Source organism: Saccopteryx leptura, chromosome 1 (assembly GCF_036850995.1).
Source record: "Saccopteryx leptura isolate mSacLep1 chromosome 1, mSacLep1_pri_phased_curated, whole genome shotgun sequence".
NCBI lineage: Eukaryota > Metazoa > Chordata > Mammalia > Chiroptera > Emballonuridae > Saccopteryx > Saccopteryx leptura.
Window position 1 is genome coordinate 366,016,703 of NC_089503.1, and position 72,089 is coordinate 366,088,791.

Sequence of the window (72,089 nt, forward strand, 5' to 3'; positions counted from 1 at the left end):
ACAAATGCTTCTCATCTCTCTTCCTTCCTGTATATCTGTCACTATTTCTCTCTCTCTCTCTCTCTCTCTCTCTCTCTCTCTCTCTCACACACACACACACACACACACACACACACACACACACACACACAAACACACACAAAGAAAAAAGGAAAGAAAAAGAGAAGCATTATAATTAAATTGTATTAGTTTTTAGAAACTATCCAATTTATTAAATCATGTGCTATTTATATTTGGGGAAAAGGTTTTAATTAAAGAGGTGTTTAGTGGCCCTGGCCGGTTGGCTCAGCGGTAGAGTGTCAGCCTGGTGTGCGGGGGACCCGGGTTCGATTCCCGGCCAGGGCACATAGGAGAAGCACCCATTTGCTTCTCCACCCCCTACCCCTCCTTCCTCTCTGTCTCTCTCTTCCCCTCCCACAGCCAAGGCTCCATTGGAGCAAAGATGGCCCAGGCGCTGGGGATGGCTCCTTGGCCTCTGCCCCAGGTGCTAGAGTGGCTCTGGATGCAACAGAGCGACGCCCCGGAGGGGCAGAGCATCGCCCCCTGGTGGGCAGAGCGTCGCCCCTGGTGGGCGTGCCGAGTGGATCCCCGTCGGGCGCATGCTGGAGTCTGTCTGACTGTCTCTCCCTGTTTCCAGCTTCAGAAAGAAAAAAAAAAAAAAAAAGGTGTTTAGTTTGAAATTTTCAAACTATTTTGTTCCTGTTATTAAAATTCTCTTAATTTCTTTCTCATGTGTCATTTAAATGCAATATAGAATTAGCCTCTAGGCATAAACATTTAAATAAGTGTCTAGCTACTACCTAATTTTTTGTGTGTCTCAGAACATTTGGTAGTACTTAAGCTCATCTTCTTATTTCCCCATTCAGTTTGGAATAATCATATCAGATAATATAAATTTCATGATGAGAAATAAAGCCAATGGGCCATAGAGTCAACAAAAAGTAGTTACACAAAACTGTTTCTCATCATAAATAAGTTTAGTTTCGGTCATTTTATTTTCTTTATTCTGCTTCTGATTCCTGTGTTTCCACAACTTCTTCTGACTCAAACATTATTGCCAGTTCTCAGAAATTTCTTTATCTGGGCTTATTATCTGTGGACCTCGTCTTCCCACCAACTTAACAATTAGTATGAAATTGTGATGAGAGAAAGTATGCCAGGTTCTAGGATTCTAGCACCCTGATTTTCTAGTCTTTCATGTGCTTCTGGAAGAAGGTGGTAAATAATTACACACATTTAAAAACTGCGTTCATTATCTGCCTAATAAATTTTTCACACATTTAATAACCATTAACTGAGGGCTAGTATATACTTGGCACTGTTTAAGTTAGTCAGATAGTTTGGGAGAATAAAATAAATGACTTTCTTGACCTCACAGGACTTATTGGCAAATAGACATAGTTTTAACACAATCTTCTTCATATATCTGTCTTAATTAATTTTCCTAAATTGACAACATGCTTTGAAAACTGGATTTAACTCTTTACATGGGACTCCTAGAGCTGACCGTTTCTGAGAACTTGCCCAAGCGTGTACTGTGGCCATCTGCATAAAGAAAGAAGAAAACCTCAAACACTTATTCTACTAAAATACAATCTCTAAAGAGAGAAACACAAAACTCAATTATTTTATAGAAAGATGACAATACAATTATGACCTATAAATTTAGAGATTCATTATAAAATTTTATAATCCGCAACAATGCCCCACTCACCCTGTGAAGGGAAGATTAAAGTTCTGGTCATCTTTGGTTTTATTAATTTTCTCTATTGATTTTCTACTTTCAATTTTACTGATCTGCTTTAATTTTTATTATGTTTCCACTACTTATTTTGGATTTAATTTGTTTTTCTTTTTCTAATTTACTAAGGTAGAAGATTAATGATTTTAGATCCTTCCTTTTTTCTTTTTTTTTTTTTTAAATAAATTTTTATTAATGTTAATGGGATGACATTAATAAATCAGGGTACATATATTCAAAGAAAACATGTCTAGGTTATCTTGTCATTAAATTATGTTGCATGCCCCTCGCCCATAGTCAGATTGTCCTCCGTGACCCTCTATCTAGTTCTCTGTGCCCCTCCCCCTCCCCCTAACTCTCTCCCTCCCTCCCTCCTATGTCCTCCCTCCCCCTACCCCTGGTAACCACCACACTCTTGTCCATGTCTCTTAGTCTCGTTTTTATGTTCCACCAATGTATGGAATCATGTAGTTCTTGTTTTTTTCTGATTTACTTATTTCACTCCGTATAATGTTATCAAGATCCCACCATTTTGCTGTAAATGATCTGATGTCATCATTTCTTATGGCTGAGTAGTATTCCATGTGTATATGTGCCACATCTTCTTTATCCAGTCTTCTATTGAAGGGCTTTTTGGTTGTTTCCATGTCTTTACGTATCAATGTTTCTGAGGTTTTGGGGTATATACCCAGTAGAGGGATTGCTGGGTCATAAGGTAGTTCTATTTGCAGTTTTTTGAGGAACCACCATACTTTCTTCCATAATGGTTGTACTACTTTACAGTCCCACCAACAGTGTATGAGAGTTCCCTTTTCTCCGCAGCCTCTCCAACATTTGCTATTACCCGTCTTGTTGATAATAGCTAATCTAACAGGGGTGAGGTGGTATCTCATTGTAGTTTTGATTTGCATTTCTCTAATAACTAATGAAGCTGAGCATCTTTTCATATATCTGTTGGCCATTTGTATGTCTTCCTGGGAGAAGTGTTTGTTCATGTCCTCTTCCCATTTTTTTATTGGATTGTTTGTTTGTTTGTTGTTGAGTTTTATGAGTTCTTTGTAAATTTTGGATATTAGGCCCTTATCTGAGCTGTTGTTTGAAAATAACATTTCCCATTTAGTTGGCTGTCTGTTTATTTTGATACAAACATTCAAAGAAGACTTGGTTCCTATTCTACTCAAAGTCTTCCAAAAAATTGAAGAAGAAGCAATACTTCCAAACACATTTTATGAGGCCAACATAACCCTCATGCCAAAACCTGGCAAGGATGGCACAAAGAAAGAAAACTACAGACCAATATCTCTAATGAATACAGATGCTAAAATACTAAACAAAATACTGGCAAACCAAATACAACAACATATTAAAAAAATAATACATCATGATCAAGTGGGATTCATCCCAGAATCTCAAGGATGGTTCAACATACGTAAAACGGTTAACGTAATACACCATATCAACAAAACAAAGAACAAAAACCACATGATCTTATCAATAGACGCAGAAAAGGCTTTTGATAAAATACAACACAATTTTATGTTTAAGACTCTCAACAAAATGGGTATAGAAGGAAAATATCTCAACATGATAAAGGCCATATATGATAAACCATCAGCCAACATCATATTAAATGACATAAAACTAAGGACTTTCCACCTTAAATCAGGAACAAGACAGGGTTGTCCACTCTCTCCACTCTTATTTAACGTGGTGCTAGAAGTTCTGGCCAGAGCAATCAGACAAGACAAAGAAATAAAAGGCATCATATCGGAAAAGAAGAAGTAAAGGTATCACTTTTTGCTGATGATATGATCCTATACATCGAAAACCCGAAGGACTCCACAAAAAGATTATTAGAAACAATAAACCAATACAGTAAGGTCGCAGGATACAAAATTAACATACAAAAGTCCATAGCCTTTCTATATGCCAACAATGAAATATTAGAAAACGAACTCAAAAAAATAATCCCCTTCACGATTGCAACAAAAAAAATAAAATACCTAGGAATAAACATAACAAAGAATGTAAAGGACCTATATAACGAAAACTACAAGGCATTATTAAGAGAAATAGAAAAAGACACAATGAGATGGAAAAATATTCCTTGTTCTTGGATAGGAAGAATAAATATAATTAAAATGGCCATATTACCCAAAGCAATACATAAATTTAATGCAATTCCCATCAAAATTCCTATGAGATTTTTTTAAAGAAATGGAACAAAAAATCATCAGATTTATATGGAACTATAAAAAACCCCGAATAGCCAAAACAATCCTAAGGAAAAAGAATGAAGCTGGGGGCATTACAATACCTGACTTTAAACTATATTATAGGGCCACGATAATCAAAACAGCATGGTATTGGCAGAGAAATAGACACTCAGACCAATGGAACAGAATAGAAAGCCCAGAAATAAAACCACATATATATGGTCAAATAATCTTTGATAAAGGGGCCAACAACACACAATGGAGAAAAGAAAGCCTCTTCAACAAATGGTGTTGGGAAAACTGGAAAGCCACATGCAAAAGAATGAAACTCGACTACAGCCTGTCCCCGTGTACTAAAATTAATTCAAAATGGATCAAAGACCTAAATATAAGACCTGAAACAATAAAGTACATAGAAGAAGACATAGGTACTAAACTCATGGACCTGGGTTTTAAAGAGCATTTTATGAACTTGACTCCAATGGCAAGAGAAGTGGAGGCAAAGATAAATGAATGGGACTACATCAGAATAAAAAGTTTTTGCTCAGCAAGAGAAACTGATACCTTTTTTCTAATATATGCATTCAATGCTATAAATTTCACTCTAAGAACTGTCTTAACTGTACTCCACAATTTTGATAACTTGTTTCCATTTTTATTTAGCTTAAAATAATTTCTAATTTTTGAGATATTTTCTTTGTTGCCTGTGTTATTAGAAGACTATTCTTTAATGTCCAAGTATTTTGTAATTTTCTTACTCTTTCTATTATTGATTTCTAGTTTAGTATCATTGTGGTCTAAAAGCATACATTGACCATTTCTATTAAATTTGTTAAGGAGTGTTCCAATGCCAAGAAATCGATTTATTTTGGTCAATGTTCCATCTGAGCTTCAGAAGAATATATACTCTGTTGTTAGTGAATAAAGTAGCTGATAAATATCAATTATATTCAATGGATTGATAGTGTTGTTTAGGTTAACTGCATCCTAACTGATTTTCTGCCTGCTGGATTTCTTCATTTCTCAGAGAGGGGTTTTGAAGTCTTCAACTATGATGTGGATTTATCTTATCTTCCTTGCAGTTTTCTCAGTTTTTGCCCAAATAGTTTGACAATCTATCATTAGGTGCATACACATTAAGAATTATGATGTCTTCTTGGAGATTTAACCCTTTTGTCACTATATAATGCCCTTTCAAAAAAAAGTCCCTGATAACTTTCTTTGTTTGAAGCCCACAGTGTCTGAAATTAATGTAGCTACTCCTACTTTCTTTTTATTAGTGTTAGCATGGTATATTTTTCTCCATATATTAACTTCTAATCTATATGTGTATTTATATTTAAAGTGAGTTTCTTATAGATAACACATAGTTTGATCATATTTTTTTATCTGCTCTGACAATGTCTTTTCACTGATGCATTTAGACTACTGGCATATCAACTACTGATATGGTTGGACTAGTATCGACCATATTTATTACTGTTTCTTGTTGTTCCTGTTCTTTGCTTCAGTTTTTGTCTTCCATTATTTTTCTGCCTTTTGTAGTTTTAATTCATTATTTTATTTGATTCAGTTTCTTTCTTTTTAACAAATTAGTTACACTTCTTTTTAAACTGTTTTTAGTGTTTGCCTTAGAGCCATGATGGCGAACCTTTTTATAAAAACCGCCCACTTTTGCATTGCTGGTCAACCTGGTCTCTCCCGCCCACTAATGGGCATTCCAGCTTTCATGGTGGGCCAATTGCGGTGCCGTTAGGTTGCTCCGCTACCACCCACCATGAAAGCTGGAACACCCACTAGTGGGTAGGAGGGACCAGGTTGACCAGCATTGCAAAAGTGGGTGGTTTTTATAAAAAGGTTCACCATCAGGCCTTAGAGTCTGCAATATACATTTACAACTTTTCTAAATCCACTTTTAACTAATGCTATACTGCTTCATAGATACAGTGAGTAATAACTTTGTGACAAAAAAAATATTTCTAACTTTAGTTCTTTGTATCATTGCTATCATTTCACTTATACTTAAGAATAAGCATATATACATATTAGTCACATATTTTTGCTATTATTTTAAACAAATTATCTGTTATATAAATTAAGAATAAAAAAAGAAGTGGTTTTATTTTGTACCTTCACTTACTCATTTTCCAATACTCTTCCTTTATATGAATTTAATTTTCTCACTTATATTATTTCCTTCTCGCTACAGAATATCTTTTGCTATTTACAGAATTCCAGGTGTTTTATTTTTTCTCTGAACACGTTAAATATTTTACTTAAGTTATCTTCTTGCTTGCATGGCTTTTATAAATTCAGATATAATTATTATTTTTTTGCTCTTCTATTGATAAAGTGTTTTTATTCCTCTGGCTTCCAATCTTTGAATCTGTACTTAAATATAATGTGGTTGAGTATAGCTTTTCTAACATTTACCCCACTTGGTGTTCTCTGAGTTTCCTTGAAGAGTACTTGGAGGTCTTATATTAATTTGAGAAAATTCCCAGTTATTATGGTTTCAAATATTTCTTTTCTTAAGTGAGAAGTGGGAAGGCAGAGAGACAGACTCCTGCATGCATCCTGATTGGAATCCACCCAGCAAGCCCCCTATAGTATGATGCTCTGCCCATCTGGGGCCGTTGCTCCATTGCTCAGCAACTGAGCCATTTTAGCACCTGAGGTGAGGCCATGGAGCCATCTACAGCATCTGGGGCCAACTTGCTCCAACTGAGCCATGACTATGAGAGAAGAAGAGAGAGATAGAGAGAAGGGAGAGGGGGAGGGGTGGAGCAGCAGATGGCTGTTTTTTTTTTGTGTGTGTGTACTCTGACCAAAATCAAACCCAGGACATTCATATGCCGGACTGATGCTCCACTACTGAGACAACTGGCCAGAGCCATACAATATATTTTTCTTTTCCTTTATGTCCTCTACTTTTGATATTCTCCTTATATATACTATATGTTATACCTTTTGTATTGTTTTTAATGTTATTGGATTTGGTTGTTTGTTTCTGTCAGTCACTATTATCTTTGCTTTTTGGTTTTTAAAAATGTTATTGATATGGCCCCTGGCTCAGAAATTCCTTCTTCAGTCATGTCCCAGCTACTAATCAGCCCATCAAAGCATTCTTCATTTATGGTACATAGTGCTTTTAATATTTAGCAATTCTTTTTTGTTGTTTCTTAGAATTTCCATTTCTCTACTTACATTGTCCTTCTGTTCTTGCATGCTGTCTACTTTGTCCATTAGAGCCCTTGACATATTAACCATAATTGTTTTAAATTCTGGTCTAATAATTGCAATATCTCTGCCATATCTGAGTCTGGTTCTGACGTTTGCTGTCTCTTCAAATTGTGTTTTTTTCTTTTGGTATGCCTTGGAATTATTTTAAACAAAAAACCAAAAAAATGCATTTGTAAACAGAGAAACAATATTACAAGGTAGTGGGAAAATAGGCCTAGGGTTTCAGAACTGAGGACAGGGTAGAGGAAATTCACAAATCACATAGAGTCAGCTCCTGATTAATAGAAAATGCACTCAAGTCAAGCACTGTGATGAAATCTTTTATAATCACTGTGACAAGAGGAATCAGCTCCTCTGAATAGCCACACTCAACTTTCATTTGCTATCTTCCTTGTCCTATAACCCAGCTCTGATATACAAAGAAATGTCTACTCTAAGCTTTCCTTCCACTTTCCAGAATGCTTGCTAACTACCCTGCGATTCCCTTTTTGCCTCTAAGTGGGTAATAGTGGTCTACAATAGTATTGGTATTATTATCTCAATGTTTAAAATCAAGAAAACATGAGGTATTAAAAAACAAGGCATAAGGATTTGAGAGGATGATGCAAAATATTTATGGGCATGTGGTTAAAAAACAAACTCTGCTATAATTTGCCATGTAGTAGGACATATTTCTACTCTCAAGTGTTGATGTCAACTATGTTTATTAAAATACTACCTATTAAACAATGCATTATTTGCTTATCATTATGTGTCCTATATAATATAAAACAAAAATAATTAGATAATTAATATAAACTCAAAGTAAGTGTTAAAATAACTTCTATTTAATCAAGTCAATGTTTGGGTATAACTACCATATAATAGAAAAACCATGCATATGATATCCAAATTGTAACAATTGTTGATTATCTTTTAATTATGGGTCACTATTATAGTTTTCACAAATTAGAAATTTACTCGTTTTAAAATTTTTATTGTGGAAGGTAGTAATCATTCATGTATTATTAAAACAGTAATAATTTTTTCTCTACAGGAAAAATAACCTAATGTAACAATTCCTGGAACTTAATATACTGGAAAAAAGTAAGATCATTGTACAGTTGCAGCTGATGGAATTTTTCTGAAGTCAAAAATTTTTTTCTTTTTATATCTTTATTATAAATAAGTTATTGCTTTCAAAGTATCATTGTACTTTGTAAAAAAAAATGCAGAGCCTGTCCTGTGGATAAAACATTGACTTGGAACACTGTTGGAAACCCTGGGCTTGATATGGAAGTTGATGCTTCCTGCTCCTCTCCTCTTTTCGCCCTCATTCTCCTCATTCTCTCTCTCCCTCTCTCTCTCCCTCTCTCTCTCTCTCTCATTCCTCTCTCTCTAAAAATAAATAAATAATCTTAAAAAAGAAAATAAATAAATCTAAAAAAACAAAACAAAAACAGGAGAATGTTTGTGGAAATTTGCCTCAACATTTTTAGAGGTAGAATTAAAGATCACATTTTTCTCATTAGTTTGAGATGTTAGAACATAAATTTATATTTGAGTCAAAAAGTCTACTTTAAGTTTTGGAATTTCTCATCATGTCTTCTAAATTATAGAAAGTAATACCTTCAAAACTAAACTTCTGTCCCTAAGTCACGGATACAGATAGGAAAAAAAAATAACTTTTATCCATTATTACCCCTATAGGACTAACCATTACCAAATCTTTCTGACTTCTTTAGGAATTCTCTTTTCTTTCTCTATTCATTGCCAGCAACATCAAACTTTGAGACAAAGAATGTATACAACTAAAGTCCGTAAGGTAATTTGGACTTGCCCATGTTTGGGATATTTTTCTCAAATATATTTCTCCTATATTCATTATTTTATATGGATTTAAAGTAGAACATCTTACCACCAAGACTAGAGACACAGACATAGGTTGTAAGAAACTAAGCATATCATTATCAACATAGTATATCAAGCATATAATTATCAAAAAAGACAATTATTATTGTCTTTCCTTCTGCAACAGTGATTCTCAAAGGGTAGTCCAGGGACCTATTTTCACTAAGTCCGCAAGGTCAGAAACAATTTAGCAATAAGAAATAGATGGTATGTTTTTCACTCTCATACTTCATGAGTTTACAGTGTAGTTTTCCTGAAGCTACATCATGTGTGATATTTTCTGAAGCTAAATTGTGTTTAATATTTCAACAGATGACATGCTGAAGCAGATATATGAACTGTTTTCCTTTAAGCCAGACACAAAAAAGATTTAACAATGAGAAAAACAATTCCAGTCTCTTTATTCAAGATTTTATTTGCAAAATATAGTTATTGTTCATAAAAATATATCTGTAAACATGCCATTAATATTTTATTGTCATTTTAAGTGAGTAAATGCATAAATATTTTAAAGTATTATAATTTCCATTATGGTGATCATCAACAGATTTGACATATATAAAGAAAGGCTCTCTGCGACTCTCAGTAATTTTTAAGAATATGAAGTAGTCCGTAGAACAAGAAGTTTGAAAAGTGCTAAATAGCAGTATTTCTTTTAAGACTCAATCTGGCTCCTCCATTCTATTTCAACCCTCTAAGTTTATGTTACCTGTTCAAATCTTCTTCCAATACTTTAAAGAGCATATTTATTCTATAAGAGCCATAGATCCAATCATTGGCCTTGGGTTATAGTCCTCCTGACTAATATATCTACATATATTTCAGGTTAAGCACCTGCATGTTAAGTCTCAGAATTTAAAAAGTCTGTTCACATCTCTAAACCACAGTATACTCTCTATGAAGCAACCAGACTAGTTACATTGAAATGTAAAACATTCGTGTCCTTCCTTTGGCCAGAACTCTGCTCAGGCCCCCACTTCCTTCAGAATTAAAGGCAAAGCGTGTATGATGACCAAGAGAACCCTGCATGCTCTGGTCCCCTGCCATGACTTCTTTAATATCCTTTTCTACTATCCTAAATCTTTACTATTCTCCAGTTACACTGGCTTCCTTGTTGTTCCCTGAACATATGAGGATTATTACCAGGTCAGGACCTTTATTCCTGCTGTTCATATCTAAAATGCTATTTCCCAGGACAGCCACATAGGGCTGCCTCCTCACTTTCTCAAGACTTCATTCAAAAGTCACTTCCTAGAGAGGCCCTGTAAATTTTAAGTCGCCAGAGACTTCATAATCCCTTTCTTACTTTATTTATTCTCCTTACTAGGAGTTACCTCTATCTAACAGGAAACCTATTTTGTTTTGTTTATTGTTTAGGTAAGTTCCATGACAGCAGAGATTTTTATGTGTGTGTTTTTTTCATAACTATTTACCAATCTCTACTGTCTGTTGTGTCTTATTACTGTTATTGTCTGAATTAAGAAATTAGTTAATGGAAGGAATGAGGCAATCTGTAACCACCAGACAAACACAGATAGAGCAGCACAGATAGAGGAAAGGGAGGCACCCAAGAGGAAGAACATAATTAGTAGGAATAGAACAGAATTCTTGAAGACAAAAGGTCCCAATCTCTGGCCCTGCACTTGGATTGAGAAGATACTACATTGTGTTCATTCAAGTGTAAGGGAAGAAGAGGAAAATGCAAAAAAGAGTCTAAGGGTCCAGAGAAGGCACTGGGTGGCCATTCAGCATTGAAAAAGCAATGTCTTGGAGCAGAAATTACAGAAATCCAAAGAATACTTACAGAATTATAATCCACTTACATACCAAAGAGTAATAGTTGTTTTAGGATAATTCCACTCAGAAACCCAATGGCTGACAGATCATAAAGGGAAGAGAAAAAAAATGTGAGTGACAACAATGAAGGTGAGAGGGCATATAAAATCCTAACTGATCTCAAGTTATGGGGAAAAGAAAATAGAATCTAGACAGAAAAGGAGCCTGAGTGAAGGGAAACAAACATTAGGGCAGTCAGTGGTTACTGGGCAGCATTTCAATACTGAATCAAACTCCTTTCTGCCTCTTCTGTTCATGGGGACCTTCAGTCTGGGATTTTGGGTGGATCCTTATAGCTTGAGCCCTAGAAGATCCTAATTTTTCCTTCTGTTGGGCAGATAAAATGTATTATGCTCACTTTGTTAAAGATGGTACTGCCCACATGAGGCCGTCGCCCAGGTGATATTAATGTGTGTTGAGAATCCTTGTAGCCTGGGGCTTGGTTTTGGGATTAAGCCTTTCCCACCCTTTTTGATGTGGGGTGGTACAATCCAATCATGCCTCAGAGAAGTGACTTTGTATTAGAGACTTCCCTATTTTGTATATTGGATTAGAGGTTGTGAAGCTACAATATAAAGTGGGGGCAGAACGAGAGTTTGCTCTCTTGGTTCCTGGGATCTTTAGAGGAGAGAGCAGAAAGAGGCCATGTGGCCGGGAGAAGCATCCAAGATGGCGGAGTGCTGAGCGAGATGCCAGTTTGTGTAGAGTTTGTATCTGGGATAAGGAAGGAGATGGGGAACTGAGGAGAATAAGTCTGGTGAGCTAGAAACCTTTGATTCTAGGAAACTCGGATAAATCAGTAGCTTTGTGAGCACTGAATGTGAGTGGGTTTCGGAGCCCAGAGTGTATTTTTACTTGCCCGCCGGGTGCAAGCTAGGATTAAAGACTATGGCCCACCAGTTTGTGGCTCCATTGTTTCTTTACCGACTGTCCGAATCCAATGCGAACCTGCATGGGCCGGGCTGCTGTGATAGTGGCCCTGGCCCTGGCTCCTGGCTTTACACCTTCACTTTCTTCAGATTATACATCCAAGAACTCTCTCCTGCTTTTCCACACTGAAGACTACTTGGGTTGACCATTTTATCCTGGTCCCTTTATTTGCTTTTCTAACATGTTTTTTTCCTCCTTTCTTGTTCAGATGACTGTTGCCAATTATTCTGCCTTCTCGCTTTGTAGTTTTCTTAGCTCTCTGCAAAGTCCTTGAATAAGTTAATCACCTCCATGAAGCCTTGAAGGTCCCTAATATAATCCTAAAATATGAACATTTTCCTCCATATGTTATATATTTCTGTTATCAGTACTATAGTTTGTCTAAAATTTAAAAGCAATTACATGTGTGAAATGCTAAAGACCCTACATTTATGCTTTAACATCAATGCCTTCTGGTAGAGAAGCAATTTTCATCTGATGTACCACAAGATTTTTTTTAAAGATTTCATTTATTAATTTTTAGAGAAATGAGAGGTATAGATATAAAGAGAAAGACGGGAGGATTGGGAAGCATCAACTTGTACAGTTCCTTCTTGTGTGTGCCTTGACTGGGCAAGCCTAGCGTTTCAAACCAGCAACCTCAGCATTCCCAGTTAATGCTTTATCCATTGTGCTACCACAGGTTAAGCTTGCAAGAATTTTTAAAACATGCAATTCCTGTCTATTTAGTCAGGGGCAATGACCTCTTTTCTCTTGGATTGTAAAAAAAAAAAAAAAAAGATAGCCAACATAACACAATAGCCATGTGGTGTGAATAAATCAAAATTATACCTATTTTTCCTTGTCAGATCAGCAAAAAATATAATTTTTGGTGTGCCTCATTATTTTAGTTTATGTGTACCATGAGATGAGAAAGGTTGAAAATCACTGTGGTAGAGGTACATAACCCAGATTCATTTACACCCTTAGAGAATATGATACTACTTTCATTATCTTCCCTCTGGCATAAACCTCCTGGTATTTATAGCAATGCCCTTTTTTTCTACATACAAACCACCTCTAACAGAGAAGTTTGATCTTTGTTCTACGGAACATTGGGTTCTCAGGAGCATTTCTAAATTGGGGAATTGGACTGCTAAACCTTTCTCTATTACCCATGTTCAATGTCACCTTTCTGACGGCTTTTCAGCATGAAAGATTTCTGCCACCTGCCCTCCTGCCTGCTGCCAAGTCTGGAATACTAGGTGTTGCTTTTTGTCTGACTCTCTTCATTGTCTGGCTATTGAAATTTTTCATGGGCTGGCCTACAGCATTCGGCCAAAATCCATGTCAACCTCTTCAAAGGGGTTTCCAGTGAACATTACAAGTACAAATGTAACTAAAAGGCCAGTGAGTAATTTTAAGTGCTTGTCAAATTAAACGACTATGCATTTGTCTTTAATGAATGGCTATGACATTGGGTATAATCACTGCCAAAATACCTTCAGGAACAGAATCAATCAAGACTTTTACACACATACACACACACACACACACCCTTATCGGTGCTGAAGGGGTATAATTTTTGTTTAAGTTCGTCTTGGAAGTCCTTTACACATTATCTCAGAGTCCTCCATTTAACTTTTGACCCAACACTGTTGGTTCTTTAAAAAGCTATAGCTCTCTGTGATTTAAAAATGTTATCCTGTGGATAGCTTACAAGTTTTACTCAAATTTAGTCTGTCTTTATTTTCCTTATGACAACACTGTTTCCATGACCGTCACACAATAGCAGTTCATTCACTTGAGCCTTAGGGTTGCATACGCATCACTGGTATCCACTCTTTTTGGATTCTTCCACCCTAGTTATCCCTACAGCTCCATTGTCACTCCTCCTACCAAAAAGAGCAGCACAGTAAACCTAAGACTCCATGAGCCTACCGTAGATGCCAGAGAACAGAGTGACAGGTCCAGAACCTCATCGTCTGATACTTTGTCCAGTGATTTGATGCTGAACATGGCAGGCAAGAGCACTGGCCACATTTGGGAGGTTAATACAATGTCCTATGCCCATATGGTAGATAGAGCAGAACTTCTTTGTAGCTCTAAAATAGAAAAGTCTCAGAGAAAAATATACTGGAGAAAAACTTTCCTAAATTACAAATATATTTTTGCCTCATATGTTTAACTTTTGGATGTGATCAATGGATGAGAACTTCTAATTCAGAAATCTAAAAGGAATGTGTGGGGTACTTGAAAACAAATGTTATGTGAGGAAATCACTAAACAAAAATGTGCTGGAAAACTAATGGATTTTCATAAGTCACCTTAAATGTTCACATGGGACAAAGCAGATACAGTTTAGGGGAAAAAAATAAGTATGAAAAGCATGAGTGCCATGTAAAGCCAGGAGCCACGGCCAGGGCCACTATCACAGCAGCCTCCTGGCCCATGCAGGTTTGCATTGGATTCGGACAGTCGGCAAAAAAACAACGGAGCCACAAACTGGTGGGCCATAGTCTTTAATCCTAGCTTGCACCCGGTGGGCAAGTAAAAACACACACTGGGCTCCAAAACCCAATCACATTCAGTGCTCACAAAGCCACTGACTTATCCGAGTTTCCTAGAATCAAAGGTTTCTAGCTCACCAGCCTTATTCTCCTCAGTTCCCCATCTCCTTCCTTATTCCAGATACAAACTCTCCACAAAATGGCATCTCACTCAGCACTCCGCCATCTTGGCTGCTTTTCCTGGCCTCCTCCACGTGGCCTCTCTCTGCTCTCCTCTGATCTCTCTTCTAATGATAACCTCAGGAACCAAGAGCGCAAACTCTCGTTCTGCCCCCATTTTATATTGTAGCTTCACAACCTCTAATCCAATATACAAAATAGGGAAGTCTCCAATACAAAATCACTTTATGAGGCATGATAGGATTGTACCACCCCACATCAAAAAGGGTGGGAAAGGCTTAATCCCAAAACCAAGCCCCAGGCTACAAAGATTCTCAACACACATTAATATCACCTGGGCGACGGCCTCCTCATGGGCAGCACAGTCTTTAACAAAGTGAGCATAATATATTTTATCTGCCCAACATACCACTTATCTGATTTCCCAGAAATTGTCAATATTTACAACAAAAATGTGCTGAGCAGCTAGGAAGTTCAAAGTGATTAGTACTTAGCAAGTAGTTGTTGCTATGAACACAAAAGGAAGCATCATCTGCTCATGTGAAAATCATCAGCAAAGAATCAGATGCATATTATTATATTTCTCCATTGGATTTAGGGAAATTTGGACAATAAAAGTGAAAGAAGTAAGACAACATGAAAGGAGTAATTTGCACTTAGATCCCAATAGCTACATAGAGAGAAGGAAGCATCTCATAGGGATATAAAATAAAACTATGTCTTAGAAACACAGCGACTTTGAGAACTTCTAACTACTGATCAATGGGCAAAAGGAAGAAAGCTGAAGAGCAAGATATTCATCTACTCTAAATGATTTAGGAGAGAATATTCCAAAAGATATCTCTGGGGAAAAAGCAGTTATCCCAAATTTAGACCAAAACGAATCAAACCTTGGTAGTACTGGGAGTCATTCGGATAATGAAGTAAAATAACTATTTCTTTTGGGGAAAGACTCTAAGTATCTAACTCTGTATCTGACCTCAAATGTTACTTGTAAAATATTTGTTGAATGGAGAAAGAAGGATGTAAATAGAGAGGTATCAAGAAAATATCTCCCCTAGGAATCTGCAACCATTCCGTAAAACTACTGGCCATTTTAAGTAGGTGCTGAGCCAAAACAGTTTTCTGGGGACAAGTGTTATAGAATAGAAGATAAAAACAAATGTAAGCTGTACAGAGAATGGCCTATACAAACCAACACAACTTTCATTAAGTTAAATAATTAAGGTGTTTCCTTGGGCAAAGCTGAGGATTTCAACCTCTGCTTTTTGGATTTAGGCTACAGTCTTTTTTTTTTTTTGGATAGATCACTGGGTGTGTGACACAGTGCTTTCAACCAGATTTGAATTGAATGGTCACTTGGCTCAGGTAGAAATAAAGTGTCTTATTTAATGTGTCAGATAACTATCCAAGTACCCACCCCTCGATTAAGAGCCTAATGGTGTTGGGTTGTATATCTTGTTAAACTTCTTCTGAATAAGAAAGGAAGGCAAGGTGGGAGAGAGGAAGGGAGGGGGAAAAGAGAGAGAGAGGTAGAGGGAGGTATTACTCTAGCACATATCAGATTTTTCTAGCATGTTAGTCTTTGAGTGGATTAATTAAATCAGAATGGGATTAGAAAATGAAGACCAGGAGACCAGTCTCCTTGTGGTTAAATTTCTTTCAGGAGTTTGTCTATTTGATTAAGACCCCCCTGAGAAAACCCTGTAAGGCCTAGAGAAAACTTATTTGTGCAGCAATACCCCAGGGCATGTGAGGAACCCTTAGAGCAATTCTGGACTGTTTCAGGCCAAATGCTAATCCAGACATCTTCCTGCCTGTCTCAGCTAATAATTGTCATGGTTACTTTTTTCCTGGTCTATGGAAAACAAAGCTAAGGTGTAGTTAGAAAATTTATGTTCTTACCTTTGAACACATTTCCAGGTAGAAAATAATGAAAATTGTGTTTATTATCTATTTTACTAGTATAAGAATGTCCTAGTGACTAATTGAAATTATTTTTGTAGTTTAAAAGAATCCAAAAGTCAGATAAATTCTTTATACAACTTTAACTAAGATACAGCATTTTTGTTAACATTTAGTTTAACTGAGTAGAAATTTTGAACAACTAATCTAACATCTCCAGGCCTTGAAGTCTCATCTCTTATATCCATTTGTTTTTACAACAAATGCACACAAATACTAAGATAAGTAAAGAAGAGTATCTATATGGTATGGTATATGGTATTTTTGTTTGTTTGTTTTTGTTTGTTTTACAGAGACAGAGAAAGAGTCAGAGAAAGGGAGAGACAGGGACAGACAGACAGGAATGAAGAGATGAGAAGCATCAATCATTAGTATTTCGTTGCATGTTGCGACACCTTAGTTGTTCATTGATTGCTTTCTCATATGTGCCTTGACCGTGGGGCTACAGCACACTGCGTAACCCCTTGCTTGAGCCAGCGACCATGGGTCCAAGCTGGTGAGCTTTGCTCAAACCAGATGAGCCCGTGTTCAAGCTGGTGACCTCGGGGTCTCGAACCTGGGTCCTCCACATCCCAGTCCGACGCTCTATCCACTATGCCACTGCCTGGTCAGGCTATACGGTATGTTTTGCTAATTACTCCTGAAGTGGGGAAAATGATTATGTACAGCTAAAGCCCTACATTCTAGACAAAACTAACTTAAGAGACACTGTGTGCTCTACCAGACTTACAAAGCTCACTTGAACTGTGATGGCTTGTTTCTTTGCTTTTTCCTGGGCACTGTGACCTCATCCCTCCATAGTCTCTATGGCACAGACCTACAAACCGATGAACACAAATAAAGATCTTAAATTTTTTTATGCCCAAATTATCATAAAAACAGCCTAATCACAAAAATTAGTCCCTATCAAAATGCTCTTAAGTTAATTCTAGAGATTTCTTGGGTACTTCTTACATGAACTCAGAAATAAGCCCTGTAAATTTAGTCACCATTTCTACATCTCGCTGCCATGATGGTAACGTTGCTTTTATTGGTCAAAGCTCTCTTCTACTGGTCACCATCACTGTAACTTGACTAGTGATCAAAGGACTGACAGTCTCCTTACCTGAACAAATTCCTGCCTTGCATGCTGACCTCCTTGCCTAGCCAGGAGAAATTCACCAGCACCAAAGATGTTATCAGGGGTCAGGAAACTTTTTGGCTGAGAGAGCCATGAATGCCACATACTTTAAAATGTAATTCCATGAGAGCCATACAACAATCCGTGTACGTTACACATTATACAATAAAAATTTGGTGTTGTCCTGGAGGACAGCTGTGATTGGCTCCAGCTACCTGCAACCATGAACATGAGCGGTAGGAAATGAATGGATTGTAATACATGAGAATGTTTTATATTATTAACGTTATTTTTTTTTTATTAAAGATTTGTCTGTGAGCCAGATGTGGCCATCAAAAGAGCCACATCTGGCTCGTGCATTAGATCTTTCCACTTCTGATACCAGGACAATATACTTCTCAGCTAAAGACATTAAACTTTTCCCAGCTTTTGTCATTGACTCTCACTGTCTAAATTCTGCTACCTTAATCTTGTCCCACAATTAACCTCTTCCCAGTAAGAGAAAGGGTAAAAACTTTTTTCTCTTTGGGGTAGCTCTATCTACTTTCCATAGATAAAGGGATGTGACCTGATCCAATGGAACTCACCAGTGAATCAGAAAGTGAGTGTCCTATAATACATGTTTCTAGTCTTTTCCATGGTCAACTCTTTATGTTTCTTTGACTTTTTTTTTTTAATTTTTTTTTTTTTGTATTTTTCTGAAGCTGGAAACGGGGAGACAGACAGACTCCCGCATGTGCCTGACCGGGATCCACCCGGCATGCCCACCACGGGGTGATGCTCTGCCCACCAGGGGGCAATGCTCTGCCCATCCGGGGAGTCGCTCTGCTGCGACCAGAGCCACCCCAGCGCCTGAGGCAGAGGCCACAGAGCCATACCCAGCTCTCAGGCCATCTCTGCTCTAGTGGAGCCTTGGCTGCGGGAGGGGAAGAGAGAAACAGAGAGGAAGGAGAGGGGGAGGGGTGGAGAAGCAGATGGGTGCTTCTCCTGTGTGCCCTGGCCGGGAATTGAACCCGGGACTCCTGCATGCCAGGCCGACCCTCTACCACTGAGCCAACCAGCCAGGCCTCTTTGACTTCTTTTCACCTTCATGACCATAAAGGAGACAATCAGTCTCCCTTTAGCTTCTCTCTCTCTTTAAATACCAGTTGTATGTTTCATGAGCTAATATAAAATCCCTTGAAAACCCAGACATCAGTTACTCCAAAATCTCTTTGTTTTTTAAGGAGTAAACTGAAATATACCAGGTTTGAATATATCTAAGAAATATCTAAGGATATGTATATATCTCCACACATGCATATGTGAATACATATATGTGAATATATATACATATATATTAATAGCCTTAGATATTTATTATATATGTATAATTAAAATTAACTTAGTTACTCTGGGAGCAAAAGTAGGCATTTGTGTTCAGTTACCTTTTGTAAGTTTCTGATACTTTCCCTTTAAGATCAATATTTTTCTCCTGCAAAATATATATAAGCACTGAAGATACTTCAACCATGTTAGAAAAAAATTTAATACGTTTTTTAAAAATAATACAAATAGTCTTTCTGACTTTTCAGACGGGCTCATACTATCAAAATATTTTAAATAAATCATTTAATAATAAAATTTAAATATTAAGAATAAACATATATATGGTATATTACTATTCATGTTAATGCTATCCTAAATCTCTGCATATTTTTAAGACCTATAGTTCATGACCACCAATACTGATAGCACTGATGCATTTACTGAAAATGGGAGCTACAACACAGAGCTGATGATGTTTAGTCCTATGGTATGACATATTTATCTCTATCCTCACATTACTGTTGGGGGGATTAAAGAAAATAATATATGAAGATAACATAAACTATAATATAATCTAAAAATAAAATATTATTAGATTTTCTGAGTTACAAGCCATACAAGAAATATGTTCTCATTTTTTTTCTTTTTTTTCTTTTTTTGTAGTTTTCTGAAGTTGGAAACGGGGAGGCAGTCAGACAGACTCCCGCATGTGCCCGACCAGGATCCACCCAGCATGTCCACCAGGGGGCGATGCTCTGCCCATCTGGGGCGTTGCTCTGTCGCAACCAGAGCCAGTCTAACGCCTGAGGCAGAGGCCATGGAGCCATCCTCAGCGCCCGGGCCAACTTTGCTCCAATGGAGCCTTAGCTGCGGGAGGGGAAGAGAAAGACAGAGAGGAAGGAGAGGGGGTGGGGTGGAGAAACAGATGGGCACTTCTCCTGTGTGCCCTGGCCGGGAATCGAACCCGGGACTCCTGCACGCCAGGCCGACGCTCTACCACTGAGCCCACCGGCCAGGACCTGTTCTCATTTTTTAATCACTCCATATAATTAGATAGGCTTGATACTTTGGATATAATTTCACCCATAAATTTCTGAACTTATTGCAGAGGTGATTCTTAGTTATTACCATTGGTCTTTAAATATCTCTTAAAGTAGTTATTTTGTCCATAATAAGTGCTTAAAAGCAGAGTCAGAACTGCATACTTTTCAGCTCTCTCCTTCCCTCTGTCTCACTGGAGGCTCACATCTGTCTGGGAAGCTGAGAAATCATACAGTAACGAGCTCAGCAGAAGAACAGGTAAACCAAGCTTGGATGCATCAGTTAAAATCAAGATTTTTTTTGTTGTTGCACTTATTTTTTAAATTCTCAAAGATAAACAAATGTTTGCGTCCTGCTTTAAGTTTATATTGAGGCTCATTATATTATTTAGTATTTAGAGCTTTAAAATTTTTATATTATTGAATCTAGGTATGAAAATAGTAAGATCCTTATGCACATTATGAGATATTGAGACCTTAATACGTATCTGAAAACCCTTGTTCTAAGTGCTTTCCATCTGGTAACTGACTTAATCTATAAGGCTATCATAAGATTATAATTCTTATGACCAGTTTAAAGATGAAAAATAAAAGGCAATAACAAGATATTTTATCTAAAATCACATAGCTGGTAGATGACAAACTTGGACTTTCAATTTTTATTTGTTCAGATTGGATCGCAGTTGACACTCTAAACCACTAAATTATACTAGTTTTATAAAGAAACTGACTTTTTAAGGGAAACAGTCACCCAGTTGACCAAGCTCCTCTATATATGTTCAAAACTTTCATAGGAAACATCAGAGGGGAGAGAAGAGGCATTGAGCTATACACACCTTGTCTGTTACATCTCCAAATATACACTGCTATCCCCTCATTTTTTAAAGTGACATTTCCACAAGTGGTTTTGAAATAAAGCAAATCCATCTGTATGAATAGTTGAGTCATTCATGTTAGAAATGAGACCAATAAAATCTGGTGATTTCAATCACCTGAAAGAAAATAAAGCACTTAAAGTAGAACCATGGACAATCAAAATGAATATAAATTGGAGAGTATGAACAAAGGCAAGGGATGTGAAAGCTGATAGTCACCTTTAAGACAGAAAGAGTGTCACAGAATAAAACACACTGTGATGTAATTTAATACTTTAAGTAAAACTTAGACGGATGAATCATTTTATCTAGTGCCAGATTTCCTAGATAGAAAATAGAATTTAACTGAAAAGTGACTCCCTATCATCCAGAAAGCCACAAAGCCACTATGTAAGAAAACCTATTAATGCACTTGAACTTGGACACCAAGAATAGACTCAGCACTGAGTTCAACACACAGAATGGAAAAATTCACCAGGGAGAATGGTAAGCACTGATTAAGAAATAGTCCTGAAGGCCTGTGATTTTCTGGTACCTTCCTTTGTTCAAGTTTGCAAAAAATGACATATTATTTTAAAGAGTTACATTCGCATAGTTTTTGCACCAATATTGTTTTCAAAGTGGGGTAAAAATTGGCCTTGTGTGGAGCTGTATGCCAAGTAAAGAAAGACTTGATTACTTTTTCTATGATTATAGTGATCCAGGGGCCATTGAGTTGATATAAACCCTAGAACGCCCAAAATCTTTCTTTTAATGATTCTCAATCCTGTTGAACACTAGAGAAACCTATCAGAAGACTTAAATTTCAATGCCCAAGCTGCACCCAAGAACAATTAAATCAAAATCTCTGAGATTGGTGGTCTATGAATCAGTATTTTTGCATTAAGGCTGTCAAGGTTGAAAACTATTTCTCTGTAATTGTTTCTCAAACTTTAGCTTTTATCATAATTACCTAAAGGGTTTGTAAAATGCAAATGGATAGGCTATAAGCTCCCGAGTTTACAACTCAGGTCAAGGTTAGGGCCCAAGAGATTATATTTTTAACAAGTGCCTTGTGGATGCTGCTGCAATTGCTGATTGAATAACTTGCAAGATAATAATTTGACTTCTGATATTGAGGAACTAGAGCTACTACTGTAACTACACTGGAATCTATATTCACTTCCTCCTGGGCTAGCCTAACCTAAGAGCTTTGGGAACCCTGCCGAGTGTGGGATTTAGGTACACAGTATGCTTGCACGATGGCTAAACCCTAACCTCCTTCAGTACCCTACTTGAACCTGTTACTGAAAAGTTTCTTGTGAGACAAATCTTCTAAACTCAATGTCAACCTAATGACATCTACGCCATGTTGGTATTCCTATTGGAAATCACTGCCAATATTGCTTAACAAAACTGTGCCTTTCCATTAACTAGTAATGATGATGCAGGATGTTTAACTTTTGAGTTTTAGAGAACTTTGACATAAAAAAAAACCCTAATTGTCTTTCTTCTACTTCCCCCACTTCTCAGCAAAAGAGCTACACCTATCTTTCAAAAATTTACTAAGAGGCCCTGGCCGGTTGGCTCAGCGGTAGAGCATCGGCCTAGCGTACAGAGGACCCGGGTTCGATTCCCGGCCAGGGCACACAGGAGAAGCGCCCATTTGCTTCTCCACCCCTCCGCCGCGCTTTCCTCTCTGTCTCTCTCTTCCCCTCCTGTAGTCTAAGGCTCCATTGGAGCAAAGATGGCCCGGGCGCTGGGGATGGCTCTGTGGCCTCTGCCCCAGGCGCTAGAGTGGCTCTGGTCGCAACATGGTGACGCCCAGGATGGGCAGAGCATCGCCCCCTGGTGGGCAGAGCGTCGCCCCATGGTGGGCGTGCCGGGTGGATCCCGGTCGGGCGCATGCGGGAGTCTGTCTGACTGTCTCTCCCTGTTTCCAGCTTCAGAAAAATGAAAAAAAAAAAAAAAAATTTACTAAGAGAAAAAATACCCAATCTGTTCTATCAAGGCCTCTGTTCTATGGCTCTTAAATATATATTATATCATTTAGTGTTTATTTTCTAGCCAAGTTAAAAAATGACAGAGAGTAAGAATACACTATTGCTTGATGATATTTGTCCATCTTTATGAAAATAAGTTTATTTCCACAATCAGAATCTTCTTCCCCTCCTTTTCTTGACTTTTACAAATTATTTCTATTATTTAAAATATGCATTGGGTTTTCTAGGATAAAAACCTATTTCTATGCCATTTTTTTAAAAATCTCTTGCATCTTTACCTGATCTATATTTTGGTTCCATAGAGAATGAATCAAGAATACATATAAAACCAAGTTCATAAAAAGTTGTTTTTAAAAAGAAAGACATAAACTAGATTCTCCTGGGGTTAGACATGAAAAAAGGCCATATAAAGTTTAGATATATAGCATTCATGTTGTTCTCAGATTTTTGGGAGAGTTGAATTTGAAGACAAAACTAAAGAGCACAGCAACAGTTATATTTTCTTCTGGCTATTGTACAGCCTTTCCTTAGAAGAGGATGTTTCTTTACAAGATAAAAGGAAACAAGAAAATTAATAATTTATTTTTTTCAGTAGATGGTAGAAATAAAATGCCTTGGAGAAGCTAAAATATAGTTTTATTGACTAGTAACACTTTTTTCTCTCCAGGATTTTACTTAGATATTCTGTTAACTCAAGTGAAATCCAAAGTAAGAGTATAAGAAATATCATTCCTCACAAGATGGATATAAACTATTAATATTGTTTAAATTAATTAGTAACACATCTGAAATCAAAGAGGAAATTTTCAGTAATGACTAGAGAATACGACTTTGTGATAGTATGCTAAATAAATTATGCAATAAATTCTGAGGTTGAGTTATTACATTTCTTTCTTATGACAGAAAAGTAATTTAAAGTAGCATTCTAAAATTTGCATTTTTTCAAATAGAGAGCTTCTATTCTCAGTATTCATTTACTCTTTGACTAATTGAATGTATCCTTATTTCTCAGTTATATATTGAATTATATTCTTTATGTTTTAAGAGGTTTTGAGTATGAGTAAATAACAATTGAGAATCAAAGCACTAGCATCATAAATTGTGTTTAAATATATTTAGAAGGATTCCAAAAGAACAAGAAACTGGAGAAGTACACAAATTATGAGGCTCCTCAGGGGAAGATTTTTCAATTCCTAATGTAGTTTTATTCTCATGTCGAATTAATCCTCAGTCCTTTAAATTCTATCTCCAAAAATGGCTCAATATATTATTTACTGCTACCAACATTTTATTTTTTTAATAATATTTCTGGAGCCTTCTAACCAATCTCCTTGACTGCACTCTTTCCATTTATTCTCCAGGGAGCACAGTGCCCTTCCTGAAATAATATTTTTCTCTGCCTAAAATCCTTAGATGGCCTCTCACTGTACTTAGCAAAAAGTCCTACAAGGACAAGCAAGATTTTTCTCTCTGTCTCTATAATTTTACCTCAAACAGTCACTAAGCTCCAGCCACCCCTTCCTTTCCTCAAATCCTAAATTCTTTCAGAACTTTTTCTAGGAGCATTCTTTCTCCCACTCTTTGCTTAGAGGGCTTCCTCTTATCATTCAAATTAAATTAATTATCATTTCTAGTATTTCTTGACTGTGTCCTCTAAAGCAGTGATTTTTCAACCTTTTTTGAGCTGCGGCACATTTTTTACATTTACAAAATCCTGGGGCACACCACCTACCAAAATGACACTCTAACACAGTACATATTATACATATAGTTAATAATATAGTTTCTAAATGTATTTATACTCACTTAGTGTGAAACCTGGGCCTATTTTGATGAACACAAAAGGGATAACCTGGCAGGAATGGTAGAAAGACACACACGAAGCTCTTCCTCAACAGTTCTCAGTCTCTCTCTGTTTTTAGTTTTTATCGCAGTCAAGCTTGAGAAGCTCAGCTCACATAGATTTGTGGTTGAAAATGGGAGCAATGTCAAATAGCTTTGTTGGCCAGAATGGGGAACTCCTTGGCAACAGATAACCAAAAACTGTCCAAAGGAAGATCAGCAAACTTCAGCTTTAAACCACAATCTTGTTTCAGTTCAATGAGTTCCTCTTGCTCCTTTAAAGTCATGTCCTTTCCAGCAACGGATACTGAGCTGTATGGGTCCCTAACCCAGTCAAGTCATTCTGTGAAGGCTGAAGAGAAATAAAATGACAGCGTCTTCTCAAGAGTTTTTAAATGTCTGCCAATCACCTCGCACATTGCAGCAGTGTTGCCATCATGCTGTTTCTCAGTGAGCAGGAACATCTCAAGGTTGCCACGCTGTACATGTTGTTGCCAGAGCTGCACCTTTAAACGGAATCCATTCATTTTATCAGTGCTTGTAAGCAGGTTTTCATTTCGGCCTTGCATCCATGTGTTCAGTTCATTCAGATAATGAAATATATGAGCCAGGTATGCCAGCTTTGCACACCACTCATCACTTGCAAGCAGCTTTGAGTAATCAGACCTCTCGTTTGTCAGAAATACTTTAAGTTCCTCTTGCAACTCATACACGTGGGCCAGCACTTTGCTGCACAACAGCCAATGGACCTCCATGTGGAGCAATAAAATTTTATGGACAAAATCAATTTTAGAAAATGTTGGGTACTTGTGTAACATCATAAGTCCTCAGAGCATCTCTACTGTTAGATTGAGAAGTTTGCTTTCTAGGTAAGGATTCTGATAAATACTAGAGTTCTCCCTGAGGTTGTGGGTTCAAATCCCATGGTCAGCTGGGTGTAGGGGCCTTGGTTCTGTCTGTTTTGATGGTGTATATAGAGATTTGAGCTCTTTAAGAAGATGACCCTTCATGAGGCCATATACAATATAGATAACATTGTGATGTATTGTGATGCATTGTATATCACCCTCTGCAGGGGCCTCTTTTAAAAAGAAAAAGGTCAAATATCTATATACACTATCAGGATAGACATAACCAGCTGAGGCTGAGGCTTCATCTAGTGGTGGCAACATTTACCTCTAGTCCTGACTAGGATTAGAAATCGGGACCATGGGGAGGAGTAGCAGCTTCAACTACTTACGGCAGCCACACAATGACAAGTGCTCGGCAGCCCGAGCTGGGACCTTCCTGGGTGTGGATGAGAGGCGGCCTACTATTGGTTCATCGCTAGTGGTCGGGATGAATCCTAGAAGGTGATTGGTCAGTGAGCGTTCCCTGTGCCTCTACTCTTTCTGTCGCTGATAGCTGGAGGGATTGTGAGGGGAATATTTATGTTCAGATGGAGGTGGCTGGCGGCAGGACAGATAAATAGCCTCCGTGGGCTGTATCTGGCACGCGAGCCATAGTTTGGGAACCCATGTTTAATTTCCCCATGGCACACCTGACCATGTCTCACGGCACACTGGTTGAAAAACGCTGCTCTAAAGTATTCTCCATTATACATTCTGAACCACTTTTGTATGTTTTATAGTCTTTCATAATTTTTTTGCATAGTAGCAATTGTATTTTTATTATTTGACCTTAGAAATCAAATTCCTAATACCATTATTATGATAAAACTTTCTACAAATTGTAATTGCATGTTTGTTTACTTGTGACTGTTTATGTTTTAATTGAATTTTTTGGAGTTACTTTGGTTAATACAATTATACAGGTTTCAGGTCTACAATTCTATAATACTTCATCTGTATATTGTATTGCGTGTACAGCACCCAAAGTCTAGTCTTCTTCTGACACCACTTATCCCTCCTTCACCCTCCTCTACCTCCCCCAACCCCTGTCCCTCTGGTGATCACCATATCGATGCCTGTGTCTATGAAGGCTTTATTTATTTATTTATTTATTTATTTGCTTAATCGCATCACCTATTTCACCCAGCCCCCAACACCCCCTTAACATCTGTCAGTCTGGTCCCTGTATCTATATATAAATCTGTTTTCAATTTTGCTTACGTTGTTCATCAGATTTCACATATAAGTAAAAAATAATGATATTTGTCTTTCTTTGACTGGCTTAATTCACTTAGTATAATAATCTCCAGGTCCATCAATGCTGTTACAAAAGGTAATATACCCTTGTTTTTTTTTTTACAGCCAAGTAGTATTCCATGTGTAAAATATAACATGGCCTTTCTATCCATTCATTGGACTGATGGACTCTTGGGCTGCTTCCAAATCTTGGCTACTGAAAATAATGCTACAGTGAACATCACAGGGCATATATTCTTTCAAATCATTGCTTCAGGGTTTTTTCAGATATATTTCCAGAAGGAAAATCACTAGGTCATAAGACCATAATGGTGAGTCATTTTGTTGATGATTTCCTCTTCTGTGCAAAAATTTTTGAGTTTGATATAGTTCCATTTGTTAAAAAAAAAAAAGAAAATATTATTGTCTTTTTTATTAGACTTTAGCTCCAAGAGGCAGACAGAATGCCTATTTGTTTGACCTATTATTTTCCAAGTTAGCTGAATACAAGGCCTAAAAGACTCACCTATAAAAACATATTGAATGAAAGAATAAACTTGAAGATCAATTAATAATATCTACCACATAGTTTGATTCCTCCCTTAAATTCAAGTAAGTCCTCAGTTTGTATCTTTCTCTTGATTTATAACCTCTGTGAAAATGAGTTAAGGCCCTGTGCAGATAACTCAGTTGGTTAGAGCCTTGTCTCAATGTGCCAAGGTTGTGGGTTCAATCTTTGGTCAGGCTATATCCTAGAATCAACGAAAGAACTAATTATTAAAAAAATGGAACAACAGATCAATGGTTCTCTCTTTCTCTCTAAAATTAATATTGTTTAAATTTAAGAAAAAAAAGTTAGAAATAAAAGAACAGCTACATTTTTATCATCCAAAAATTGTATTAAACAACAATTCATTATTCAGATTGGTATTCAGATGTCCAAAATAATTAACTGTTACAATATAATGTACAGTTAAATTATATGCCATTAGATAATGTTTTCATTCTTTCTAAAATCTATACCTCTAAAATAATGCCTTTATGTTCTGATGTAAAAGAGAATACCAATCAGTTTCACAGGTAATTTAACTTATAAAAACAAGCCTTCAGTTGAAATTATTTAATGTAATGTCTTACGGTTTAAGGAAATACATTCAAACAAAAATTCAAAAAAAGTCTCTGAAGCAGTTATTGCTTTATGGTACGTAAAATTTTAAAGGTATATTTTTCGATAATGTTATGAACAGAGTTGCTGTTCTGCACTATACAAGCATGTCATGACTAGCATTTGGAAAAATTTCTGAGAATAGCAGGGAACTTCTTAACATCCCTTGAGAGGTAACTTCCATTAAAGTTTATGCTTTAACATTGCCGACTTGGAAACGGAATTTAATACTTTATTTATTAAAAAAAAAAACTTAATAAGCAGATTCAATGTGTCTTCTTCTCTGCTATATACACACATATACACAAATAAAAAGATGAATTTGTTTTAATTCCTCATCTCCTATTTTTATTTAAACTAATTTCAATGAAACTTTTACCACCTCCCCAACTGTATCAAAACCACTCGGTGATGTCCCCAATGTTTTCCACATTGCTAAAAACAAAGCACCATTTCCAGTCCTCAATATGCTGGACCTATCATGAGTATCTGAAATAAGTAATTACTTCTTTGCATAAAAACAATTTCTTGGCCCTGGCCGGTTGGCTCAGTGGTAGAGCATCAGCCCGGTGTGTAAATGTCCCAGGTTCGATTACCGGCCAGGGTACACAGGAGAGGCTTCCATCTGCTTCTCCACATCTCCCCCTCTCCTTTCTCTCTATCTCTCTCTTCCCCTCCTGCAGCCAAGGCTTTATTGGAGCAAAGTTGGCCTGAGTGCTGAGGATGGCTCCATGGCCCTCTGCCTTAGGGGCTAGAATGGCTCTGGTTGCAATAGAGCATTACCTCGTGATGGGTTTGACCGGTGGATCCCAGTGGGGCATATGTGGGAGTCTGTCTCTGTCTCTCCGCTTTTTACTTCAGAAAAATTAAAAAAAAAAAAAAAAAAGAAAGAAAAAAAAAAAAGAAACAATTTCTTGGCTTTATTTCCAAAATATTAAACTCTTTTAATTTTTCTGACTGGTCACTCTTTTTCTGTCACTTTTAGTCACAGTCTGCTGTTCCTCTTATTTTGTCCCCCACCTCTAAAAATAGGATTTATGATGGATTGTTTCTTGGATCTTTTCTGCTCCTTCTCAGCAATCATTTTGTTGGTGATCTCACACAGTTTAATGTCCTTGAACACCATCTACATGACAATGACTCCTGTTTTCTGGCCTCATCACAAGATCTTCCCTCAGTGTGTCTTAATTCCCTCTTCTTATAAGAAAACCAATAATATGAGATGAGGGCCCACCCTAAAGACCTTATTTTAACTCAGTTACTTCTTTAATTGCCTTATCTCCAAATACAGTCACACTTGATGTCCTAGGAGTTAAAACTTCAATATATTAATTTTAAAGTGACACAATTCAGCCCACTGGACAATGTCCAATACTAAATTCCTTAAATTCTCCAACAAGCCTGTATATGCCATAGTTTTCCAGTTAGAAAGTGGCAATTTTCTTCTTCTAGTTACTGTGGTTAAAAGGTCTGGAATCATCCCTGACTCTTCTTTCTCTCTTCTCTCCAAGTTTCCATTGTCTCCACTTGAAAATTGTATTCAGAATTCAGTCTTTTTCCCCTGTCTCTGTCACTGTCATGCAGGCTAGGCTAACATTATCTCTTGCGTTAATTACTTCAATGATTTCTTTTTTTCTCCTTTATTTTTTTCTCCCCCTCTTTCTTTTTTTCCCCTTTCAGTTGTGTCTTAACTGGCCATCTTGCTCCCAAGGTATGGGTCAAATAAGTTTGCAAATATGATGTATATGTTTGCTCACTTATAGTTTGCATTGGGCATGGGGACAGGCTGTAAGCTGGCAGGATCCTTATAGCCTAAGGCTTAGTTTTAAGACTAAGCTTTTCCCCACACCTTTGACTTGCATGATGGGGGGTGGTACACTCTTATGAGGAATCCCATTTATGCCTCAGATAAGTGACTTTGTATCAGAGACTTCCTTATTTGTATATTGGATTAAAGGTTTTGATTTCTACACTATAAAATGGGGCAGAGGAGCCCATGCTAGAGGAGAGCAGAGAAAGGCCACATTGAGGAGAGGAAAAGCAGCCAAGATGGCAGAGTGCTGAAAGAGAAGCCAGTTTGTGCAGAGTTTGTGCAGGGAGAAGGAAATGGGAAACAGAGGTGAATAAGGCTGGTGAGGTAGAACCTTTGATTCTAGGAAACTTGAATAAGTCAATGGCTTTGGGAGCCCTGAATGGAAAGGGAAGTGTTTTCCCACTGTGTGTATTTCTTGCCCGCCGGGTGCAAGCTAGGATTAAAGCTAATGGCCCTCCAATACTTGGCTCTGTTGTTTGATTACCATCTGTCTGAATCTAATGCGAACCTGCATGGGCCAGGAGGCTGTGATGGTGGCCGTGGTACTGGCTTTACACAAGGCTTTCCTCCTATACTCTATGCCTAACAAGGCAGCTAGCGTCAGCCCTTTTAAAATCAGGTCAGATCATACCACTTTTCTTCTCAAAATCTTCTAGTGCCCCACTTGTCACTTAGAGTAACAACAAATCTTTAAAATGGCCAATAAGGCCCTCCACGACCACCCCCTTGCCTCTCTTACATTGTTTCCCAGCACACTCCTTTTCACTCACATAACTTCAGCCACATTGAACCTATTGTCACTTTATAATTCGAGGTGCTTTCCTGCCTCGGGCTTCATAAAGCCTGCATACAAAGACCTTCAGCAAAACCTGCTGATCACATGTAGCTGGCTTTATTAAACTCTTTGAGTGTTAGAAAGTTCAGTCTTGACTGAGATTCAGAATTATCTACAGAGGGCTGGGATTAGTCCTAGATTGGTTTTAGAGATTGCTGAGAATTTGTAAATTAGGCAAGTTACTCAACCAGTTCATGGGCTTTGGAAATCATGAGTCCTGTTAAATCCATTTGTCCATATTTTTTATCTTGGAAAACATGAGTGTGAACTAGTTGATAGTCAAACAATCAGAACTTAGTTTTGTGTTGTATGCCAATTTCACAACTTACTTGTTTCACAGATTACTATAAATTGTTGGCTATGAATTCTTTGCCATTCCTAAATCTTTGTGTCACCTTTTCCTTCTTTTTTTTTTTTTTTAGCGTGCAAGAGAGAGAGGAGAGAAAGAGACAGACAGAGACAGAGATGAGAAGCATCAAGTCATAACTCATAGTTGCAGTACCTTACTTGTCTGTTGATTGCTTTCTCATATGTGCCTTGACTGGGGGGCTCCAGCCAAGCCAATGACCTGTTGCTCAAGCCAGTGACCTTGGGCTCAATCCAGCAACCTCGGGTAAAGTTAGAGACCTCGGATATAAGTCAGAGACCTCAAACTCAAGCTAGTGACCATGGGGTCATGTCTATGATCCCATGCTCAAGCTGGCAACCTTGGGGTTTCAAACCTGAAACCTCAGCATCCCAGGCCAACACTCTATCCACTTCACCACCACCTGGTCAGGCTACCTTTCCTTCTTGTATCAACCTTGTCCAAGACAATTTCGTGACTCTTTCCCTTATCTATAGGATTTTCTCAAATGTCACCTTCCCAATAGGGACGGACTATCCTGACTACCCCATTAAAACCCAACTCTCCCTACCACCACTACTCCCAATTCATTTTATTTTGCTCATTTTTCCAATAGCACTTACCACCTTATTAAATCTAACAATTTTATTATTATTTTATTGTCTGCATACCTGTATTATGATCTAAAATCAGTGAAGGACTAAAAACTTTTTTTTATCTTTGTTTATTTTTATCCCAAACAATTAAGTGCTGCCTGATACAAAGAGGTATTCAATAAATGTGTAAATTATTGACTGAATGAATGAGTCAGTGAATGAATAAGCCTCCCTTAGTACTCTATAAAAAATTTATAACATAGTTCCTTGAAAGTGATTAAAGAGAGAGGGATTGATTTAAACTTTCTAAATTCATGAGACTGGTATTTAAACAAGTATGCTGACATTAAATAAAACAAATGAACACACTAAACTATTACCTTTACATATGTTACCTGATAAAAGTCTTCAAAAGACAAATACAATATTTAGTAACAGAATGCAGACCAATGGTTGCCTAAGGCTGGGAGGCTGGCAGTGTGGTCTGACTAAGAAGGTTAATGCAGGAATACCTTTTGGGGTGATAGAAATGCTTTATATCTTGATTATGTAACAATTACAAGGATGGATATATTACTCAGAATTCTTCAAATTCTATACTTAAAACAAGTGCATTTCATTGTATAAAAATTATATCTTTATAAAGATGATTTAAAAAATAAAACAGTAAACTTGATCTCTAACACTTATACCTAGTTCCTTGCTATCACTTTGCCCTGCTCACATAAGACATACACACTGTAGCCCTGGCTGGTTGGCTCAGTGGTAGAGCATCGGCCTGGCGTGCAGGGGACCCGGGTTCGATTCCCGGCCAGGGCACATAGGAGAAGCGCCCATTTGCTTCTCCACTCCCCCCCTCCTTCCTCTCTGTCTCTCTCTTCCCCTCCCGCAGCCAAGGCTCCATTGGAGCAAAGATGGCCCGGGCGCTGGGGATGGCTCCTTGGCCTCTGCCCCAGGCGCTAGAGTGGCTCTGGTCGCGGCAGAGCGACGCCGGAGGGGCAGAGCATCGCCCCCTGGTGGGCAGAGTGTCGCCCCTGGTGGGTGTGCCGGGTGGATCCTGGTTGGGCGCATGTGGGAATCTATCTGACTGTCTCTCCCCGTTTCCAGCTTCAGAAAAATACAAAAAATACAAAAAAAAAAAAAAAAAGAAAGAAAGAAATGGTGGAGTTGGAGGATGGTGGGCCATTCTGTTTATTGGTTTCTCACCAAGACAGGCAAGACACAAGAGAAGACAAGGGAAAAGCAGAAAACCTGCTTTTCCCATGGAGGGTAAGGGATCAGGGAGGCCCCTGCAATAGTGATAGCAGGAACCGAGAGAGCGAGCCTCCCCCCCCCCCCCCGTCTGTCCCCATTTTATAGTGTAGAAATCAAAACCTTTAATCCAATATACAAATAAGGAAGTCTCTGATACAAAGTCACTTGTCTGAGGCATAAATGGGATTCCTCATAAGAGTGTACCACCCCCTATCATGCAACAGTCAAGGGTGTGGGAAAAAGCTTAGTTTTAAAACTAAGACTTAGGCTATAATAACTTTGCCAGCTTACAGCCTGTCTCCCACATCCAAAGCAAGCAAACATATATGTAGTATTTAAAAACTTATTTGACCAACAACTGACCTGATAATGAGTCTAACTTGATCGGGCATCATGCTTCTCAAGTCTCTGCAGCACACTGTATCAACTAAGCATCTTCATCCAATAGATAGTTGATTTTTACTATTGAGAAGGTTTCATTCTCTATATGTGACATTTTGCTGAATGGATTCCAGTTTCCCAGACAACTTGATGTTTTCACATATATATTTATTCTAGTAACCAAAAATATGGATAATGCTGAAAATGTATGAAGTCTATGTTGTAGTTATAGTTCCAACCAGTCATTGTAGACCAGGGGTCCCCAAACTATGGCCCACGGGCCGCATGTGGCCCCCTGAGGTCATTTATCCGGCCCCCGCTGCACTTCTCGAAGGGGCACCTCTTTCATTGGTGATCAGTGAGAGGAGCATAGTTCCCATTGAAATACTGGTCAGTTTGTTGATTTAAATTTACTTGTTCTTTATTTTAAATATTGTATTTGTTCCCGTTTTGTTTTATACTTTAAAATAAGATATATGCAGTGTGCATAGGGATTTGTTCATAGTTTTTTTTATAGTACGGCCCTCCAACAGTCTGAGGGACAGTAAACTGGCCCCCTGTGTAAAAAGTTTGGGGACCCCTGTTGTAGACAGTGATCTAGATCAGTGGTCCCCAACCTTTTTTGGGCCACTGACCAGTTTAATGTCAGAAAATATTTTCACTGACCGGCCTTTAGGGTGGGACGGATAAATGTATCACATGACCAAGACAAGCGTCAAGAGTAAGTCTTAGATGGATGTAACAGAGGGAATCTGGTCATTTTTAAAAAATAAAAGTGGGACAGATAAATGTATCATGTGACCAAGACAAGCGTCAAAAGTGAGTCTTAGATGGATGTAATAGAGGGAATCTGGTCATTTAAAAAAAATAAAACATCATTCAGACTTAAATATAAATAAAACAGAAATAATATAAGTTATTTATTCTTTCTCTATGGACCGGTACCAAATTGCCCACAGACTGGTACTGGTCCGTAGCCTGAGGGTTGGGGAACACTGATCTAGATAAACCAGCTCTGATTGAGCCATTCTCATTCTGGCCTGTGGCTCTATTTTCTTCCCAACATCTAACAACTCTACCCTTATAAAAACTGCCCTAATAGAATTGTCCTTGGTATGACCTGTTCATGGTCAATTCATTTTTATCTTTTCAGTAATGGCTGCTGGTATAGCCTAATTCTTACTTCAATCCATCTCACATGCACCAAGTTGCAGAGATCTGTAGCAGCATTCTTTCTGCCTCAGTGGTGACAAGACAACTGCCTCACAGGACTTCACGGTCAGTAATTCTGCCATTCTCCTGTGTTTCCATTGTGACTCCTAAGTGATGCAAAAGGGCGAGTATGATTAAGCCAAAAAAACAGTAAAACAAACATCTGAAATCAATCATCTGCTTCTACATGGATTAGCCTGGGGCTGGTTATTGTAATGAAGACGTCTTCTGCTCAAAATAGACTCTGTTCTTGGTTTAACGTTTTGATTCTCAGTTGGTACATCCTGAGGGGCAACCTGGGCTTGAGAGTTAGACAGACCGAATTCAAATTCCAACTCTCTTCCTAACTGTTCTGATCACCTGAGAAAACTGATTTACACTTCGGCTTTTTCAGCCATCACCTTGCAGGGTAATTTCAAGTAAGAGTGACAATGTACAAGGCCTACTAAAGAGCATACCTGAGCTCCAATTGCTGTATGTACCACCTGGTATTAACTGTAACCAACAACAAGATGGTTCTCCTTTTTGAGCTCTAGTTTCTTCATAAACATGATGATAATAGCACTTACTTTGTGTTGTTAGTGTTAGGATGAAAAATAAAACATTGAAAGTAGCTAGAACAGTGCTTGATGAATAGCATGTTCCCAATAAATGCGCAGTCATTATTAAACATGTAACTTATACATAAAATGTGTCTTTTTTTTTTTAAGAAAAACATACTAGAAAACCATGGTTGTAATAAAAGGGATATAATCTTATTGTTTCCTTAATTTTGAGTAAACACTCATTTAGGCAAAATTTACATTAGCCACCTGCCATTTCTCATTGTTTTGGGTGCCTTCCAATCATTCCCCTTTTCTTCCCACTTTACCCAGTGCCTTTTCCTACCCTGACCCTTGCTGCACCATTAAAAACCACTCTAGTTTAATTCCTTAACAAAGCTTTCCACCTGAGAATAAGCAGAAAAGCAGTTATCAATGACAACCTAACTCTTAATTCTTCCAGGAGCTAAAGATTCTTAATAAACTTCAATGCAAATTCTTCAACAGTCCTTGAAAGATCCCTCTAATGCTGATTATTCCTGGTACACAGAGATCTGGGTTTAATTGCCCTAAAATAATTGTGGTAGATTATTTTTCCCTTCGCCATAGGCCAGTCTAGACAATAAATCCTGAAGTCTTTTTCATACTGAGTAGTTTCTCTGCAAAAGGTTCCACAACCATTGTATTGGCCAGGGCACTCTGTTACAGATCACAGAATTAACCCTAACAGGTTTAAACAGAAAAGGAGATTTATTGCATGGTTTTAGAAAGCTTACAGAGTATGAGAAAATAAGGCATGGAGAATGCACAGCAAGATGTTCTGTGGCTATGAGAAATGTCTAAACACACACTGGGACAGTTCTACTGGGACCATTCTGTCGCTCTTGCCTTGTCACTCAGCACCCACTCATAGGACTGGGGACCTGACGGGTCCACCTCTACACCAACAGCCAAAAAGACCTCATGTTCTTTCCCTGTTTGTTGTGATAATGCTTATACTGTATGCAATGCAATATACTGTATGTATTGTAGACGCGTGCACCTGAAATCGATGCCATTTTATTAACCAGTGTCACCACAACAAATGCAATAAAAACATATTTTTAAAAATAAAATAATGGAAAAATATTGACTCTACTATTAGGAAAACACAAAGATCAAATAGGTTCACAGATCACTCCAAGGATACGTAACCCATTCTAAGCATGGAAAAATAAGCAGAGTTCTCTAATAAATTTTATAAAGCTGCCTTCCTTTGCACTAGGGTTCTTCCTGAGCTCCAACTTCCACCAAACAGGCATGAGGGTAGAAACTTGGAAAGTAAGAATGAGCACTGGGAGCTCTCAAGAAGTATCAGTCAATTTTCCAATTCCTTTTAATCAATTTGACCACAGATATCTACATAAGAAATTGCTCATTTTTTTCTACATTTTGATATTTTCTCCATAGAGAGTTACCTGTAGTAGTCTCCTATGCTCACTTCATCTCTCCTGTGTTTTTTGGCTAATTGTCTTTTCTCATCCCTATGCTTATGAATATTCACTGCTTTTTGATTTCTTGCACTTTGGTCTTTTCAGAAATTCCACTTTTGGATTTAATAATTCTACTTTTGTGGATTTTTGGCTTTTTTCTTGTTGTTGTTTTGCTTCACTCAGTTTAGGCTTTATTATCTCTATTTTCTCTTACATTTGTTTTCTTAGTTTTAGTTTTTAAAGTATCCCAAATGGATACTAAGTCCTTCATTCTTGTCTGTCTTCTAACAATGAACACATGCAAGTTTATAAATGCAGAAAACTTCCAACTTTTCAACTCTATGAGGCAACAGAATTTCTTAAAAGCCTTCTGCCATAAACAACTATAGATGTTTGATTGATGGAAAACTGTTTGATGCAGGGGAAATGAGTGTGCAAGTCTGTGATTACTGAGAGAAGAGAAACCTATGAGTTTAGTTCACAATTATCCTATTCTCTCTCTTGAAACAATTTCCGGACTGCAGGTCAGAGCCCAGCAAACACAGTCCCCAGGCAAAGACAGTGCTTGGAAAGGCAGAAGCTATTGGTACAAATAGAGTAGCACATCAGATGAAGAAAGTTAATGTAGACAATAACTCTAAAAGTTCATGTACTTCCAAATCCACTGCTAAGGGATAGGTTGAAGAAGCACAGAATGAGACCATCTCAGGCTGCTAAATAATTTATGGTAGAACAGAGACAGAATAACAGGTTTAGAAGAAATATACTGGTAAAGCATATTAGAGTTCCAGACTGGCCAGGTTGGAGATATCTTCAAAAACCCTCCATAACATTTGTGGCTTCAACATAAACATCAGAATGATTGGCCTTAGGAGTCAGGACCATGCCCTAGAAAAAACTATAACAAAATCCAAAACTGTTTTTCTTTTTTAATCATACATTGAAGTATGAATAACAAACAAAAATATTATTTATTTAATGTATCCAACTTGATGAGCCATGAAGCCTGCTTATATTTCAAGGTCAGAAAAGCAAGGAAGAGCCAGAAGAGGAGACCAAAAAGGACAAGGTCAGCGAATAGGAGGAAAGCCAGGAAAATATGATATCCTTGAGGAAAAGAGACAAGATGCTATTTATTCGTCAAAAAAGAGTGGTTAACACTGTCTTTGCTATAGGAAGATCGATTAAGATGAAGAATGAGAATTAACTATTGCATTTGGCAAAATGGAAGTCACTGATAACTTTTAGAAGAACAACAGTGAGTTGAGGAGAAAATCCTGATTCAAGTGGGATAGAGAGAAAATGGGAGGCTCCAATTAATCATAGGACCTAACTCCATGCATTTATTTTCTCTCGCACACCAAAGCCCACAGTAATGGAAAATGGTATAAAAATAATACTATTAATTCATAAGGACAAAGAAAATGGGAGAAGAAACATAGAAAAGATGAGAATTCAACAAATATTTGGGATAGAGAAAGAGGACGAGCTGATTGTTAGGACTGGTAGCACTTACTTTATATCCCTTCCTCTTACGAATGCAATTACTATAAGTTTTTTTCTTTTAATTGCTAATGTTCATTAAACCAGTGGTCCCCAACCTTTTTTGGGCCACGGACTAGTTTAATGTCAGAAAATATTTTCACAGACCCACCTTTAGGGTGGGATGAATAAATGCACAAAATAAAATTATGTGTCCGGCGTAAAAACTGTGGTATTTTTAAATATAATTGTCGAATTTACGAGACAAGCGTCAAGAGTGAGTCTTACATGGATGTAACAGAGGGAATCTGGTCATTTTTTAAAAATAAAACATCATTCAGATTTAAATATAAATAAAATGGAAATAATGTAAGTTATTTATTCTTTCTCTGCGGACCAGTACCAAATGGCCCACAGACCAGTACCGGTCCGCGGCCCGGGGGTTGGGGACCACTGCATTAAACAATATATAACCAAACAATTTCATGTTAGGGAATCAACACTACATAAAGTTAATAATATAGGCCCTGGCTGGTGGCCCAGTGGCTAGAGCATTGGCTGGCTTATGGATGTCCCAGGTTCAATTCCTGGTCAGGGAACACAAGAGAAGCAACCATCTGCTTCTCCTCCCCTTCCTCTCCCTCTTTTTTTTCTCTTCCTGTCCTGGAGCCAGTGGCTCAGTTGGTTGCAGTGTGGCCTCAGGCACTGATAATATATCAATTGGTCCAAGCATGTCAGCTTCAGGTGCTTAAAATAGCTCCATACTTGAGCATCAACCCTAGATGAGGTTTCCAGGTGGGTACAGTCAGTGCATGTGGGTGTCTACCTCACTATCTCCCCTTCTCTCACCTAAAACAAATAAATAAAAATGAAATAAATTAATAATATATGGCATCATTATATATTATACATGATGCTAAAAAGCTAAAACCAACCTAAATATCTATCAATATGAAATAGTCAATAACTGGTGCATACATTCTAAAGAAAATTAGGATGACTTTTAAAAAGTAAAATAGATCTATATTTACTGCCATGATGAACTATCCAAGTTTTACTTTTTTAAAATAAAAAGAGCCAGTTACAAATAAGATAATATTTTGATTAAGAAAAACAAAGCAAAATAAGCCTTATACAAGTGTATTTATGTGAATGTAAATTTGTATGAATATAGCAACATTTTCAGATGGGTACAGAAACGTAAAAAATCAATTAGCTTGGGTGGGACTGGGAAAGGAATAGAAACAATTCCTAATTCTCTTTCTATAAATTTCTATGCTAGTTTATGACTACAAATAGTGTGCATTTTTTTAAAAATTAAAAAGATCTAAAAAAATAAAAAAGATCTAAGTTAAAGAGGATAATGGAAAGAGAGAGATCCAAGTATGAGATTGTGGCAAAGCCAGAATTAGAAGGTGGGCTCCCTATGCTTTGTTCTTTGCATCACGCTTCCACCACACCCCCACCCCAGTCTAAGCTCAATGGACAAGGAGACAAATCAAACCAAGCACAGGAGCCTAAGTCAGAATATAGCCCTATCATTTAGACATCTGTACTGAATAGAAGAAAAATCATAGTTTACAAAATGATATAAGTGATTTGATAATACCTAAAATGACCAATGAGGCCCTGGCCGGTTGGCTCAGTGGTAGAGGGTCGGCCTGGCGTGCAGGAGTCCCGGGTTTGATTCCAGGCCAGGGCACACAGGAGAAGCGCCCATCTGCTTCTCCACCCCTCCCGTTCTCCTTCCTCTCTGTCTCTCTCTTCGCCTCCTGCAGCCAAGGCTCCATTGGAGCAAAGATGGCCTGGGCGCTGAGGATGGCTCTGTGGCCTCTGCTTCAGGCTCTAGAATGCCTCTGGTCGCAACAGAGTGACGCCCCAGATGGGCAGAGCATCACTCCCTGGTGGGCATGCCGGGTGGATCCCGGTCGGGCGCATGCGGGAGTCTGACTGCCTCCCCAACTTCAGATAACTACAAATAATAATAATAATAATAATAATAATAATAATAATAATAATAATATAAAGTGAACAATGAGTGTGAAACTATCAGAAATAACAATAGGTAACAAATAAAAATTAATTAAAAAATGGAGAAAATGAAGACAATAATTATATATTAAAAATTTTTGAAAGTACATGCAAGAACAAAGGCAAATAAAAAGGCAAGTTTACAAGGCAAAAACATAGATGAAGGCCAAGATTGACAAATGTGGGCCCAATAAGAACGGAGCAGCTGGAGAACTTCAGAGAGAAAAAATTATGGCAAGAGTTAGAAAATTTCAGCTTAAAGCAACTCAGTAAATAAATAAAATGAGAAAGAAGCTTGAAAAGAGATAAATTGAGCTGTAATTTATATAAATAAAAATGTAAATGTTCTTTTGTTCAAAATCTTAAATCTCCGAAAGTTCTCCACTGATTACTTTGAAATTTTGATACAACATTACATTCAAATACATGCTTTTTTAAAATATACATACTATTATGTAGGTGTAGATGTTACACCTGTGACAGGTAAAAACATGCTGTTTTTGAAAAACAGTGCCATCTGTTGGATGTAAAAGCAACACACGCTATACTAAATATTTTATGATTCCATTTCAATGTTTCTGATTTACAATCCATTTACGTGCAGCCAGACTTGAGGATGCACGGTTGTGAGCATGGCGATCGCGTTCTGCTGCTTCAGATCTGCTTCGTTCTCAATAGAATGAATGCGACAGGCTGAGAGTGGCGAAAAGATGTCAACGAGAAACAGCAGATCAGCATCAAACACGACTCCATGCTCAGCAATCATGTGATTACAATCCTCTTGCGTTCCAGTACAACCCTGCTGATGATTATAGTTTGGGCCAGCATGTTCTCATCAGCACTATGACTGAAGTGTGTCCTTATTGCAAGGATCTGAAGTTTAATGGAGAAGCGGAAGAAATGTGTTGCGCCACTGGAAAAATTAAACTGCCTCTACTTGGAGAACCGCCAGAGCCATTAAAAACTTTGCTTGCCGGATAAACTGCCGAATCAAAGCATTTCCTATCTAACATCAGGAAATAGAACTCATGCTTCCGAATGATGTCGTTCAGTGCAGAAATCCTAACAGCTCAATTCATGCCAACTTTCAAAGTGAAAGGACAAATTTATCGTAAAGCCAGCTCCCTGCTTCCATTACCAGATGGTCAACATAAATTCCTACAAATGTATTTCATCAATGATGCAATGATGAATTAAATGCATGCTGTGGAATTTCTACCAGCATAAAAAAGGTTCATAATTTCCCAACTGCTAGAGCTTCTTCACGAAAAAAACAACAACAATTTAGTGTATTTGTTCAAAACAGCAATTGACATGATGCCATCTGACACACACAGATTGTTATTCATGCTGACAAAATGGCTGCTGGAGAACATGTATGAAGATTCAGTGCTCCAACTATAGACGAAGTGGCAACTGTTATAGTCAGAGATCAATTCCAACCTAGAGATATTGTTCTTCATTGGAGAAACAATCAATTGACAAAAGTTGCAGAAACTCATCGATTCTACGATGCCCTGCAATATCCAATTAGTTTTTGGGATGGTACCGATAGATATCACTTCAACATTAAGATGATAAATCCAGTCAGTGGCGAAGAAACAAATATGAAATGCAGCACAATGAACTATTATTCATACCGATTAATGATTTCATAGAATGAAGACAATCACATTTTGAAATGCTGTCAATTGTTTCATCAATACATCATAGATATGTATGCAAAAATTGAAACAGAACACTTGATATCCATTTGAATCAGACCAAGCTTCGCTCTGAAGAATATGTTCATTTGTGAGATGCACTTGTTAATGACGGTAATACAACTAACGTTGGAAGACTAACGATTTTGCCATCTTCATATACAGGCAGTCCACATCATATGCATGAGTATGTTCAAGATGCAATTGTGTATGTTCATCACTATGGGCGTCCAGACCTATTCATTACATTCACATGCAATTCAACTTGGGACGATACACAACAGCTCTTACTTCCTGGCCAATCACTGATGGATAGGCATGACATCACAGCATGGGTTTTCAGACAGAAGCTGAAATTGCTGATAGATTTCATGGTAAAACATGAAGTGTTTTGGTCTGTACACTGTAAAAAATTAATGAGCAATGTCATAGAAGCAACAATCTTAACAGGACCTTTCAAAGGTGAAGATGTCCTCATTCCTCACATTCCTATAAATCCAACGGCTATGCCATTTCAATTTAAGAGATTGCAATTCCCAATTTGATTGGTGCTTACAATCACCATCAACAAAGCTTAGGGCTAATCTTTAGAATTGTGCGCTTTAGATCTACACATGGATTGCTTCTCACATGGACAATTATATGTTGCATGTTCTAGACTCGGCAAACCAGACAATCTCTATATCTGCACAGACAATGGAACCACAAAAAATATTGTATACCCACAAGCATTTTGAAATTAAACATATTAGAAATGTGCGCTTTCTCTTTTCTTTCTTTTCCACTGAGCCCCAGCAACGCGTGGCCAGGTACAGCTAGTTCTTTTATAAATATTCAGTACAGACTGATAAAAGCTAGAGTTTTAAGAGAGTAAAAGGTTTTGCCCCACCCCCAAGGAATAATCTGGTCCAATGATCAGGAGGCCATTTTTATCAAGGGTTTGAATCCCTCACACATTTGTTGTTTTCTAAAGTGAGCTGTAAGATATTTTTTAATGTTTATTTTTTTTATTGAGTTAGAGAGAGGAAGGGAGAGAGTGAGAGAGAGACAGGAACATCAATGTGTCCCTGTATGTGCCCTGACCAAAGATCAAACAGCAATTTGTGTGCTTGGGGAGGAGCTCTAACCAACTGAGCTACCCAGCCAGGGTGTTAGCAGTAAGATATTTTTAATGCCGACACCATATTCCATCAAATTCGTGTTACCAACTTCTAGAAATACTCACATAATTGTATTAGGTGCTCATTAATTGTCAAAGTTAAACTGGTTTTAAACGGCCCACGTGGAGGCCGTGCCCAGGTGATATTAATGTGTGTTGGGGGCTGGCTGTGGGCAGGCAGAACCCTTGTAGCCTGGGGCTTGGTTTTGGGATTAAGCCTTTCCCACCCTTTTTATTGTGGGGTGGTACAATCCTATCATGCCTCATAAAGTGACTTTGTATTAGAGACTTCCCTATTTTGTATATTGGATTAAAGGTCTGGATTTCTACACTATAAAATGGGAGCAGAACGGGATCTTGCTCTCTTGGTTCCTGAGATTATCATTAGAGGAGAGGGCAGAGAGGATAGCAGAGAAAGACCACGTGGAGGAGGCCAGGAGAAGCAGCCAAGATGGCGGAGTGTTGAGTGAGAGGCCAGTTAGTGGAGAGTTTGTGCAGGGAGAAGGAAGGAGATGGGGAATAGAGGTGAATAAGTCTGGTGAGCTAGAAACCTTTGATTCTAGGAAACTCAGATAAGTCAGTAGCTTTGTGAGCACTGAATGTGAGTGGGCTTTGGAGCCCAGTATGTGTTTTTGCTTGCCCGCCGGGTGCAAGCTAGGATTAAAGAAGATGGCCCATCAGTTTGTGGCTCCGTTGTTTCTTTACCGACTGTCTGAATCTAATGCGAACCTGCATGGGCCAGGCGGCTGCTGTGATGGTGGCCCTGGCTACTGGCTTTACAATCTCCAAAAGCCTAAGAGGCAACTTTGTAGGAAGTAATTCAAGAAACAAGTACATAGTTGGCAGAGGTTATTTGGAATGCTCTTGAAAATCTTCTAGAGCTTTCTAGAATGGACACGTTTCCTGGACCTATCTTTTCTTTTTCATTGTTCTTGCCTGTACTTCATTTTTTCTCAACAGTTTTTAGAACAACAGAGTATGTCTTCTTCTTAGGGATGTTTTTTTTCTGACACACACAAATCTCCAAGCTTATTTGCACACTTTATCAAAGTAGTGAGCATAAGTCACTTCATTTGTTAACAGAATTAGAGTGTGATCTCATTTTGTACTTGCAAGTGCCAGTATGCCTTCTTCCTTTTAAAATCATATACTTAATATAAAATATACTTATTTGTGCATAAATGGATTTGAAATACATACCTATATGTACATTTGTGCTCATACATATAAATATTATCACACATAAATATTATATATAAACTAGCACTCTATTTTGTCAATAAAACAAGTTGAGATTCTATATATAAATGAGTATTAAATTAAGTAGTCATGTAAAATCAAGAAGTCTTTATTAAGAGATAAAAAAAATTTGTGAAATTTTGTCTTTTGTTTTTGCCTTGATCCACTTATCCAAATTAATTTATTCACTAAGAAGCTAGGAAGCAGGCTTGCCTTTGCTGCTGTGCTGTTTCGGGCCTCGCTTCCCTCTCCTGCATCCCCACCCACCACGTGTCTACATCCATGAGGATCCTATAAGGACAGAGAACAGGAATTGGAAAGATGGAGTCGACGGTGCACAATACACTCAAAGAGATAAAACTCCTCCAGTGCAAGGCACATCTCATAGCACTTCTTTCAGGATGTGGAGAATAAGTATTATCTGTTCCCCTTTCTGGGGCATGGCTACATCCTCCTTAGACTCTGCCTCTTTCAACAGCACTAGACCGCTAAACAGCTTTTTTTTAAAGTCTGTTTTCTCTTCAGGGTTTACTTTACCTATGAAACTCAAAAACTAGTAATAAGTATCCCTAGAATCAAGAGTGTCCAAATCAACCTTTAAGATGCTATATTCTATAGTGTTGAATATTAGCTCTTTTTTTTTTTTTTTTTTTTTTTTTCATTTTTCCGAAGCTGGAAACAGGGAGGCAGTCCAGACAGACTCCCGCATGCGCCTGACCGGGATCCACCTGGCATGCCCACCAGGGGGCGATGCTCTGCCCATCTGGGGCGTTGCTCTGTTGCAACCAGAGCCATTCTAGTGCCTGAGGCAGAGGCCAAGGAGCCATCCCCAGCGACCGGGCCATCTTTGCTCCAATGGAGCCTTGGCTGTGGGAGGGGAAGAGAGAGACAGAGAGGAAGGAGGAGGGAGGGGTGGAGAAGCAAATGGGCGCCTCTCCTGTGTGCCCTGGCCGGGAATTGAACCCAGGACTCCTGTACACCGGCCGACGCTCTACCACTGAGCCAACCGGCCAGGGCCTATAAGCTGTTTCTGTAAAGAGAAAATTAATATCTCAAAGAAAATCTTTCCAAAATGTCACAAATCCAATCTGTTAGCAAACTCCATCAAAGTGTTTCTTGCCTGAATAAAGACCGCACAGGAGAATAAACCACACTGAAGCTTAGACAGTGTCCTAAAAAATTAGGGTAATTTACCAACATTGTTAAAATTTATAGAAAGAGTGTAAAAATAAACATGACCTGCCAGGGACATAATTAATGGAGGAAATAAAAATGTAGTAAAATCCCCACTTCCGGGTAAAGGTAAGTGTATATTTTTGAAAAGGTACCAAATTGAAAACAAAGACATTTTCTAAACTTTTACATAAAATTAAAGTAAGTGAAACCTATTCTATAGTTCACACATAAAAGAACAGAAAACAATGAAAAAAGTTGAAAATAGTATATATTTACTACATAAAAATAAAGTAGAAAACAAAAGTGCTGTCAGTTATACTATAGCTTAAACTTAGAGGCACAAAATGATCTCAGCACTCAATAAGAGATCCTACAAGAATAAATGACAAATTATCATTCATAAATATTAATACAAAGCTAAATGAGTTGTAATATATACCCCACTAGAATATAAACTTCATGAGTGCATAAACTATGCCTCTGATGTTAATGAATGTTTCTTATGCATATGTATATAGCAGATACTTGGTAAAAAAAAAATTTATGAATGAACAAACCAATTAATGAGGAAAATTATAAACAGTCAATTTTATCTAAATTTAAAATACACATTTCTTATAAGACACATCTTAGAACAGTGGTCCCCAACCTTTTTTGGGCCACAGACCAGTTTAATGTCAGAAAATATTTTTACGGACTGGCCTTTAGGGTGGGACAGATAAATGTATCATGTGACCGAGACAAGCATCAAGAGTGAGTTTTAGATGGATGTAACAGAGGGAATCTGGTCATTTTTTAAAAATAAAACATCACTCAGACTTAAATATAAATAAAACGGAAATAATGTAAGTTATTTATTCTTTCTCTGCGGAGCACTGTCTTAGAAGATGAATACATGATTATAAATTATATCTGTATTTAAGCAAGGATAGTAATGGGAGTCTTGACCTATCATGTATTAAAATACAGTTTTATTATTGTAAAATCTGTTATGGCAGCAATATAAAAATCGGCAAACAAATAGAAGAAATGGAAATGCGCATACACACACACACACACACACACACACACACAAACACACACACATAATTTGACAGTGTTCCAGAGACACTACCAGATTCTAGGCTAAATATTTATTTAAAAAGAAACAATTTAAACCTTCACCTTATTACAATTTCTTATTTGAAATATAAAAATCAAGTAATCTTTTAAAAACATAAAAATACAAGTAAACTGTAATTGGATAAGATCATGTAAAGTGTAGAAGACAACAGAGGAAATTTACTGCTTCTTATTAAATGATCATAAATTTATAAAGTAAGTAACAAAATGAAAAACATATCCATATCAAATATAAAGTAAATACTAATATCCTTAATACAGATCTCATGAAAATTTAAAAAGAAGCATGAAAATTATGAAACTGGTTACTCTTCTTTTCTTTTGTGACAGAAACAGAGAGACGGGAAAGGAGAGAGAGATGAGAAGCATCAGTTCTAGTTGTTCATTGATTGCTTTCTCATATGTGCCTTGACTGGGGGGCTATAGCAGAGCGAGTGACCCCTTGCTCAAGCCAGTGACCTTGGATTCAAGATGGTGAGCTTTTGCTCAAACCAGATGAGCCCACGCTCAAGCTGGTGACCTCGTGGTTTCACACCTGGGTCCTCTTTGTCCCAATCCAATGCTTTATCCACTGCACCACTACCTGGTCAGGCAAACTGGTGATTTGTTTTTATATACAACATTAAAAGTATGATACAAAAAAAAATGTTGATTAAAAAATCTGAATAGTCACTAAAGAAGATAAACAGATGGGAAATAGCATATAAAAAGATAAAACTATTTGTGATCAGGAAATGAAAATTAATGATACTACCACACACTTATCAGAATTGCTAAGATCCAAAATCCTGACCAGCAAGAGGTAGACCAATGTGACCTCTCATTCACTGCTGGTGGGAATACAAAATTCCACAGCCAGTTTGGAAGACAGTTTGACAGATTCTTTTATAACTAGAACTAGTCTCACAGTATGACTAAGAAGTTACACTACAAGCTATTTTACCCAACTGATAAAAGATCTCAATGGACAAAGCTGGAACAATTTGAGCATAAAATAAAGTAGTACACAATTATAATCCAAAGTATAAAGCAAATATCCATGAGTTCATAGTCATAAATTATTGAATGAATAAATAAACAGGGGAGAATAAACAAAGGCTCCATATAGAATAATTTCAAGTAACCTACGTAGATTTCCTGCCCCCATGGTAGGGAAGCATCACTCCCAATTCCTTGAGTATGGCCTGTACACATTAGCTTCTTTCCAAAGTACACAGTATGAAAAGAAGTTTAAAACATTAACTTTGTTAAAATATGACACATACCACTGCGGTCTTCGATAAAGGTTACCATCAACATGGATGAATCACTGACAACATTTATCATTGAAATGAAGGGTTGAGAATCACCTCTGTAAACTTCCTCCTAAAAACCCATAACTCTGGTTTAATCATAAGAGAAACATCAGACAGATCCCAATTGAGAGACATTTCACATAAAATATACAGTACTGTTGAAAACAAACTTTGTCATCAAAAGCAAGGAAAGTCTGAAAAGCTCTTACAGTCAGAAGAACATAAGGTATGAAAAATAAATGTAATTGTGGTAGGTTGGATAAGATCTTAAAACAGAAAGAGAACATCAGATAAAAAGTAAAAAAAAAATCTGAGAAAAATTTAGATTCTGGTTAACACTACTGTTTTAGTATTGGTAAATTAATTATAACAAATGTACCATAGTAATGTAATATCTTAACAACAGAAGAAACTGTGTATGTGGAGGTGGGTAGGGAGGGGGAAGGATCAGGGAGATATGGAGATTCTCTGTACTAAATTTACTAGGTAAGAGAGGAAATGGGGAGCCATATTTTGTAGGACCTGTGGAAATTCTGAATTTGTCTTTTACAAATATGAAAGATTTTGGAGGGTTTTAAGTTGAAGTAAAATATAAGTCAGCTGGATATTTTTTTTTAAAACCACTCTATCTGCTCTGTTGAGAATAGACTATTGGGGGTGAGTAGCCATGATGGAAGCAGTAGGAATGATTAGGAGGCTATCAGTATAATCCCATTGAGAAACAAGGATGCCAAGAAGAGCTTGATGGACAAGGTACGCAGTGTGAGAGAAAGTGAGGGGTCAAAGCTCATGGCCGGAGCCAGGTGGAAGGATGCAGTTGCCATCAATCAGAATGGGGAAGTCTCAAGGTTAAAATTTTGAGGGGACCATGAAGACATTAATTAGGACTATTAAGCTCTCAAGTTTCAAGTAGTTAGAGGGATATTAAGTCTAAAATAAACAAAAGATCTCCAGGCTGGAGATATTAATTTAGGAGTACTTAATATATGCATGGTTCAATCAGCTAAAATCAAACATAGACTTTGCCATCTTGAATATAAAATTTATGACATTTGGCCCTGGCTGGTTGGCTCAGTGGTAGAGTGTCGACCTGGCATGTGGAAGTCCCAGGTTTGATTCCCGGCCAGGGCACACAGGAGAGGCGCCCATCTGCTTCTCCACCCCTTCCCCTCTCCTTCCTCTCTGTCTCTCTCTTCCCCTCCCGCAGCCAAGGCTCCATTGGAGCAAAGATGGCCCAGGCGCTGAGGATGGCTCCTTGGCCTCTGCCCCAGGCACTAGAGTGGCTCTGGTCATGACAGAGCGACGCCTCGGATGGGCAGAGCATCGCCCCCTGGTGGGTGTGCCGGGTGGATCCCGGTCGGGCGCATGCGGGAGTCTGTCTGACTGCCTCCCCGTTTCCAGCTTCAGAAAAATACAAAAAAATAAAATAAAATTTATGACATTTTATGTAACTATTAGTCTACATTGCAGATAGAAAACATATGTCTGACTGAAATAAAGATATGGTTACAGGTGTTCCTCAAACAGAATTGATTCAATAACATTCATGTTAAGTTTTGATTTTTCTTTTTCCATTTTGGTCACATGAGAGTGTTCCTAGCCCCACTGCACAATGACCTTTATAGATCTAAGTATTTATCAGTTCCAGCAGTGGTAGGTGCCAGAGACTCTAGGAAGACCTTCTCCAATATTTTTAACTCTGGACCAAGAAAAACAGATTTATCTCCAGCTATATAATAGCTTAATATATCTCTAGTTATATAGTCAGAGGACATAAATGGTATTGGCATAATTTTTGAGAATTCATTTTTTCCCTTATCACTGCAAAATTTTTAAAGGTATAATGTATTTCAGAGAAATAACATTAACATTCTATTTCTCCTTTTTTTATTCACAAGAGGCAAAACTGCAGATGATTACCTAGTCACTTATATTATTTATATAACCTATATTATTTACATTCAATTTATAATCAAATATTGTTTGTGTGTATAAGAAATTATCTTCCTTATCTTGCTGGTTACATGTAAGATTTAGTTATGATCAGCTTGCAAGACAAAAATGTGGATAGTTTAATATAAGTATGTCACTGAAAAAGAATAGAAACCACATAAGAAGTGATTTTTAAAAGAGTATATGGCAGAAACAAGAAAACAATGCTTTGGGATATTTTTCAGCAATAAAAAATATCAAAAAGTTTTCTGGTTAAAATGCAGCATATTTTTCAATGTATTAATGTCTGCAATATTTAGAGTATAAAGGAAGTGAGTGTCATTCCTGTTATCTGTCAATTTGTGACCATCCTACAGCCATAATTACTACTGAGACACTTAATTTGCTATATCATTAAATGTTATCTATTTTATTTTAATTTCATATAAAGTATTTAAATTATTTTATTTATTTAAATGAAATATGAGGCTCTACTTAAATGTTTTATATTTGATTTATTAGATCACTATTTAGTTATTAAGTATACATCTATTTAAATAAACACTTTATATTTAATATATGTAAATTAAATATTTATTTATTTACATAATCATCCTAATATTAAGACTGAGTTATAAATGTCATAGTTAATTTTTGGGAGGTGGGTCTTAAAAATAGAACAAAAGCCAACTTTTCTTTGGTGGTGACTATCTTTTTCACATAATATTTTTTCAACAAATATTCTCACATTGATACTAAGCAAAGAGCTTGTTAGATTTAATATTTATGAAACACTTATATCAATACTAATAGAAAGTTCTACAAAAGAAGTTTGCATCCAGGTCACAATATGAATTATAGGTACTCCAGAAGTTACAAACAAGATAGGTTCTGTAGGTTTGTTGTTAAGATGGATTTGTATGTAAGTTGGAACAGGTACATTTACCTATTAAATGCAATTTAGACAGATGTTTGTCTTAACATAGTATTTATTTTTACTTTTCTGTGCATATAAATACTTAAAATATTTTCAAACTGATCAAACTTATCTCATTCATAACCCAGGGACTGCCTGTACAATAAAGCACACAGTTGTTAATTAAGTTATTTCATGCAGGAGAAAAAAGGACAGAGCTCGTATGGTCAGGTGACCTTATTTTTTACACTGGTTGGGCTGGAGGGTCAGAAAGAGATGTGGATGCCATCTAGCAAACATTTGTCTACTTTAACTCATTATCTTACCTGGACTAAACTTCCTCTTACTCAAAAGACAAAGAAACACATTTGTTAAGGTTCTGTGTACTTGTTCACTCATTTCTTTTTGCTGTCTTGTCACCTGACTGGCTCACTATAGCAACTCCAAGCAAAATAATGAATTTAGAGCTTATACTGGAAGCTGGAAAAGTCACACCTCAGAAATAAGGGAGGATGATGAGGACGAGAGTGTATTTATAGTCATTACATTTAAATCACCTTTTGTCACCCTCTCTGCATCTCTATCTACTCCATCATTGACTTGGTTCTTGCTGATTATTAATAGGTCAAATCAGGTGTCAATTTATTATACTAGAGTATAATCTATATATAGATCTTCTGATGATGCTGAAATAGTTCCAGAAAAATATATTTCTTCTTACAAAACTCTGCCCATGACATGGAATTTTCTAACTAGAGAAATACTAAGCGTTTTTAGTTGGCTTATGTTTTTATTAAATAAACATAAAAGGAGATCCAAAATGGTGGCGGAGTAGGTGGATGTTACACTCACCTCCTCCCAGGACCAAACTGGAATTACAACTAAATTATAGAAGAGTATTCCTGACTAACCAACTGAAAACTAGCTGAAACAAAGTCTTATAACCAAAGATATACAGAAGAAGCCACACTCCACTCTGAAACTGGTAGGAAGGGTGGACACATGGAAAGGGCTGACTTCAATCCCATGGTTGGTGGCTGAGGATCCAGAAAGATATCTCAGCAGTGGAGGGGGTTCCCCCTGAGAAGTGTGGGCTTCCCACCACAGAGAACCTCAGAATCTGGATGAGGCACCCATATAACATTCAGCTGTGAAAAACAGTGAGGTTTTTTTCTTCCAGGAAAAGAAGGCTAGAGACACAGGCTCCCTCTTAAAGGGCCAAAGCACATAATTTCATTAGTGGTCACTTATCCTGGGCATCAGGAAAGAGAGGGTAGAATGGACTAGAATTGCAAGGGGAGGATCTGGTATTTGTGACTATGGGACAAACCTGGGGGGACAGCCACCAGGATCTCTGTACTGAATCATTCTCCAATACCACAGACACCATTGTTCTTGGGTGGAGTATTCTATTCCATGTGGCATTGGACTGGGTGAAAGCAATTGCCACACACTCTGGACTTCCTCCACCCCACCATGAGCAGTATAGCCCTGCTGAGGTGTCAGCTGCATTGGCCAGGGTATCAATGTTTGGACAGACCCAGTGGGTGTCAGTGACTCAGTTGTCTAGTTTAGGGGCAGCACTGTACCCTCACTTTCTTGCGAACCTGACTGGTAATTTCCCCTCACAGAAGATCTGATATAACCACCCTCCTGTCTCCAGAGGCCCTACTTTCCTGAATCCTAGTGGCCCTACTTGCTGAGGTCATGGCAAAACTCTGGTCAGACTGAGTTCTGTGGCTCTGGATCAGGGGACGCATTGATCACCTTTCCTGAGGTCTGACCAGCACCTCCTCTTCACAGGAGATTCACTAGCAGCTAGCCCGATCCTCCCAACTCTGCCAGAGGCTCTTTTAGTGACTAAGCCTAATAGGCTGCCAGAAAGTGGAGGTAGAAAGAGGGAGGCAGAGGTAGATCTTGGGGAGATTTGGGACTGTTTCTGACCTGACCTTCAGCCTGATGCTGGTCAAAGCTGGCCTTGATGTATAGTTTGGCCCTCTCTGCCCACACCCAGGACCAGCAGTGGCCGGCACTAACTTTGGGAAGCTTGTTGCTCTAAACAGTTTGCAGCATCTTACCCTGGCCATTCCAAGAAATCCAGAACAAACACACCCAGTGACCAGCTTCAGACAATACCAAAACAAAATCCTATTATCTTCACACAAAAAAAATATTCAAAGGGAGATTTTGTTGGGCATTAAAACCAACTAAGACAAATTCTACTTTCTATGGTCAGTACTTAAGCAGCAGCTCACATACCTTGGTTGGGGTAAAGCCTCATAGGCAGCCAGCCTGAGGGTTGATCCCACACACAATGAGTCAGTAGCAATGAAAACTCAATTACAACAGGAAGGCCCACATAAACCACACAAGAAAAATTCCTGGAGCATTCAGCTCAGGTGATCAAGAACAAAGTGCCACTGGACCCCTCCAAATACTTACTACAAGATATCACCCCACAAAGACTGGGAATTAGATAGATCTAGTACATAGAAAAAAACACAAAACAGCCAAAAATAGGGAGACAAACACTCCCCAAGTGATAGAACAAGAGAAATCTCTAGAAAAAGAGCTAAATGAAATGGATGCAAGCAATTTATCAGATATAGATTTCAAAGTAATGGTTATAATAATGCTCAACAGCATGATAAAGGATATAGAAGCCATAAAAAGGAAAAATTAGTGATAAAGAACACAATATCAGACATCAAGAATATATTGGAAAGAATAAACAGTAGATTGAATAAAGCATAGGACTGAATCAGTGATTTGGAGGACAAAGTAGAAAAAAAATATCCCGAATCAGAGCAGCAAGAAAAAATAATTTAAAAAGAATGAGGATAGTTTAAAGAACCTTTGGAACAATGTGAAGTTTAACAACATCCATATCATAGGGTACCAGAAAGAAAAGAGAGAGAGCAAAGGAAGGATCAAGAATCTATCTGAATAATGATTGAAAAATTTCCTAACCTAGTGAAGGAAAGAGAAACACAAATCTGCCCTGGCCGGTTGGCTCAGCGGTAGAGCATCGGCCTGGCATGCAGGGGACCCAGGTTCGATTCCCGGCCAGGGCAGGCCAGGGCACATAGGAGAAGTGCACATTTGCTTCTCCACGCCCCCTCCTTCCTCTCTGTCTTTCTCTTGCCCTCCCGCAGCCAAGGCTCCATTGGAGCAAGGATGGCCGGGCGCTGGGGATGGCTCCTTGGCCTCTGCCCCAGGCGCTACAGTGGCTCTGGTCACGGCAGTGCAACACCCTGGAGGGGCAGAACATCGCCCCCTGGTGGGCAGAGTGTCGCCCCTGGTGGGCAGAGTGTCACCCCTGGTGGGCGTGCGGGGTGGAGCCTGGTCGGGCGCATGAGGGAGTCTGTGTGACTGTCTCTCCCCATTTCCAGCTTCAGAAAAATACAAAAAAAAGATACACAAATCTGGGCAGTATATAGAATCACAAACAAAATGCATCCAAAGAGGCCCACACCAAGACACATCATAATTAAAAATGCAAAGGTTAAAGACAAAGAAAGAATCTTAAAGCAGAAGAAAAAAAGCAGCTAGTTACCTACAAGGAAGCTCTCATAAGACATCAGCTGATCTCTCAACAGAAACATTTCAGGCAAAAAAGGATTGACATTCAATAGACAATGTAATGAAATGCAAGGACCAATAACCAAGACCACTTTACCCAGCAAGGTTATCATTTAAAATTGAAGGAGAAATAAAGAAATTCCCAGACAAGAAGAAATTAAATAAGTCTCTTATCACCGAACTAGCAATATAAGGAATGTTAATGGGCCTGCTGTAAGAAAAAAAAAAATGAGAGAGAAAGAGAGACAGAGATGTAGATTAAAAAAAAAAAAAAGGAAATAAATGCATATCTATCAATAATCACTTAAAATGTAAATGTTTTAAATGTTTCCATCAAAATACATACAGTAGTTGAATGGATAAGAAAGCAAGACCCACATATATGTTGTCTATAAAAATATCCATCTCAGAATAAAAAATACACACAGACTAAAAGTAAAGGGATAAAAAATGGTATTTAATGCAAATAGAGGAAAAAGTTTGGGTAGTAATATCTGACAAAATAGACTTTAAAACAAAGGCTATAGTAAAAAACAGAGAAGGACATGACACAATGATAAATGGGAAAATTCAACAAGAGGATATAACTCTTATAAACATTTATAAACCCAAAATAGAAGCACTTAAATATGTAAAGCAAATCTTGATGAACATAAAGGGTGAGATTGACAGCAATACAGTCATAGTAGGGTATTTTAACACCCCATTGACATTAATGGATAGATCTAATAGACAGAAAATCAAAAAGAAAATGACAGCCTTAAAGAATACCCCAAATCAGCTATATTTAATTGATATCATCAGAATGTGTTACCCCCAAAGAAGTCAAATATATACTTTTTTACATATACAAAAGGACCATTTATTTTCCAAGACAAACCATATGTTAGGACACAAAACAAATCTCAATAAATTTCAGATGACTGCAATTATATCAAGCATGTTTTCTGACCATAATGGTATGAAACTAGAACTCAATCACAAGAAAAAAAATGAAGGCTAAATAACATGTTACTAAACAATAAAAGGGGTAACAATGAGTTCAAGAAAGGAATAAAAACTTTCTTGCAACAAACAAAAATGAGAACATACAATCCAAAATATATGTGACACAGCAAAAGTAGTTCTAAGAGGAGAATTCATAGTATCACAGGCCTACTTCAAGAAAGAAGAAAAATCTCAAACAAGCTAACTTACACTTAAAGTAACTTGAAAATGGACAAATAACAAAGCCTAAAGTGAGTAAAAGGAAGGAAATAATAAAGATCAGAGCAGAAATAAATAAATTGAGTCTAAAAAAATACAAATGATTAATGAAACAAAGAGTTGGTTCTTTGAAAAGATAAATAAGATTTACAAACCTTTAATTTGACTCATTAAGAAAAAAAGAGAAAACGAAATAAGTAAAATTATAAATGAAAGATGAGAAGTAACAACTGACATCAAAGAAATACTAAGGATTGTTAGACAATATTATGAACAATGATATATTAACAAATTGGAGAATATGACACAATGGATAAATTCCTAGAAATATACAGTCTTCCCAAAGTGAATCTGGAATAATCAGAGAATATAAATAAATGGTTACAATCAGGGAAATTGAAGCAGGTAAAAAATAAAATAAAAAACTCCCACCAAACAAAAGTCCTGGACTGGATGTTTTCACAAGTAAATTCCACCAAACATTCAAAGAAATAACACCTATCCTTCTCAAATTATTCAAAAAACTTCAAGAAGAAGGAAGACTCCCAAGCTCATTTTATAAAGCTAGAATTATTCTAATTCCAAACTAAAAAAAGACACTACAAAGACAGAAAGTTATATGCCAATATGCCTGATAAACATAGATATTAAAATTCTCAACAAAATATTAGCAAATTGGATCTAGCAATACATTTTAAAAAATCATATGACATGATCAAGTAGAATTTATTCTGGGGATGCAAGTTTGGTACAACATATGCAAGTCAATAAACATGATACATCACATAAACAAAATGTAGGATAAAAACCATATGATGATACCAATAAACGCAGCAAAAGCATTTGATAAATCCATTTGTGTTAAAAACTCTCAGCAAAGTGGGAATAGAGGAAACATACCTCAACATAATAAATATGACAAAACCACAGACAACATCATATACAATGTGCAAACACTACAAGCATTTTCCTTAAGATTAGGAACAAGACAAGGATGTCTACTATCATCACTCTTATTCAACATAGTACAGGAAGTCCTAGCCATTATGAGACAACAAGAAGAAATAAAAGACATCCAAATTGGAAAAGGAGAAGTAAAACTGTTATTACTTGTGAATGACACGACACTGTATGTAGAGAACCTGAAAGATTTGACCAAAAATCTACTAGGACTAATAAAAAAAATTCAGTAAACTATCAGGATACAAAATAAATATCCAAAAATCAGTTACATTTTTATCACCAATAAAGGACTATCAAAAAAGGAAACTAAGAAAACAATCTCATTCACAATTGCTTCATAAAGAATAAAATACCTAGGAATAAATTTAACTAAAGATGTAAAATACCTGTAGTCAGAAAATTATAAGACACTGAAGAAAAAAATTAAAGAAGATTCAAATAAGTAGAAGTATATACCAGGTTTATGCTTAACATCATTAAGCAGAAAGAATTGATATCATTAAAATGTCCCTACTACCCAAAGCAATCTATAGATTCAATATAACTGCTATCAAGATATCAATAGTGTATTTTGAAGAAATAGAACAAATATTCCAAATATTAAAATGGAATCACAAAAGACCTGAATAGCCACAGCAATCTTGAGAAAGAACAAAATTGGAGGAATTGTGTTACCTGATATTAAACTATATTATAAGGCCATAGTAACCAAAACAGCATGATACTGGCATAAAAACAGATATATAGGTCAATGGAACAGAATAGAGAGCCCAGAAATAAACACATGCTTTTATAGTCAATTAGTGTTTGGCAAAGGAGGCAAAAACATACAATGTGGTAAAGATAGTATATTTAATAAATGATATTGGAAAAATTGGACAGATATGTGCCAAAAAATAAAATTAGACCACCTTCTTACACCATATACAAGAATAAATTTAAAATAGATTATAGACTTACTGTAAATATTAGACACAAAACTGCAAAAATCCTAGAAGAAAACATAGGCAGTAAAATCTCAGACATTTCTTGTAGCAATATTTTTTCAGATTTATCTCCTCAGGCAAGGGAAATGAGAAAAAAGATAAACAAATGGATCTACATCAAAAAAAAAAAAAGTATTTGCACAGAAAGGAAACAATCAGCACAATGAAAAGACAGCCAACTGAATGGGAGAACATATTCACCAATGTGTCTGATAAGGGATTAATATCCAAAATTTTTAAGAACTTAAAAAACTCAACATCCCTAAAACAAGCAATCCAATTAACAAATGGGCAAAGGATCTGAATAGACACCTCTCCACAGAACACATGCAGATGACCAATAGATGTCTGAAAAGATGCTCAACATCACTAATCAGCAGAAGATGCAAATTAAAACTACAAGTTGCCACCTGGCACCTGTCAGAATGGCTACAATTTTTAAATGAATAAACAAGTATGGGAGAGGGTGTGGAGAAAAGGGAACCCTTGTGCACTGCTGGAGGGAATGCAGATTGGTGCAGCCACTGCAGAAAGTAGTATAGAGTTACCTCAAAAATTAAAAATGTAAAAATTCAGTCTGGCTGGTAGCAGTGAATACCTATAACACAACCACCAGAAGGAGGCTATGCATTCCAAATACTGCTGGGTTTGCCTCAGGCAATTAAGTATAAATAACTTTGCTACTAGAATTTAAAATTTTATTATTAAACACATGATTTATGAGAAAGTGAAACCCATATGTGTTCACTACTCTAATTGCTAAACACATTTGCACCTTTAATTTACTTAAAAACTTTTTAACATCATGAATGTGATGTTCTCCCTTTAATATTCCAAAGGCACTGCTAACATTTTAGTAGCTATCAACAGCTGCTGTAAATCCATTTATCCCCAGTTCAGAGAGCTATTAACTAGAGTTTATTTTTAATTTTGAGACTATATTCTAGCATGCTCTTCTTAAATATCTGAGCACATGGTGCAAAGGGCTATGAATTCAAGCCTCATTGAAGAGAAGCTAACAGCGTAAGATATTAATAATATTATTTGATTTATTTGATTTGGGGCTGATTAGAGAATTTTTTCAGAGCCTGTATTTTACAATACAAAATATATGAGAAGCATTTAATAAGACAACTTTTCTAGTGTCTTGCAATTCTGCTCTGATCTAGCTGAGAACAAATATCAAGATATTTTAAAAGTTAAATATGTAAACAAACTCATGAGTAACCAAATTTTATTTTTAGAAAACCTAACAATGCACACAAACTCATATGAATAACCAAATATTATATCGCTATTATCAATATTACACTGATAATAAATGCTTTATATTGGCTAACAAAGATGTGTTAAGTTCCAAGTTTTTCTAGAAAAAAATATTATTTCAATATTGTGGGTTCTTCATTTTTAAATTATCAGTTATATTAAATGATGTATAAAATATTATGGCTTATAAGGACACACCAATGTATAAAAATACCATTGGCCTTAAATACCTATCTTTTTGTTGTAGCTATCAGCAAAAACCAAATACCTTCTGATTTTTTTTTTTCAGTGAGTGAGAGAGATAGAGAAAAGTAGAGAGGGAGAGAGATAAGAAGCATCAATTTGTAGTTGCTGCACTTTAGTGATTCACTGATCCTTCTCATACCCCTGTGCCTTGACAGTGGGGGCAGGACTGAGGGTGCGGGGCCTCCAGCTGAGCCAGTGATCCCTTACTAAAGCCAGTGACCTTGGGCTCAAGCCAGCAACCATGAGGTTATGCCTATGTGGTGGGATTCAAATAATTTAATAACCGGTACTCTGCCCTAATGACGGTATTAAGTATAAAAAAATATATACCAAAAGGTAGTTTATTATTTCATGCATTTAATACATAAATAAGAACAATAAAAGAGCTACACAAAACCAGATTATCTTATAAAAAAGAGTTTTAAAATATTAATAAAAAGTTAAATAATAACTGACAATAAAATTGTTATTTAAGATGTTTCCATGTTGCTTTTTTTTTTTTTTTTTTTTTTTTTTTTTTGTATTTTTCTGAAGTTGGAAATGGATGGCAGTCAGACAGACTCCCACATGTGCCCGACCGGGATCCACCCGACATGCCCACCAGGGGGCGATGCTCTGCCCCTCTGGGCCTTTGCTCTGTTGCATCCAGAGCCATCCTAGTGCCTGAGGCAGAGGCCACAGAGCCATCCTCAGCGCCTGGGCCAATTTTGCTCCAATAGAACCTTGGCTGCGGAGGGAAAGAGAAAGACAGAAAGGAAGGAGAGGGGGACGGGTGGAGAAGCAGATGGGCGCTTCTCCTGTGTGCCCTGGCTGGGAATCGAACCCGGACTCCTGCACGCCAGGCCGACGCTCTACTACTGAGCCAACCAGCCAGGGCCTCCATGTTGCTTTTTGATTGGCACCCTCACTTGCAATTTTTTTCACCTATGGACGGAATGAACATGACTACGGGTGCTTAGAATACACTGTTGCTCAGATGAACATTAAAAAAGAGTAAGGAATATAAATGTGTGATTTTCACATTGGGTGGCTATCCAGGCACCCACCTTAGAGAGAACTCTGATTATAAATACTATATATTTTAACAACCGGTTCACTAAACTCAACAAAAAATTAGTTATCAGTTCTGCTGAACAAGTGCAAACCAGCTGAATCCCACCATTGCCTATGATCCCACACTCAAGCTAGCAACCTCGGACTAAAGCTGGTGAGCCAGCACTCAAACTGGATGAACTCACACTCAAGCCAGTGACCTTGGAGTTTTGAAGCTGGGACCTCAGCATCCCAAGTTGATGTTCTATCCTCTGCACCACCACTAGCCAGGCACCTTCTGATTCTTAAGAGTGGGAAACAGACTCTTTCAGGAAATGCTTTAAAAATTTTTAATAATAAGCAACAAAGTATATCATTTTCTAGCTCCCACTGTTTCCTTCCCTGATGTTTTGCAAGAATGAAGCAAAAGAGTGGCTCTGGTCGCAGCAGAGCGACGCCCCCGAGGGGCAGAGCATCGCCCCATGGTGGGCAGAGCGTCGCCCCCTGGTGGGCGTGCCGGGTGGATCCCGGTCTGGTGCATGCAGGAGTCTGTCTGTCTCTCCCGGTTTCTAGCTTCAGAAAAATACAAAAAAAAAAAAATTATTATTAGTGTTTGTCTTTTCCACTATTCCATAAGCTTCATGAGGACAAGACCATGTCTACTCTTATTCACCACATTTCCCAAGTTCATAGAACATAGATTGGCACAATGTCAAGTGTCAGCAGGAGTAAATGAATAGATAAACTTTTCAAGAATATAGTTGCTCATCTTTAGTGGAGCACAAAGATTAAAAAAGTTATCTTCATATAGTTCAGTTTTTATTTATTTTTATTTGTATTTGTATTTTTCTGAAGTGAGTAGAGGGGAGGCAGAGAGACAGACTCCTGCATGAGCCCAACCAGTATCCACCTGGCATGCCCACTAGGGGGCAATGCTCTGCCCATCTGAGGCATTTTGTTGTTGTTGTTGCAACCAGAGCCATTCTAGCACCTGAGGTGGAGGCCATGAAGTGGTCCTCAGTGCCAGAACCATCTCTGTTCCAGGGGAGCCTTGGCTGCGGGAAGGGAAGAGAGAGATGGAGAGAAAGGAGAGGGGGAAGGGTGGAGAAGAAGATGGGCGCTTCTCCTGTGTGCCCTGGCCGGGAATTGAACCCAGGACTTCCACACACTGGCCAACACTCTACCACTGAGCCAAACAGAAAGTACCTAATTCAGTTTATTAAATTTTATTTTATTTAAGATATAGTCACATCAATTGGAGATACACAAAATGTCACCATTTACATTTTTCTTTCAGCCCAATGACTACTGCCACCTACAAAATAATTTCACTTATTTTTGTCACAAACAATTTTAACTAACTTAACTGTACCATTTTTATCACTGATGCCACCATTTGTAAGCACCCAGATGGTGAGTGGAGAAACAAGATAAAAAGTTGGCCGGGCCTGACCAGGCAGTGGTGCAGATATAGAGCGTAGAACTGGGATGCAGAGAACCCAGGTTTGAAATCCCAAAGTGGGCAGCTTGAGTGTGGGCTCATCCAGTTTGAGTGAGCGGTCACTGGCTTGAGCGTGGGATCATAGGCATGACCCCATGGTCACTGGCTTGAGCCAAAAAGTTGCTGGCTTAAGCCCAAAGTTCTTTGGCTTGAGCAAGGGGTCACTTGCTCTGCTGCAGTCCCCTGGTCAAGGCATATATGAGAAAGCAATTATTGAACAACTAATGTGTCGCAACAAAGAATTGATGCTTCTCATCTCTCTCCCTTCCTCTCTGTCCCTGTCTCTGTCTCTCTGTCTCAAAAAGGAAGAAGAAGGAGAAGAATAAGGAGAAGGAAGGGGAGGAGGAGGAGAAAGAGAAGGAGAAAAAGGAGAGGGGAGGGGGGGAGGGAGAGGGAGAAGAAGAAGCTGGCTAGGCTACAGAATCAAAGGAGCAATCAAAACATGAGGGCTGAAACCCACACCAGATACTTCACTTTAACGTATTACTAACAATAATGATCATGACATTGATGATCCCTTCTTGTGCCAGGCATGGCATTGAGTGATTTGTGTATACTCCTACAATTAATTCTGGAAAAAGCAGTGCAATTTGGATGTGAGAAGGAGAGACTAAGTTCAGACAGGTAGCAAATTGCTGCTCTCATGCACACTCACGTCTGTTTGACTACAAAGTTCTGATTGTTAACATCTTGTTTTAGGCACCAATTTGGAAAATCCATTAGGATACCAGATACTAAAAAGACTTACTCTGAGGCAAGGCTATAAATTAGATTTTTTTTTATGCATTATGCCATTCACTCAACAATATGAACAATAGTTTATTCTTCTACCGTGAGTCAAATCTGAACTCAGCCTGTAAATTAAAGCCTATTCTTACTTCATCTGCTCAACACTTCTCCCTCCCCTGTCATGTTTCTCTCTTGGTCTTACTGAAACATCTTGGCTCACCACCAAATATACCTTTACAATGTAGCAATAAATTGCTCTTTTCTTCCAAGAACAATGCCCATGTTTCTTCAAGTGTAGATATGACTCATTTCATTCAGAATTTCCTCAGTGACTAATGGTGCTCTACAATCATCTTCCCTCTCCCTTTCTTTCCTTTGTCTCAACCTTCCTGAAGATACTCTGTATCACTCCCAGGAATTCATGCCCTTTTATTTAGTCATTCATTTTTTTTTTCTAGATGTTTACTGAGTATCTATTTGGTAGCTGGTAGTGATATAAATGTTATTGAATAGTGGTGACCAACAGAATGAGGCTGCTTTATTTGTGACTGGATCAAGAATACTTAGATAGCAATGTTAGACTGGATGTGGGGAAAGCCTCACTGAGGAGGAAGTGTTTGAACTCAGACAAGAACAACAAGAAGCCAACCTGTGGGGAGTGTAAACAAAGTATTTCAGAAGTCCATTACAGAAGCATTAAAGAAAGGAGGAACTTGGTATGGTGAAGATACATCAAGAGACCCCTACAGCTGGAACATAGTTTGCTGGGGAAACAGTGGTAGAAGATGACATTAGAAATTAAAGCAATGACAAGGAGTTTTTATTTGACTGCAATGGAAATCAATAGAGGATTTTAAAAATGGAAGAAGCATGATCTGATTTCTCTTTTAAAAAGAGCACTCTAGTTACTAAGTGGAGAATGGCTTGTATGGAATAAAAAATGAAAGAAGAAAGACCCCAGGGGAGAAGGGTACAGACAAATGATAAAGATGGAGAGAATAGAGATACTGGCCAACTATGCTGAGGGAATGGGCGGCATGCCCCGCTGCTGCGTTGAGTAAGACCCAAGTTCTTGAGCAGCTGGTTGGATAAACAGGCTAATGAGCAGACTGGAGAAAAGACTAGGGAAATAAATAGGTGGGGGCCATAAATAGGGATCCAAATTTAACTGTGATAGGTTTGACATGCCTGTTAGACGTCAACATGGAGTAGACAGGAAGTAGCTAGCAGAATGTAAAACTTTAGAATTCAGAAAAGTAGTCAAGGCTAGAGAAAACATCACCAATCTGCTGACAATTTTAGCCTTGGGAATTGATACTGAGAAGGAATGAATGTCGTGATCCCAGGAGAGGTCATATAAGACAGAATTTCTCAGTTTTGACATTTTTAAAATTTATTTCCACTTATTTTTATTTATTTCCACTTATTTCAGATATGCCGTGATGGTTAATTTTGTTTTATGTATTGATATCTACACAAAAAATACTCTATGAACTCTTCAAGGGAAACAATCTGTATTTATTTATTTTTGTGTTGTCCACCATGTCTTCTTTTTTTATTAATAATCATTTTTTATTTTTCTTTTTTCAATAAAAATAAATTTATTTTTCATTTAATGGGTGACATTGATAAATCGGGGTACATATGTTCACAGAAAACATCTGCATTAATAATAATCTTAATTAAAATAAATTAAAGTGGCCTGACTTGTGGTGGTGCAGTGGATCAAGCGTTGACCTGGAACACTGAGGTTGCTGGTTCAAAACCCTGGGCTTGCCTGGTCAAGGCACATATGGGAGTTGACATTTCCTGCTCCTCCCTCCTCTCTCTCTCTCTCTCTCTTTCTCTTTCTCTCTCTCTCTTCTCTAAAATGAATAAATAAAAATAATAAAAGAAATAAATAAATTAAAGTGAACTGAAGTAAGGAGTCAAGAGAATCAGAGAATATTTGTGGCAAAGCATTTTTCACTTTTATTTTTAAACACAATTGAAAAATACTAGGTTTTATATTACTAAGATGTCACTGATTTTGCTCAGTTTTAAGTAAATCTTTTTCTTATTTTCAACCACTCTTCTCAATTTCATACAAGGACATTTGCATAAGAAACTCTGTAATAAAAATCTTTTCTTGACTCTATTTTTACTAACAAAATGATGATTTCACCATCTCCATAAGAACCTGGGATAATGCAGCATCAGACTGTTAGAGGTCCCCAGAGGCAGGCCTAGTGCTAAGAACTGAGTGGAAGTAGTTTATTTGGTAGGCACTCTCACGAAATATAGGTGAGTGGAGAAGAGAGACTGGAAATGGGAAGAGATCAAACACTGTATTAGCAAGGAAACAACTATAGTGGGCAGTTAGAACTTGATCTTTCTGGAGAGAGCTCCTGTTGCTGGCTTCTCCCAGAACTAGTAAAGTTCCCAGCCCCTTCTGCAGTGCTGGGCTCACTGAGTGGGCTCCTGTACCGAGGAGAGCCCACAAGCAAATACTACGGGATACTGGAAGTTGGAAATGGGGGTTTAAGGGCATGACAGGTTAAGAGTCAGTAAGATGTGAATGGGGAACTGATCATATCTGCTACGATGCTATATTACAGGAAATGACAGCAATCTTATTACATAAAGTATAGGGGGTCCTCGGGTTATGACAGTCTCAAAATATTATGTTTTAAGCTTATAGCGCTCACTCTCATAAAAACAAAAAAATTGAGACGTGTTTCAGCTTATGCCATTAACATCATACTTACAAACCACGTGGGCAGACTAGTTTGGTTGCACGTGGCAGAAGAATAAGCAGTAACAGGGCACATGAGTGAGGGAGTTGGCTTTCCCCAGTACGCTTACCCTCACCATTCTGGACTGTTAAAAGTGCAAGTGTCCCTTGGTGTTGCTCTGTTTGGTGACTCTTTGACCCTCATCATGGCTCCTAAATGAAAGTCAGAGTCTTCAGATGGTAGTGCTTCAAAGAAAAGGAAAGTCATCATGATGGAAGTGAAATTAGACATTGTAAAGAGATCAGAAAAAGGAGAATCAGTGTTGAACATTGGGCAGGTGCTAGGCCTTAGCCACTCTACTATAGCAGCAATTATCAATAATAAAGACTTCCCTGGCTTTGAGGAGTCGGTGGAGGCTGTAATAGAGAAGGTTGTTGCCATGGGTAGATAGATGGAGGCTAAAGATGTCTGCTGAGGACCTCATTCAGCTGCAGAAGCATCTGACTGGAGAGGAAGAGATAGAAACTCCAGAACCCAAGAGATTTACTACCAAGGGTTTGGCAGAAGGTTTCCTATGGTAGAGGATGGGTTGACAAAATTTCAGGCTGAGGACCCTCGTGATGACAGATTCAGTAAGGTCTACAGGGCTGTTATGGATGCCTTGCAATGCTATAGGCAGATTTTAGAAGAAAAGAAGTCACCAATCTTCCAGACCATCCTGGAACAATTCTTTAAGAAGGTAGAGAGACCTGCAACAGGTCCTGTACCCTCTATATCAGCTGCTTCTCAAGAAGAAACACCTGTAGTACAGGTAGAATCATTGACAGAGACAGATACAGAGAGAATATTTGTAATTATAAAATTACACCTGAGATTTATATTTAAAATAAAAAAAAAAAGAAGGCAAAGCTTGTGTAGCAGGTATCTGATCATTTCTTCATTTCAAGACTTAGAGATATGAGAAGAGTCGAGTGAGGAAAAGTCATGCTTTAAATTATAAATAAGTTATTTTTCTTCTTTATTCTTTTCTACCCACATGGTCTTCCCTTTCATGTCTGACATTTAAATTAAAGAATTAGTTTCCACACACCCTTCATGGAACATGGATCTGCCCATACAATGACTCAGGGGACCCATACAAAATGAACCTCCCCAGGTCCAAAATTTCTGTTCCTATGGAAAGCTGCCCTTTATTTTAGATAAATTGTATTTATAATACCATGAAGATTTTTTAACCATGGGCATTAGAAACAAGAAAGAATTATGTGTAATAAAGCACTATGTGTTTTAGTTTAGAATGTTTGTGCATCAATTACTCAAACCATTTATACACTGAATTATCATGAGTAGATCACATGTGATATCTTGTGTAATCACTAATCCTTCTACAGAAAGCACCAGCGAGATCTTTCTTCTCAGATATCAAGAGATAAAAATCTAAGCTGTGATGCTGGCCTATTTCTTTCTGTAACGTGTGGTTTAAATTTGGGGGGGGTTCCTTACAGATTCTTGCCAACCTGATGTCTTGGGCTCCCAGATATTTTGTGTATTGTTCTCAGTCTCAAATTTGTTTTCACCACAGAATGATCTCTGCTATAACAGACAACAGAGAAAATTTACTTCAAAGTATCTGAGGACAGTTTGGGTAGTGTTGTTCTACGTTGACCTCAGGTTTTTAATGTCCTTTGTTTACTCTTTGCACCTAGTTCTCCGGTTCAGTGACATCAACCATCTCGTTATCTTTTTGACCCACGTTTTTTGTTTATTGTTGTACTGAACCAATTCAGCTACTATGATTAAAATATTCAATGCATACAGTAAATGCCCAAATTTTGTACTGATTATTGACTTATTCTTTCTGCTCCATCTAATTTCTGAGCTATTAGTTTTATTATGACAATTATCAACAGAAAGCCACCAGCTATATCTCAGTAATAAACACCCACTGTGTTCTGCTATCTTCATATTGGGGATGTTGTCTTTATTATCATGAAGTATCTATTTTTACTGTTCCTGTCATTTTTGATAGGCAAATTCTAACAGGCTAACCATAGAAACAGTTATATATTTTTTTCCTGTGAAACAGTTTCCTTCTCTCTTCATACTTTCCTCTTTGTTATGTTTGATTGACAGCATAATTCTGAGCCTTTGCACACATTCATAAAGCTGGCTCAATTGGAGGGAGAGAGGTAAAGAGAGAAGCTCACAAAATTTCTATGTTTTAATTCTCTACCTCTGCTTCTTCATTTCCTGTTACATGGGGCTATGCTGTATGGCTTTCTTAGAATTAGACTGTTTACTTCTGTTTCAAACATAGGGGTTTTTTTTGTTTGTTTTCTCTTGTGGGAGAGACAGAGAGAGTCAGAGAGAGGGACAGATAGGGACAGATAGGAAGGGAGAGAGATGAGAAACATCAATTCTTCGTTGCGGTTTCTTAGTTGTTCATTGATTGCTTTCTCATATGTGCCTTGACCGGGGGGCTACAGCAGACTGAGTGATCCCTTGCTCAAGTCAGCAACCTTGGGCTCAAGCTGGTGAGCCCTGCTCAAACCAGATGAGCTTGCGCTCAAGCTGGCGACCTCGGGGTCTCGAACCTGGGTCCTCCACATCCCAGTCTGATGATCTATCCACTCTGCCACTGCCTGGTCAGACAAACACACAGGTTTTTGAAAGAGTATTCTAAAGTGTGAGAAAAAAAATCAAAGTGTTTATAATGCGCCTGATTATTCATTTTATTTTTGTAAACAAGCAGCCTGAAATTCTCTTGTGCTATATTATCATCATGTTAGAGATTTGAAAAAGTACTTGTAGGGTGGTGTATTCATGCTGAAGTTGCAGTTTCATTAGTTTTTTTTTTTGAAACTTTTAAAAATCCTAAGACTAATACATAAATCAATTTTTTTGGTAAGTGTCCCAAGATAATAGATGTTGAGAATCAGAATTTAGCCAATTAATAAACAGTATAAAAAATATGAATAGAGGCTTTGGCCAGTTAGTGTAGTTGGTTAGACTGTCATTAGGAAACACCAAGGTTTTCAGGTTCAATGCCCTGTCAGGGCACATATGGGAGCTGACCAATGAATGTACAACTAAGTGGAAGAACAAATGAATGCTTCCCCAGCCCCTGCCTCTGTCTCTTTAAAACCAATCAATAAATTAAATATACATATACGAGTATGTCTGCAGTCAAAATAAAATTTACATAGAAAACATCCAAACTTTAGTTTGAGAGGGAAAGTTTTTATTTCTTTTACCTGAGGCTAAAAAGTATGCACAGTGGCATATAAGTAGGAAGATCCTTTTTTGGAAAAGTAGATGATTATGTAACCCAGCATACATTACATTGAATATAAACATTTATCTTTGTGCTAGTGAATTATTTTGGGATTAAGAGGGCTAAAGGGCAGAGCAAAACCATCTAAGATTCTAATGTTAAACTGACATTTAATCAGTGAAAGTGATAATTCTCTTATGCACAAAACAAAAACTAGTCAGTTATGAAGTTATTAAGAGAACTTGGTTATTAAAATTTATGAGTCAATTTAGATAATCTAATTTTAAATTTCTCAACCTTTTTTAGCTTTGCATTTTCCTCTGAAATTATAAAAACAGACACAACAAAAAAAGAAAAAAGGAAGGAAGGAAGGAAGGAAGGAAGGAAGGAAGGAAGGAAGGAAGGAAAGAAGGAAGGAAGAAAGGAAAGAAAAATGGAAGGAAAGAAGAGATAGAGGAAGGAAGAAAGAGGAGGAAAAGGAGAAAGATAAGGAAGAGGAGAAAGAGGGAAGAGAAGGAAGAGGACAAGGAAGAGAAGGAAGGAAGACCAGGAAGGAAGGCTACTCAACCTGGATACTCCCTCACATCTCCTGACTCTCAAAACTATTCCACATTGTTCTTTAATAATCTCTGATGTGATGGTACTGCTTTCACTCTCAACCCGCCTAACGTCATAAATATTAATCAAAAGGGAAGAAAACATCTAGCAATTATGGATACCTGATAATTGCTGCCTATAGCTTTATAATTTTTGAAATGGAAATAATAAATATTGATCTAGCTATAAATGTTTGCAATATCTCTTATAGCGGTCAGTCTAAGTGTTGCATCTTTTACTTTTATAAAATTGTTGTATTTTTTAATTCCCCTTTTATTTTTTAATTTTTAATTTTATTTATTCATTTTAGAGAGGAGAGAGACAGAGAGGGAGAGAGTGAGGAGAGAGAGAGAGAGAGAGAGAGAGAGAGAGAGAGAAGGTGGGAAGGAGCTGGAAGCATCAACTCCCATATGTGCCTTGACCAGGCAAGCCCAGGGTTTCGAACTGGCGACCTCAGCATTTCCAGGTCGATGCTTTATCCACTGCCTCACCACAGGGCAGTTAATTCCCCTTTTAATCCCACCTGCAAATCAGTGATTGTGTACCTCACCCCTGGATTACTTCAACAAAAATAAAATTTTATGCTTAGTTCTTTCTCCTTTCAATACAATCATAAATCATATCAATTAATCTTTCTAAAATATTAGTTTAAGCTTGTGATCCCAATGACCTTTTATTTGAGATTAAAAAAAAAAAGACAAAAAAACCTCCAAAAATCCAGTACTATAAATACACCAGTTTTCCTACCTTCTAGCCTCAGTTTGGATTGAGAGCCCTTTATTGTGCTATTCTCAGTGGTAATATTTAATCCCATTCAGCCAATTCCCAAGTATTTCTACAATGCATTAGATTCATTTTTAGCTCTGTATTTTGGCTTATACTGTTTACCTCCAACATGAAATACCCCCTCTCCATCACCTTAACAAATACTATTCTTTAAGGTCAGTTAAAATTTCAGCACTACACAAAGTTTTGTCTAGCCACCCTGGTCATCTCTAGTGTGGTAACAATTCGCTTGTGCTTTCTACCTGACCAGGTGGTCTGTGCTCTTGGTTTTGTTTTCCTAACTCTAGTAACACCCTTCACAAAATAGTCTATAGAAATTTTGTGAATGAGACAAAATGGAAAATAATAAAATTAGTGCGAAGTAATTTATTGTCCTAAAAACATATTTTGTTTTCAGTTGAAATTTATCAATGGCGTCATGAGAGTTGGTATAGATTAGAAGATTGCATTTAGAACAAGGCAGTAGATGAATGGTGAGAACCCTGAAACTGGGTTTAATTTGCATTAAACTCACAACATTTGTAATCATACTGATCTGGGTTTCAATCTTAGCTTTCACAATTCTTGACTAAAGACTGAAAGAAGATTGCTTAAAAATTTTTTTTATTCAAATCCCAGAATAATACACACATCATTAGGTTGTTCTGAGGTATAAATAAAATCATGCATTCAAAACTAACAACACAAAGCCAAGCATAAGGAACAGCACAGTAAGTGGTTGCTATTCTCATCATTGGTGGTAGTTGTGATGGTATTATTTATACTTTAGTTCAAGGAATATATATCGTTTGTATAAAAGCTAATCTAGTGATACAAACAGACCTCAATACCTCACGATTCAATCAAGAGAGAAATTTGTTTTGCTCTCAATTATGCAAGTCCAGGAATAGGTAAGTGTTCCATGAGGTTATTCAGAGACCCAAGTACCTTGCAACCTGTTACTCTGCTATCACCAAGGCATTGAGCATTTTCTTCAGTCAAATCTGCTTCACCTTATCTTCTATATCCAAACCTGACAGAAGGAAATGGAGTATAGGGCAAGGACCTGCATTTTTAAAGGATTTAAAGCATAAACTTCACATATAACTTCTATTCATATCTCATTGCCTAATCACCTAGTTGCACGGCCACATTTAGCTGCTAGAAGGCTAGGAAATGTAATTTATAACTGAGCTACCTACACCCAGCCCAGGGGTTGGGGTAAAGAACTCTCCAACTGTGAAACTGTGGGATCATAGCCCTCGACTTTGGATATAAACTGCCAACAGCCCTCTTTATTGTTTCTTCCTTCTTATAGATTAGGGCTCTCAATTTACTCCTAGAAATGAAGTTGCATATGGTGGCACTTCTTCCAAAACATTGACGCATCTTTACATATTCATTTTTCTTTCATTTTACTCTGCAAGGACAACCAGTAAGCTTCAGCTTATACATTTTCAAAGCCAGTAATAGCAGGTGGGAGTGAAGAAGCTTGTTACATCAACAATAAACCTTGGGTAGGATTACCTTTGTGACAACAAAACCCTTGGTGACCATATCTATAGTAAAGAAAAATTTTACAATATGATTAAATCTAAAATTAAACTACTTGGAAGGTCTTATAATATTACAACACATATTAGCAAACTTCATTCATTCAACTACTATATATTGAATGTCAGATGTGTATAAAACACATTTTAGGCACTAGAGTGACAGTAGTTAACTAAATAGAAACAAATATCTCAGCCTCTGTAGAGCTTATATTTTTTAAAATTTTTTATTAATTTTAATTTATTGTGACTATATGGATTCAAGTGTCCCACTGAATATAATGCTCTCACCCCCCATCCCTGTGTTCCTATTTACATCCCCTTTATTCCCCTCCCCCTAACTCCCTCCCCCCTTCCCTCTGGGATTTCCTGTCCTGTGATCTGTATCTCTGTGTTAGGTATGTATAATTTCAATAATCCCTTCCCTTTCTCTGATCCCATCCCCTCATCCCCCTTCCCTCTGACAGCTGTCCCTCTGCTCCCTGTGACCCTGCCTCTGCCTCTATTCTATTCCTCAGTTTATTTTGTTCATTAGATTCCACATATAAGTGAGACCATATGATATTTGTCTTTCTTTGGCCTGGCTTATTTCACTTAGCATAATAATCTCCAGGTACATCCATGCTATTACAAAAGGTTAAGATTTCCTTCTATGTCAACTCTAAACAGTAGGTCTTCTTATTCTCATTTTACACATGAGGAAATGTTACTGGACTAAAGGGGTCCATTTGCCTGTACTCATCAAAGTCCAATAAGACACAGACAAGAGCTTGCAGTAAAGAAATTTACTAGTTGAGGAAGTGTGCATCACACCCTAAGTCACAAGTGAGTTAATGCTCAAAGACCTGGGTTCCTGATGGCTTCTAGAAGGTGAAAAACTATTAACCATGATGACTAAGGGATTTAGGGTTATGGACTCTACTGATTGGTCAGTGCTAAGGTAGGGGTAATTGACCACTGTTTCTGTTCCTAACATAATACAAGAGGTCATTTTGCCTGGTTTCACAAGGATATGGTCCAAGGAATCATTTTGGGTTTTTTATTTTATTTTATTTTATTTTTTATTTTTATTTGTGTGTGTGTGTGTGTGTGTGTGTGTGTGTGTGTGTTTTCCTAGTTAGAAGCGGGGAAGCAGTCAGACTACTGCATGCCCCTGATTGGGATCCACCCGGCATGCCCACCAGGGGGCGATGCTCTACCCATCTGAGCCATTGCTCTGCT